Below are 72,089 nucleotides of genomic sequence, written 5' to 3'. Positions count from 1 at the left end.
TTCAAACCGGTTTTAGAATGACCCGATTTGAAAAAAGAAAAAACTGTTTTACTTTGGCCTTGAACCGGTTTTTTTTGCCCCAAACCGGTTTATAACCTAGACCGAATCAATTTGATAGGTTAGAACATCCTTCCTCCTAAACTGGTTTACAACCCGAGCCCGTTTGGACCAACCAGTTTTAACAAGCTGTTGACTAAACTAGTTCGGTTTATAGCCCAAACCGGTTTGGAGTTTGGACCCTCATTAATGCATCATGCACAATCATTAATGAATTCTTTTTATAAAAACATTTTTTTTTAAACACAAGTATAAAAAGGTGAATTTTAGTCCAACTTTCTTTTCATGATACAAAAACAGACGATATCGAAGAACAAAATACATACATAATAAAACGAAATGAATTTAAAATGAAAAATAACACATATATAATAAGTTTAAAAGTATGATTTGACTAAAATATCAAATTGATACATTCACAACATCAAAAGAAAAGTATTAAAAGTATATTAATTTATGTCATCTTAGGGTGAATTATTTTAGTACTATTGGATTAACTTGTCGATCAAAGAAATAACATTAGATATTAAACGAGTTAGGTGACGCGGGAGTGTAGGATCAATTTAATACTAATGCTATTTGGGCTTAATTAATTATTTACTTGGACTTATATGTAAAGTTGAATGGGCTTGTAATTGATTATTACTTGGGCTCATGTAATTGGTTTTAATAAACCGATGGTTTCATAGCCATACTTATCTCAATCGAATCATGCAGGTTCTCTCTTGATCTTCATCAAGAACAATCAAAATCCAATTCCATTTACAGAAAAATCTCTGTCTTATCCGATAAATCATTGCCTGTAACCCACAAATAGGTTTATCTAAAAGTGATTCACGATTCAAAGATTAATCCAAACAATTGTTCAAGAAATCAAGATTGCAGATTAGCGGTAGGAAGGTTTGAGTTATTCATTAAAGACTCAAGTTTGATCTCTGGCCTCTTGTATCACTTTTGATAGATTATAACAAATTAACAATGAATGATATGAGCTATGCCTTAAGAGATTGTCAGTTCGAATCCCGAGCTCACCCAGGTTTTCGTTCCACCGTGTGTTACGCCAAAAAATTCTGCTCTTGTAACGACACAACGACTGTCAAGTGACAACCGACATTATGGTTTACTAAAAATCGTCCAAACCAAACTCTGAAAGTCTATCATTTTAAAATATCTTGGTTGACCATAACCACTAATACCAAAAAAGGAAGTTTCGAAAGAAAAAGTTATTCCAACATGTCGGATTAGATTCCTAGAAACCTAAGGTCCAAATGTGTTTGCATATAATATAGAGATTTGTGGGTGGTGGGTGATATTTTGGGTCAATAGATATCCTCTCTCTCTCTCTTTCTCTCTTTCTCTATAGGTTTTGAAGATATCAATCATCAAGAATCAATGGAAGGAGTTGTGGGATTATTAAAGGTACGAGTTAAAAGAGGAATAAATCTTGCTGTTCGTGACACCAAAACCAGCGATCCTTATCTTGTTGCAACCTTGGATACACAAGTACGTTTTAATATCTTTTAAATATATGTTCTATGTTATGTTATTATTGTATATTGCAAATTTAATTAACACCAGAAGCCAGATTTATGTTTGCTAGGTTACAAGAATCCGTTGAATTTTTGTTGTAAAGTCTAAGATATGTTCTGAAAGAAAAAGATAAAAAAGAGTTTGACCTCTTATCTTATATCAGTGGAGAATCCAACATTTTTTTTCCTATGGGTTCACCTTTTTTCGATGTTCAAATGTCACATAACTAAACGTTAAATTTTCCGGGCCGGTTGGGACTTTTGGGGAATATGATATAATACGATACCATAATAAAACAATATATCAATTTAAAAACATGTGAGGCCATTAAAAATAAAAAAAAGAAGCAATAAATAGGTTGTGGATGCGTGATGTGTGAATAGGTACTTTGGAAATAATCGGAAGCGAAAACTGTTTTTTTATAGCTATTAAAAACTCCAACTAATACACAATGATGATTTACAAAAAAAAAAAAAAAAAAAAAAAAAAAAGCTTACCAATACACCATCTTGAAAATTTTTATATGAGTTAACTTCTAAAAATCTTATAGGTTCACTAATAGTTTTTATATATCGTTTTAATGCAAAAATTTGAAAATCAGTGGGTTCCCGTGAACCCGGGGAACCACACTAAATCCGCCCCTGGTTATATATACAACCTAGCTTTTGAACCTGTGTATTACATGAGATTTTGTCAAATTACTAAAATTTAGGTATTTAATCATACGTAATTTAGAGATTTTCTTTTGAATTTATAGATGAATTTTAATATTAGCACACACACACACGCACAAACACACACACTTCAAATGTAACACATTTAAATTTTACATTTTTCTAAGATTGAAATAATGTTTTAAGATGGCATAAAATCAAATTTTGGTGATTACCTAAACATATTAAAGATGTTTTATATGGTCAATACGAATATAAGTTAAATAGCGTTTTACAAATTGTAAGATTATATATATTGTATTTATTCAACGAAATTTGAAGTACACATATAATCATATATCTATTATAAAAATAGGTCACTAATTATTATACGATAATAGTTCGTAAATCATTATTTAACTAATTTAATAATTCACTGTTTGATTTATAAACTTATTATAGATATGCAATAGTTTATATGTTTTTTAAAAAATCATGGCCAAATTTTCTATATCTAATAGTAAAATTAGATATAACATGCTAGTTGTTAGTTTGATTTTAATTACATTAAATACCATTCTTTTCATGTGTGTTACAAGTCATACCAATTAAACCCATAACCCATTGATAACTTGGATTAAGGAGAGTGAAGATTAGAAAGAATGAGGGGAATTAAAGTTAAAGAGTAAATGTGATTATGACACCTTGTTATTTTTGTTTGTTAGTAAGGTAAAGGTAAATGTGTGTGTAAGCTTTCAGTTACAAGGAGTCCAAATTTTAAGCCAAAACCTCAAGATTATTTTTTGTGTGCCTTTTATATAAACGCCCACTAAAGGCCAAATGTGAAATCTAAGCAGAACTAAGTAATTTGTAACGGTTCGTTTTGGTTGTTGATAATAAAAAACTGTTACTAACGGTTTGATTATGATTTGACCTAAAAACCATCAAAACTGGATTGTCAACACTTACCACGTGTAGTTTTTTACTCTTTATTTCTTCATTTTTTCCTTTTTATTGAGTTTTGTGTTTATTTGTGATCTAATGTAGAGAACAAAGACTAAGGTTATCAAGGGAAACTGTAATCCTGTGTGGAATGATGAATTGACTCTCACCATGAAGGACACCAAGGCTCCAATACATATCGTAAGTTTTGCAAAAGAAAAAAATAAATAAATACATTTACATATACTCCATCCTTCAAAAGAAGCAAAACTTTAATTGTTTGTTGTACATGTTCTAGGCGGTGTACGATAAAGACAGGTTTAGTAACGACGACGGCATGGGGGTGGCGGAAATAGATGTAAAGCCGTACATCGAATGCCTTAGAACGAACTTGAAAATGAATATGAACAAAATCCCAGACGGTACTAAACTAGAACGTGTTCAACCTAGTAAGCACAACTACCTAGTCGAGGAGAGCTCGATCATTTGGGATGATGGAAAAGTTGTACAAGACATGATCCTTAGATTGAAAGAAGTTGAATGCGGTGAGGTTGTAATCCAGATAGAGTTGGTTCCTCTTCCTGGCCGTAGATTAAATGTCTAGATGTATGCATATGTAGCCTTGTAATGGTTGGGTTCTTCTTCCTTTGGTGTTTATTGTGTGTACAATATAGTCTAGAGTTTAGTAATATGATTAAGCAAGATTGTAGTATGCTTTAATGTACTTAGGATGTGTTTTTTTAAGAGATGTTATGTTTTGAAAGAAAATGTGTTGGCTTAGTATTTTGGCATTACACTGACGCGCCTGTTTACGACCAAATAAAACCCGAACTACTGAACGATGAACTCTCTCTCATTCACCAAGTCACCAACACTCAAATGTTTTGGTTTGGGCTTTTGGACCAGAATCTATTTATGTCAGCCAGAAGTGCAAAACTAGCAAGTTTGATGGGTTGGACGAGTACGGTCCCTCAAAAAAATGTGAATTTCTGCCCGTGTCATCACTTGTTTAACCCGTTAAAGATAAAACGCTGGCACCTAATTCGACCTATTTTTATAAAAAAATATAAAACAAGTGCAAATTGCCACCTCTAATGTAAACTTCCTATTATTTGTATCAACATCACAACATGACAATGTTTGTGTTATATAGTTATGGGCCTATGGCAGACCAGTAAGGCAGTCACCACTCACCAGTCACCACTTACCAGTGTTCTGCTGAATACAAAGATTAAAAACCTATGGTTAGGCTCAACTGGGCCAAATCCAGTACTTGGGTCCGGGCAATTAAATTTGGGAAAATTCCTAAAATACTCTAATTTTGAAAATAGATTCTAGTTTTGTTCTCAAAACTTAATAACTTAAAAAATGGCCCTCTCTAACTCATCTTTGACCATGTGTTAGGAAATCTAACACGTCTTTGACGACATGTTAGCATAACACGTCGTCAAAGACGCGTTAGATTTCCTAACTCATGGTTAAAGAGGCTAGCATGTCGTCAAAGATGCGTTAGATTTCCTAACACATGGTAAAAGATGAGTTAGGCCTTCAAACACGTAATCAAAGATATGTTAACACCAAACGTATAGTAAAAGATATGTTAGCTTTTTGTTTGTTTTTTTTAATATTATATTTTTATAACTAGTTTTACTTATATTTGTTTTTCTTTTATAACTTTTAATATATAAAATTTTATATTATTTCGAATATACCGACGAGAAATGTTTACTTTCATCTACGGACCAACATAAATTTTATTTAAAACCGAACGGGGTCAAATTTTATTGAACATTTTGATATTGATTTGGCACGGCTCAAGTTTAAGTAAGTTTATGTCGGTCAGTAGGTAAAAGTAAGCATGTCTCGGCGGTATATTCGAAATAATATAAAACTTTTGTATATTAAAAGTTATAAAAGAAAAACAAATATAAGCAAAACTAGTTATAAAAATATAATATTAAAAAAAACAAGCAAAAAACTCACATATATTTGACTATACGTTTGGTGCTAACATATATATCTTTGACTATGTGTTTGGAGGCCTAACTCATCTTCAACCATGTGTTAGGAAATCTAACGCGTCTTTGACGAGTCTTTGACCATGTGTTAGGAAATCTAACACGTCTTTGACGACGTGTTATGCTAACATGTCATCAAAGACATGTTAGATTTCCTAACACATGGTCAAAGATGAGTTAGAGAGGGCCATTTTTGAAATTATTAAGTTTGGAGGACAAAACTAAAATCTATTTTCAAAATAAGGCTACTTTGGGAATTTTCCCATTAAATTTACCAAGAAAAAAAAACTTTTTATATGTTCAAGTGCCCCCCATATTATATGAATGATTACTAGCTTTAGCCCTTCGTATTAGGAGTTCTTTTTTTTTTTTTACATTTGTTGTTTCTAAGATTGTGAATATATTTCTTTTGAATTGAATTTATTGTAAGAAAGTTTGTAATATATTTGGAGTTATTTTGATCCATTTATGTTTGGTTATGTTCGTCTATGTTCATTTTTAGATGAAATATTGAATGAATCATCTACTTAATGTTTTATATTTATTCGTGTGTATTCATCTAAGTTTGGTTATTTATATTCGTTTATATTTGTTTGTGTTGGTTTACGCTTGTTTATATATGTTATGTTTACATTTGTTCATATGTTTACGGTAATTTAAGAACCTATATTGTTTGATAACAAGTCATACTGTCAATTTGATATATCACACTCCTAAATTTCACTTTTCTTGCTACGAGTTATCTCAATAACATAGCAATCAAAGGTTTCCACCCGATTATTATGAATGAAATGAGGAAACTTACAAGAGAAATAGAAGAAGATGAAGTGTAAATTTTGATAATTATGCTACTGAGTTTTCTCTTGGCAACTGAACTAAAAGTTAGAATTGACGTTGATCAAATTAATTAGTACTTTAACTTATCGACCAACAATGAATAGTTTGGTTTATTAGAATCCAATTTGGTTATCTTTAGTTTTCGTCTTGTGCCACTTATTGAACACAATTGGTGTTGGTTACTAGTTTGGCAACAATGTTCAAAATCCAATGACAACGGTGACGGTAGCTAAATGGTTGTGTTAATTGTTAGCAACCAAATCATAGCTGGCACTAAAACATTGGTCTTCCATACGATATTGATTAGAGGTTGGTACAAGAGTTAGCGGACTCTTATCTGGACTAGCTAGACTGGGGGAAACATTAAAAAAAGCCATTCATAAAAAAATATCGATCACGAATAGAGTAGGACTATAAGCGATTTAGTCAACTTGCAGACCCAATGTATCTTTGGAGATTAGAAGACATAGATGTGTATGAAATATGAATAAAAATGATGTGATAACTGATATGACGTGTTTCAAAAAATGTATACTTTAGAGACTGTAGATACTCTAAGAAATATTATATTTTTCTAAAGCAAAAATGTTGGGTTTTTTTTTTAATATTTTTTAAAATAACTACATAATAAAACATAAGAGGTGTATTTTGAAAGAAAAGAGCTTGAGAATTGTAAATCCCATTCTCCTTTTCTTTCTATCATTTTTTCATTGTAATCTTGCTCAATTTGGTTTCTTTCTCTTGCCTTTATCACTCTATGAGGCCGGTATTTTGATTTCACTTTGTAACATAGTAGCCATTATAGATGCGGTGTGTGTAGCCATTAAAAAAACATGGTAGCTAAACACTCCATGTCATCAAAAACAATTTTTTTAACCTAAAAAATCTATTTTAGGTCACATGTCCATGTCATTAATAGTATGATGGCTCAATTATTTCATACTTGTTAGTCATTATGCTATAGCGTTCGATGAAAGTGACCAACTTTTGGATATGTGAAGTGCAACACATGATTCATGAGACATTGATTTTCTTAATAAAAATAAACCCCCTCATGCTAGAGTTTCAAAATATACATATACGTTTATATCCTCTACTTTACTTTAAATGCAATATATAAATCGGGTATTGAGCCATTAAAAGGCCTTGGATTTCTGAATGGTTTATCATGTTTTTAAAACTTACTCATTAAAGTCTCAACAAATTACTAAGAAGTGTTTTTTAGTTGAATCAAATATACTTTATCTTTGACTGATACAAAATAGTCTCTTAATGAAATTATTAAAAGACTATCAAATAACCCTTATTTATTTTCAAACTTAATTATACTTGTCTAGGTATGAATATATTATGTGATTTTTACACCTCTCTCGTTAAAACTGATATGCATGTAAATTTAACAAATAAGAAAAAAACAAATTTCTATTTTTTCTTTCTCTCAAATAACATATTCTAAAAGGCAAAGGCAGATAAACATCTTTGGGTTTAGCCTGTATATTTATAACTTTATGCTATTATTGTAGATCTATATGCGATTTAAATGAAATTATGAATAATGATTTTTTATAATAGAGGAATCTATATAAAGTACTAGCTAGTAAATTTTGTTTTGAAATTAGGGATGAAACAATAAAATCCAGCTCTTTTTTATAGGTAATCTAAACTATTATATATGTATTCTATTTTTGTTCTTAGTTTATACTATTGGTGAATCTATCTGTTTAATTTCAATAGAATTCAAACACGACACATTTATTAAATTGGGGGAGGGGGGGGGGGGGTTGAAATGCCCCCTACTTTCTTCTCCATTAGCTTTGGCCCCCCACCGTGCAAAATGCTCGTTGTGTACACAATGAACCCGAGTCAAAATGAAGAGGAAAATGAGGTGTGGGAGGGGGCGGTGTGAGCTTGTTTCGGACGCAACGAGCTACCACGTGTGGTCTTATAGATGTGAACACGACCATTCATTTGTATTAAATGGGTTGGGCCATCTACAATCAATGATTTGAGTAAAATCAATATCATTAATGTTACAATATGGCTCCTCAAATTTAACTATACTTACTCTTTATAACATATACTTCTGTATTTGTTTTTTGTTTTCTTCTTTTCCTAAGTGTCTTTTAACGCGTGACATACTCACATTTTATTTTGTGTTTTCCTCTTGTAATTCTTAGAGTGCAATTTTATAAATTCCTGAATATACCATTGCAATGTGCTTATTATTATCTAAGTTTCTACTTTTTATTTGAAATGGAGTTGTGCGTGATATATGCAAGTCATCGAAGCACAAACGTAAAAACAGTCAGAGCTGCTTTATGGTTTCGATTTTTTAGCAAAATTTTTATTATTATTTTCCATTAACAGTTTTAAAAATATGATGTTTTATATAATTGTAATTTGTCGTTATGAAGTGCATATTTTTTTTATCAAAGTTTCGTCGTGAATTTTTTTCAAAACTAGTTATCGTTCTTAATTTTATTCGAAACTGCGAGTGGAAAATAAAGTACAATTCAGATTTAGGAATTTATGTGTAACCTAATGCAGATTCACCCATTAGTTTTGATGTAATTAAATACAAAAAAAATGTTTTGTAGATATACAATTATACACCAACAATCATGATAATGGAATTGTGTGTTTCTATATTTCTTCAGGAGAAACTAGGTTGTCGTTTAATATATGACCATTTTGATTTGATTTACTAATTTGGAGTAGGTGTGTCTCTGAGACTGATTTCTAAAAGATAAGAATATTAAAGATGCATCATACATGCATTATATATGTTCATTGTTTTGGTCGTTTGTTGGTACGACTCCTAATCAATCATTTTTGTTATTTATCCTTTTTTTTAACAACCAATTTTATTAAAGGAGCAAGTGACTAGACCCAAAAACCACACAGAAAGTACAATCAATTACTACTCACCCACAATCGAATTTTCAAAATGCAATGGAACCCAATTATCCCAATCTACCTCTACCGATTTTCTCCTCCCCCAAAGGAATGTTAATCTCTTTATATCTTCTTTGATTCTCGTGATCAATACCTTTGTTTTTTTAAAGATGTTTCATTCTTTACCTTTCATAAACACTAACATGCTGTGAGAATTATTGATTGGACTACCATCTGTTTGTCCTTAGGCCCCTTTACATTGAGATGTATATTGAGCAAATCTCTTACCTCAAACGCATAGATCGGCAGTATTCCACATCAGTTACTAATAAATTGCCATATATGTGTACACATAGATAGGTAGGGTTAAAATTTTGAAACTCATTAACAAACTAGCTAGTTAGAGATTTTTTTTATACATAACAAATATATATTTAAAAAAACAAAACAAACTGATAATAATAAAATAATAATAATAATAATTTCACTATGAAAATGAAATGTTTTTTGGATATAAATCAAATACAAAAAATGGTTTTGTGGATATAAATCTAAAATTTATTATTTATGGAATTTATTTGTTTCCATGGTTGGGAAAGAACTAGGGTGTCGTTGGATAATATAAGTGACCATTCTGAGTCACTAAATGGGGTTGGTGTGACGAGTCTTTAGTCTTTACTCAAGGGTCCATTTCTTGAAGATAAGATAAGGCCACCATACATGCACGTACAATGTTAACTTGTTATGTCTCGAAACTTATGGTTGAGGCCTGAGAGACATATTTTTGGTTGTAAACTGTCGGTGACCAGATACCAGGTCAAGTATGAAAAATGTGACGCTACAAAATTATTTTCAATTATTTGAGATGTACTTGAATAGATGATCATATTCATTAATTGTATATTAATTGTTCCATTTACTTAATTTGCTTTAGCAACTAAGCAATTATCGATGTTCTTTGTATTGTGTATAAGTGAATATTAGAGTTTGTTTTATTCACATATATATGCATCATTGTGGCATTTTTTATTGATGAAACTATATCAATATTTGTGTTTCTACCCATACAGCATTCATAATATATTCATAATATATATTGGGACCTCTAAATTTTGATAAAAAGTAATAATGGCTCTCTAAATTTAAAGAGTTACTATTTATTAATCTATATAATTTTATGCATGTATAAAACCAAGAAAAAACATTAAAATAAGTGTTTCGAGTAAAATATTGATAGAGATAGATATGTGTTGTGTTTAGAAAATTAATAAAATTTAAAGAAAAATATGTTTTTTATTAAATTATGTAAATGTGGGCAGAGATCCAAATGAGAAGGCTTTTATATGCACATGATTTTGTTATTTCAACTTTTATGCACCAACCTTATTCATCAATCATCATCCATCAACAACGCTATATGTTGCGATAGCATGCGGAAATCTTCGAAAAAACATATGAATATAAAAGCATAATTAAACTGCTACATATGTTTATCCCTATTTTCTTGAATTCTCGAAAAAAAAAAGGTGAACATAATATTTTTTGTGTGTTTAAAATATAAAAATATTAAAACTACTTTTCATAAATATTCAAAAACTTAAAATTATGAATACTTAAGTTAAAAAAAAAGTATTTTGAAACTTATTGAAAAATAAACCAATAAAAATTAATTTATAAAAAACAGTTTTGAAAACTAGATTATTTTAAAACTTATTTTTTTAAAAAAGGTAAATTGGATTTTATTAATTATACCTTTTTAATTTATTTTTTGAAAACTAGATTAAAATGCCTAACATTTTGGTCTATGGATGGAATGTATAAGACAAATATGCGTGTGTGAATCTAACAAAGGTTTCCCTTCTTGTGAGCTTAGAGAATAGTGGTTTTACGGTTGGTCAAGTTGCTTTAAAAGTTGCTTCATGCAATGTGATTAAACTTGAGAAGATGTGTCTTGACAACCAACGTGTATTTATAACTTTTGCATTTGACACCTTTGGTTTCCTCACACCCGAAGCTATGGAGTTACTTAACCGAGTTCAATGGGTCATGCATAGTAATATTATGACTCCAACATCAGTCAATATAATTTTTGAAATGTTGGGTTTTCCAATTTAAAAAAGAGTAGCGACACAACTTGTTGCCAGCTTACCTTTTGTTTCAATGCCATCACTGTTTTTTAAATTGATCATTCATTAAAAAAAACTTTACAATAGGGTGAGAACACTGAATGTGGATGCTAGTCTTTGGATGTATAATATAAGCATAGGCCCCTTGTAAAATAATCTTGTAACATATAATCAAACTCACAAACATTATTATGCATCATATATATAATACAAAGATCATCCATAGACAATACAAGCACATGCAGGTGAATAATCTCCACCACCGAAGCAACCAAACACCGACTTTTTATTTAAACATCGCGCAACAACATAATCAAACGACACATAACTTACGCATGACGTGTAATACTTTCAGTTGCTCTTGGGAAGATGATGGGTCTCAATATCTTTAGTGACATTGAGACAAAACTCCATCAAACTATCTGGATCATCAATATTCTCATTCACCTTCTCGTAATGAAAAGTCCACGTCACCACGTTCTCTTCACCGTGTGTGTCCACATGAACCGTGATCAAGAACGTTTTGTAAGCCTCCAATATGTCTCCCCCGATCACCTTGAAGCACACCGACTTTTTCTCCTCGTCGATCGCCTCAATCACTTCCTTACACACTTTTGACTTCCCATCTAACTAACACATCACAAAAACATACTATTAAAAAAAGGTATATTGGTTTTTATTGATCCCAATGATTGTCTTTTGATCACTGCCTGTCCCAACTAATGAATTGGCTACTGACGGTCCCAACTTTTAACGTATTTATTCCTAATGGTCCACGACTAACAGAATACTAACGCCGTTAGTTTCAATTCGCCGGAAAAGTCAAATTTGTTGCCGGAAAATACCTCTTGAACACCACCACCACCACCAAGTGACTCACCGCCATCCAACTACCACCACTTCAGCACTATCAACTGATTCCGACGATAGTTCTAGGGTTTCTGGCAACCTCATTAATTGAGGCTTTTACTAGAAAATGGTTCCTAGATCCGATACAAAGTTACCAAGATGTTTTGGATGAAACTGTTGAGTTTTTGGGGAAAAAAATTGAGATTTCCGGCCAAAAACGTTTTTCCGGTGACCTGAAACTAACGACGTTAGGATTCTGTTAGTTGCGGACCATTAGAAACACAAACGTTAAAACTTGGGAACGTCAGCAGCCAATTTGTTAGTTGGGACCAGGAGTGACCAAAAGACAATAGCTGGAATTAATAAAAACCAGTATACCTTAAAAAAATACTATAAAACGTGACTTACCATGAAAAAAGTCCCAGACAATAACAGAACCAACCGTTCCCCATTCACCTTCGTGCAAGTTAACACCTTTTATATTGTTGGGGCTCATTTCAGATATGTGGTGTGGTCTGTGTCTAAAGATTTCGTGGAACACATCACCATCGGACTTGATGGTAGTTTGCTTAACCAAAGTACCACTTAGAGGCATGTTTCTTGATTTGTGATCAAAGAAGAAAAGAAGAGAAATATTGAATGAGCAAAATGATATGTGGTTGTTTGACTTATATAGACTTCTTGGTTCAATCATGTCCTCTTAATTTAATATGCTAATAAAAATAATAAACATACATACATGAAAGCATAGGGGTGCGTTAACGTACAATAATTGCTTAACGTAGTTCAAGGTTAAAAATCATAAAACGTTCAAGCCAAATTCCCACCTTAAAACGTTCAAAGGTTAAACCTTTAAACGTTCAGGTTTAAAATTTAAACGTTCAGGCAAAAAAGCTTAAACGTTGAGGCTTAAAATCCTGATACATTCAAGGTTAAAAACTATCATTCAAAACTCAAAATTGATCGATTGAAGTTTCAAATTGATGATTAATTGAATTGATTTCAAAGAGTAACTGATCAATTGGCTTCCATTTCAATTTCAATTATTATCAAATTCTAAACAAAAACCTGTGAAACAAGAGGAGCGGCGCTCGACCACTCGTGTTTTTCCTACGAGTTGCAAGACCCTCGTTGTCAACTCCAGTGATGGTGAAGGAGGTGTGTTGATGCCGGCGAGTGGTGGTAGAGACGAATTGAGGGAGAGAGACGAGTATATGAGTGTAATTGTGATTTAGGGTTTATGAAAATCAACGTTTTGCAGTGTCGCGTACGTAATGTATGATAAAGGATTATTGTATTGGATCATATATATATATATGAAAATGTTTAAATACAAAGGGATGTTAATGTGCGAGGGATAATAGGTTGCCTAATAATCAACATAAGTTGCATAATTATTTTACTAACTTGTGTAATCATTTACATATGTTACGTATGTATAGGATTTTTTTTTAACATAATTATTCCATCGTAAAGAAATGTTTTATAAGTATTGAATAAGGTCACACCCGAGGTATTAAATCTGTGCGCTGGGACTATGCGTAAGCTTCGCCGGGGAAGCGGGGGGGGGGGGGATTCTACTAGACCAATAGGTCATGGGCTACATAGTTGCAAATGCTGTGACTCGTTTGCTACTAAATTTAAACGGTCACAAACTTTGCGACCCCATTTGGTCCAAATCAAGTTGCTTGCGGCCGGACTGGTTGCAGGTTGATTTACGACCGTTGGGTTATTTTGGCCGCTTACAACTGTTTTTTCTTTCACTTGCAAATACTGATTTATATAGTTTCAACTACATACAAATTATTTAATTATATAAGATACTAGATTTTGATATTGTCAACCTTAGTTGTAAGTGCGGAGGTATTAATAATAGACGGGAGGGTACATATATCTAACAACTTCACTTAATTGAAGTGATCTGCCATGACTATTTAATACAATGCCAGCCAGAGTGTGAATATTTATATATATAATAATGGACAATCAATATCTCGACGTTTACTTTCTTGATTGTGATTTGTGCATTTGAATTTCTTATTAATAATTTCATTAAGAGTCTGAATTATTTGATTCATCAGAATGACACATCAGAATTGGTTAACAAACTTCTTACCCATTAAGCTTTAAAATAACGTTGAATGAAAATTCTACCTCTTTGTCCCTTCACGGCTTCACATGTGTTCATAACTCTTAGTCTGTCACTCACGCACTACTTCCTTGCCCCACCACCGTTATCGATGTACTTAGCTCTGAGTTGGCACTTATTGGTTTAGAGTCTATTAACCACTCATGCCACTTAATCGCTCAGCACTGGTGCATAGGTTGCCAAACAGCCCCTAATTGACTGTTGGCGGGTCTCTTTGTATATGTTGTCCGGAAAGAGGTGCTCTCAATGATTATTCGTTCGCCGGAACCAGAAGTAAAAATTTTGGTAGATAGGGATCATATAAAAACTTTATTCGAGGAATGGGCTAGACTGGGTCATTTCTCAAGAACAATAGCTAAAGGCCCTGAAACTACCACTTGCATCCGGAACCTACATGTTGATGCTCACGATTTCGATAGCCATACCAATGATTTGGAGGAGATCTCTTGAAAAGTTTTGCATTTCGGTCAACTCTCCATCATCTTTCTTTGGCTGAGCGACATGTATTTCCACGGTGCTCGTTTTTCCAATTATGAAGCATGGCTAAGCGATCCAATTCACATTGAGCCTAGTGCCTTATTTATTTTAGAAAATTATATTATATGCATATATGATTTGGAATTCCAAAATTTTACACTTTTATTTATGTACTAACCTTTATATGATCATTATCTTAGTTGATCAATGTAAGATATTGTTGTCTCAAAGTTCAAAACCTGATACATAGAGGTTTTTCTATAGTGGTGAATTTATTTCTTAGTGGTGTTCTTTGGCGAGTTAGTTTGAAATGTCAAAATCAGTATGGACAATTATTAGGAGTAGTTCCATACACCAATTAAAAAAAAATACTAAGATATGAATTCTATAAATTTTGGAGTACAAGTAAGGGGGTCAAGTTATTCTATAAAGGGAGACAAAAATAAAAATGATGAAAAGGATTTATAGCCACACAAAAAAGAATCCTTCTAAAAAACTAAAAATAAATAAAAAAAATTATAACTCAAATTTCAATAAGAAAACAAAAATAAAAATACAAAAATGTTTCCAACGTCTTCCTCGTTCTTGAAAAAAAAAACCTCGAAAAAGACACAATGTTGAGTGAAAAAGGTCATTGTGTCTTTTTGTTTATCATTTTGTTTTGTGTTTATTTTCGTCATTGATTGTGTCTTTTTTTCCTTGGCATTGTGTCTTTTTTTCTTGATATTGTGTTATATTACTCAACATTGTGTTATATTTTGGTCGGCATTGTGTTATATTTTGCGATTGATTATATATTTTTTTAGTTATAATTGTGTCTTTTGTTCATTTTCGTCATTGTGTCTTTTGTCTCTACATTGTGTCTTTTCGGAGGTTTTTTTTTTTGGAACGAGAATGATGAGGGAAACATTATTGGTTTTTAAACTTTTTTGTTTTTTAGTTATATTTTGAGTTATGATTTTTTTATTTATTTTGTGAAATCTTTTTTGAGCGGTTTTTTGTGTGTCTATAAATCCTTCTAACATTTCTCATTTTTTTCTCCCTTTGTATTTTAACTTTTCCTCAAGTAAGGTGCTATCTTTTTTTATAAGGGAAAATTCCTAAAATAGTCCTATTTTGAAAGTAGATTCTATTTTTGTCCTCTAAACTTAATAATTCCAAAAATGTCTCTCTCTAACTCATCTTTAACCATGTGTTAGGAAATCTAACACGTATTTGACGACATGTTAGCATAAAACGTCGCCAAAGACGCGTTAGATTTATTAACACATGGTTAAAGATGAGTTAGGCCTCCAAACATTGTCAACGACGTGTTAGCATCAAACACATAGTCAAAGATATGTTAGCCTTTTGTTTGTTTTTTTAATATTATATTTTTATAACTAGTTTATTTATATTTGTTTTTCTTTTATAACTTTTAATATATAAAGCTTTATATTATTTCGAATATACCGACGAGACATGTTTACTTTTATCTACATGCTGACATAACTTTTATTTAAACCCGACCGGGGTCAAATTTTATTGAATATTTCGATATTGATTTGAAACCGATCGAGTTTAAGTAAGTTTATGTCGGTCCGTAGATAAAAGTAAGCATGTCTCGTCAGCATATTCAAAATAATATATAACTTTATATATTAAAAGTTATTAAAGAAAAACAAATATAGTAAAACTAGTTATAATAATATAATATTTAAAAAAAACAAAAGGCTAACATATCTTTGACTATGTGTTTGATGCTAACACATCGTTGACTACGTGTTTGAAGACCTAACTCATATTTAACCATATCTAACACGTCTTTGACGACGTGTTATGCTAACATGTCGTCAAAGACGTGTTAGGTTTCCTAACATATGGTCAAAAATGAGTTAGAGAGTGACGTTTATAGAATTATTAAGTTTTAAGGAACAAAAATAAAATATAATTATAAAATAGGGTCATTTTAGGAATTTTTCCTTTTTATAATTTATAACTCCATTAGATTGTAAGATTCTATTTTGAAAAAGAAGAAATAATAGTACTTCTCTCACTTAGTTTAATTACAACTTGTAGACTCGGATCAAACTAAAGTTTGGGAATAATTTCTTTTTACCCAAAAAAAATAGAAATAATATGTTCGAAGCTCATCAATACCCTGCTTGCATTGTGGCTAAGAATTACAAATTAAAAAAAGAAAGCTCATCAATACCCTGCTTACATTGTGGCTAAGAATTACAAATAAAAAAAAGACAGTGGATTAGTGAAAGTTGAATTCGAACCTGAAGACTTATGAGGGCCTCAAACGCTTATATGGACCACCTTTTAACACATATTTTATTAATATGGTTTTTGAAGTTAACATGTAATTAATAAATTAAATAATGTACATAACAGGTTGATTGCTAGACGGGTGAAATTGAGATGTCTCAAAATGCAATTTCTTTATGGGTTAATTACTCTTTAAAAAGGAAAAAAAATCAACAGATAAATAAGAGAGGTTGAATAGTAATCAACTAATAATAGTCCAGGCAATCAAATATATATACATGTATGTATGTATAGTTGAATAGGTTATGTAGTCTTCTTATATAAATACCAAACTTATACCTGCTCATGTTATATTTAATATGTTGTTCATCATCACGAGCTTAGATTAAGCTATATATAAGTATTGAGACAAATATTATAGATAACTAATTTCATTTAGAAAAAAAGAAAAACAATAAAGGTGTATATTTATATGGGGCCCACGAAGCCTATATGTCTTTTTCCATTTTTTTTATAACCAATTTGGATTAATGACGTACCATGTGTCATATTGTCATATTTTATAACTTCACAGTTTATCTACCTCAATGGCGGTAAGCTTAATGTTACATCTCGGTTAATGCTGGTGAAAATGTTACATTTTCTCATTAATATTTTCATGCGGTTTAGAGTTAATGAATTACTTCTTTATTGTTAAATCTACAGTTTGTCTATCTGAAACAACCTCCTTCTTACTGTATTTTACAGATGAACTCGAAGATGATGCGCTGATTATCTGCACCCATTAAACTTCCACCTACAGATATCATACTCTTCATATCAACTCACTTCAAATACAAACTTGACCAACAATAAAACAAATAAATAAATAAATTCATGATCACCTAGAACAAGAACCGCACCAAGCCAACCCGATACACCCCATCGTTCACCAAGGAAAACCCATGCAAAACCTGCACCCCAAACCGGCTCCAAGCCATAAACAATAGCAGTTTCTGTTGCTGACACGTCTCGCATTGATGTCATATGTTTCAGTCGATTTGATTACTATATATTAAGTTATTATTAACTATTAAGCTCAAACGAAACATACCTCAATCCATAAACATAAGCCAGTTGAAAACATCCCGGTGTATAAAGCAGGTATCCAAGGGAATTTCACAATGTGGTTCAAAAACATGTCACATGTCCATGATGATGGATGATAATCCAGGCTACCATTAGTCACACCTCCAATTAAATGCCAGATAATGGATGTGAAAGCAACAACACACACCTGTTTATTCATTCAAATAAAATATGAAAAAAAAGACATAATGCGTAAAATGCAGGTTTCGTTCTTTATGTATGGGTAACACGCAGAATGTGTCCTTCAATATCAGTAAGTATAATAAACGTGCCCAAAGTTCATATGTCGTATGTTGTAATGCATTACGTCTTTTCCACTAACTGGTGATAATTTTTCTGTTAGTTTTTTTAAAATGACCATTTTGCCCTTATAATTAAAGAACAAAATGTGTAATACATTAATACAAACTATTTTAAATAAATAAATCCCTAAAGATCATGATTTGATATTTTATTATTTAGTTTTGTTTTGTTATACGAAAAAATATGTTATCACGCATTATGTCTTTTAGTTGCAAGGGCAAATTTAAATGGTCATTTTCAACAAATAGACAAAAGTTTACATTAATTAGTGGAAAGGACGTAATGTCTTACGGCATACGAGCTTCAGGCATGGTTGTAAAAATCCCGCCTAGGTGCCGATTAATCCTCGATTAATGAAAAAATCGGTCAAAAATGAAAAAAATTATATATATGTATTTATATAATTTACTATAAAACGATTACAATAAAGTGGCAGGCAAACGGGCAACAAGCTGCGCCGCAACCCCCTTTTGAACAGCAAAGCCAATCCTGCTAAAAACGAGGCTTTGAGACCTAGAAGCTGAAGAGGTTCCGTGTACGACGCGCTGAACCCTACTCAAAAATTTCACAACTTCTGGAGCCAGAAAACCAAATGTATCAAAGGCAAATGGTAGAAAGACATGTTGATTATCTAAACAAGCTTTCTCGTGTTTAACAACTTTGCCCGATTCAGCCTTCAACGCAGCCTGACCCACAACAAACCCACGGTCCCTGAGCCCAACAAGAGGAGACACTCCTGTAAGATCCACACAAGCGTGTTTCCCCCCTGCCCACCCGAACACAAGAATATCAGCTGGTCGTAAAGTAGACCTCCCTTCAATAGGATCCGTGAGAAAGTTAACAGGGGCCTCCTTTTTAGCAGAAATCCCTGCCCGTTTAAGAACATCACACAGAACATCCCTAACCAGATCATGTATGTATTTAAAGCCAGGCAATTCTTTGCAATGCACCGCATGGTCACCAAAAGAATCCAAACAGACCTTGCGACAAATTGGGCAAGGTTCATCCGTCGGGAACATAGGGATCATTAACCGGTACTTAAGGATAGCCCGATACTCCAAACCCGACATACGTTGGCCTAATCCTTCAATGGGGATAGCCGTTAGAAAATCCTGAGCCCGAGGAGCCCGAAGGCATTCAAACACCGCCTTTTGGCGAGGGGATAGATCAAACTTCACTTCTAAACTCTTGACGATTCCACTAAATAAAGCACTCGCCACAACATGTTGGGCTTTAGGGGGGGCGGTGTCCTTATTAGAGAACCCGCTAAGATCAAAATCTGGAAGTGAAGTACGTAAACGATCCATCGCACACCCATAATCAGAGTCCAACCTATGAATATCACAACCCCGAAGAATATGGTCTTGCAAACACCACGACTGTGCTCTCGAAGCCACAAAAGCATATGTAGATACATCCTCGGCCGAACAGAGACCCAACCCCCCATAACGGATCGGAAGTGACGCCAACCTCCATTGGAGATCCCCAAAGAACGGACCTCCACAAACCACGATGTCCTCAATCGCCCTTCGAAGACCATTGTCAAATATAGAAACAGCTTCCCCCACATACATAGGTTGGCATGTTCTCAAACCGAACAAAAGCTTGGCGACTCCCATACATGAGCGAAGCAAAAGAAGCTCGCATTGAGGATCCCGAAGTCTTGGGAGACAGCTCATCAGTTCCACAGCGCTAGATGCCCTTTTCATAGCCAAACTGCTGATAAACCCCGCATCCTGGCTTACAGCACCACAAAGGAGTTTCACGCCAAGCACCGGCCTTCCAATCCCGCAAGGGAACAACCCCTCCTGTGTCTTCACCCCATTGCATGTTGGCCAAAATAACTCTGTTTTCTTAACGTTTAATTCAAGACCCAAACAAGGCCCCTCAGACCTGATAATATCTAATGCTTTGGCTACCTCTCTAGTATCCCCGATAATCGTGCCATCATCCAAGTACCAAGCATGAAAGAGAAGCTTGCACCGATCTCTGATTTGGTGAACAAGTGGGTGCAAAGCTAAGGCAAAAAGGAGAGGCCCAAGAGGGTCCCCCTGTTGAACCCCAGTGGTGGATTTAATGAAAGTATCACCCACATATAACCTAGCCGACTGCCCATATAAAAAATCCACCCAAAGCCTGCATTAATCGCTAATCCCTAATCCACCACCCGACTAGCGCCTAACGATTTATACAACACTGGCTTTAGGCACGTTTTTTGTCCTTACTGAATGGGAGTTAAAGCTAATGGGCAAATCATTAATGGGCCTAAGCCCAACGGACCTAGCCTAGATTGAAGGTACAATCAACATTGTGAAAGTAGAACTTATGAATGAATTAACAAACCTCGTATCCAAGGACGGGCAAGAAGTTTGCTTTGTCTATTTTTCTTGATATTTGCTCGGTTCTTAGCATGTGTACGCCGAAGAATAAGGCGCTTAGAAAGTTAAACAAATCACCAACCTGAAAGATTAACGTAACTTATATTCACCTTCATCAACACAAACACTTGCAAGATTTATAATGCTTACACATGGAGGCGAGCCACTGCATTCCATCATTCCAACTCCAATAACAGACATGAGAGCTCCAAACCAAGTGGAAGCAGGAATTACTGCTCCTAGCATACCATCAATTAACGGAACCACAATTACCTAATTTGATCATATCAAATTATGAATATTCAATAATTACACGATGCTTGCAGAGTAAAATGGTTTAAGTTAGAAGAAATATCATGAGCTTCTTACTGTAAACATGGTTATAACGGATGCACGACCGGCATCAGATGTCAGCAGCCCGAAAGCCTGCATTAGATAGCCTAAACTGGCCCACAAGCCCAACTCAATTCCTGAATTGAGAGCTTGAACATCACCCAAAGCTCTCCAAGCATATGGAAGAAATGGAATGGCTGCAATAGTGAATCTCACAGCAGCAAAGGCTGAAGGATCTACAACCGTCTCGACATCTTTTAACACTGGTATGTTGCTAGCTATGAAAATTGAAACGAATCAGTTTACAGGCTTGAAGATGTTCAACTGAAAGTCAATTACCAGTGTAGATTAGTCAATAACCATGTAACTAAAAACAAGTAGATTATCAATGCAAATCAATCAAAGCACACTTTAATCCACCAAAAGGAACCTAAAGCGAAGAGAATGCAATATATGAAAGTGTAATTATGTTCTCTTAATGTTTCAATACATTGATCACTTATTTATACCAGTAAACCACCACTATTAACCATCTAACTAACTAACTATGTAATTAACTGTTTATTCTAACAAGAAGGAACCACATATCATACCAAGATGACTGATTTCAAACGAAGAAGATAAGTTTCTAAGAAGGGCTGTAAACGAACTGAAAGTTCAGCGGAAGTTCATTCATGTTCGTTCGTTTAACAAATGAACGAACATTAACAAAGAATTTCGTTCGATTAAATAAATGAACGAACACGAACAGAGGCCACATTCGTTCAACTGTGTTGGTGAACGTTCGATAATGTGTTCATTTACGTCTGTTTATGTTCATTAATGTTTGTTTGCTTATGTATGTTTGTGTTTGTATGTTTGTTCATTAAAGGTGACTTTTCTAATATTATCATATAGATTTACACAAACTTACTAACTAGAAAACAGAATTATATATGAGTGTTACACTGTTACGTGATTAATTTATACGTAAAACTAACATATGAATTTGAATGTTAATAAAAAACACCACCGCCAACTTGGTAGCCGGACAGAACCATTGACACTGACCATTCTCAGCTAGCCAAATCTAATAAAACATTATTTGTGTTGATGAACTGTTCACGAACAGGTTCATTTCCTTAATGATCAAACACAAACAAGAAATCCCGTTCGGTTAGTTGTCCGTGAACTGTTCGCTTGTTCGACAAAAACATAACGGACGAAGATGAACAAAGGTTTTGTCAGTTCATTTACATCCCTAATGATAATGCGATTCAATGAACATCACAGGAACAAATTGAAATCTACAACAAGCAATTACTAGTCCAATATCCAATAAAGCTACTGAATCAGATCTAAAGGCATTCAATTAGTAATTAATCACACCTATACAACATAAACATCACCTCACCTAACACTCAAGAATTCAACTATCAACAGACCAAAACTGAAACGAGAAACGAACTCATTACCGTAAAGTAATGCAACGAAGTCTATAAGAAGCAATTGCTAGTCCTATATAGGCATTAAAAAGTAATCAATTACACCTATACAACATAAACATCACCTCAGCAAGCACTCTCAACAATTCAACTATCAGCAAACTAAAAATCAACCAAAACGAGAAACGAACTCATTATCATAAAGTAACTTAACGAAATTTACAAGAAGCGATTGCTAGTTCCTATATTCAATCTAACTACTGAATCAAATCTATAGGCATTAAATTAGTAATCAATTACACCTACACAACATAAACATCACCTCACTTAACACTCTCAACAATTCAACTATCAACAAACTAAGGTGGTGTTTGTTTTATGAAAAAAAGCTCTGTGGGAGCTCAACTGTCTGCGCCACACAGACATAAGCTTCTGCAGGGTGTTTGTTTTCTCGCAGACGTTTCACTAAAAAACATCTGCATGGGCTCTTCTTAGATCTGTCCCAGCCGCTTTTACCTCTTCTAACTTCTTTATAACCTCATAAACTATCGTTCTCCTTCATAGACTCTCAACCCTAGCCACCACCCCTCGCTCCTCCGGCATCACCCCTCCACAACCCCTACTCCACCGATCTAAATCCAGCACTCAAGGAATAAACCTATTATTTAAATTTCAATGTTGAAAAACTCTTTCAAATCAAAAAAAAATCGGTTTATTCAAATTTCAGTTTATTTTAGCGGTCTGCAGAGGTTAAAAACAGTCTTCTTATATAAAAACAGCAGACATTTTACCTCTTAAAAAACAAACTGCACCTAAAAATCAACCGAAACGAGAAACGAACTCATTACCGTAAAGTAATCATAACGTAACGAAATCTACAAGAAGCAATTGCTAGTCCTATATCCAATCAACATACTGAAACAGATCTAGAGGCATCAAATTTCTAATTACACCAATACAACAGACATAGATATATAATCACTCCTAATATATACTCTTTAACAAAATAATACATTAACCGAAACCGATAAACGAACTCATTACCGTAAAGCAACGTAACGACGTTAAGCAAAACGATTCCTCTCACTTTCGTCGATGCAGAAGCTACCTTCCGCCATAACACTCGCCTCGTTATCAACGCTTCCGGTAACTGCTCACTCTCACTCTCATTAGCTTCAGTTTCACGGATCTGAAGCTTATTATTAACGTTCCTAATTGCAGTTTTAAGTCCGGCATTGGCCGCATTGTAATTACAGTTGCACCGCCGCGAAGGATATTGATATCGAGTGTGAAGAAACACGAAGCACGTGAAACGCGTGAACGACGAACGGTTTCTGTTGGTGAATGTGAACGGATTAACAGATTTTGAAGATGACTGCATTCGCCATGGGAATAATGAAGCGGCCATGATCGAGTTCGAAGTGTGAGTGTGAAATGACAGCATTGCCCTTGGGGGAGATTGAGCATTGCACTTGTTGTGTGTTGTTCTAGATAGTAGATAGATAACATTAACAAAGATAATATTTTATTAGTTTTACTTTTTTTTTATTTAAATATGCATGATATTTTTTTATAATATTATAAGTTAGTTTAGGCTATCCGGTTATAGTGGGGCGCTTCGAAGCCCCTCCACAGTGCCACGTCATCGCCTGGTAGAAAACGGGGCTTCGAAGCCCGCCTCGCTATGGTTTAATGCCCCTTGGGCGCCCCAATATATATATATATATATATATATATGGGAGGGATATTTTGAGAACCAATGTGAGTTTTAAGAACTTAACAACTTCAATTCTAGGTCACACATTTAATTAAATGGATTGGAATATGTGGTTGAAATTAAATCTGGCAAAAAAATCAAAGTATGAGAGAGAATAAATATGTAAGTGGTTACACTAACTTTTACGTCCGTTACACATGTGTAAAAAGTCGACTCGGTGCATAAAAATTGTGTAATTTTTTTACGTGTATGTAACTTACATATATTATGCATGTGTAAAAAAAATTCGAAAAAAAAAATCGTTACACTGAGTTATTTCGAGTTCTTAAAACTCAAAGGGGTTCTTAATTGAAATCTCCCCTATATATATATATGTGTGTGTATGTATGTGTGTGTGAGTGATGAAGAAAGAGAGGGCCCACCACCCTTCCTTCCTCGCCGGTCGTCCAGACGGGCCTTCTCCCCTCCGCGCCCCCACCGAGGCGCCCTCGCGGCAGTGTTCTGGGCCCTCTGAAGAGCGCCCATAGCATATGGTCTTAGCGTGTATCACTCACTCGAAGTTTGTGGTTTATCCTAAGGGTTTTTCTTTTTTTGTTTTTTTTACGATGGCAAGTTGGAAATAAATAATACTAACTTTTGTGTATTGTCTGATAATAATCTCAACTTTAAAAATCACTATCAGCGGTACCAACTTTTAACTGTTTTTTTCTCAATGGGCCTCTGTTAAGAAACATTTAACGTCGTTATATTTTTTTCCGAGTTTCAAATTGATTTTTAGGGCTTTTGATCGAAAAAATGATACGAAACGGTGATCCAAACGACGAAAAATGTTTCAATTCGGGTGTTTGAATTTCCAATTAACAATCAAGTCATTTGAAAAACCGTTTCGAGATAAGTTTTACATCATCGAATCATATTGTTCTTCGGATCAAAGCTCTAAAACATCGGGTTGAAACTCGGAAAAAACTTAACGACGTTAAGTGCTTTTTAACGGAGGTCCATTGAGACAAAAATAGTTGAAAGTTGGGATGCTAGTAGTGATTTTTAAAATTGGGATCATTATCGGCCAATACACAAAATTGAGATTATTTAGTTCCAAATTTCCTTTTGTTTTTTTTAACGTTTAGTCCAAAGTCCGATATGATTTTGACTTTCTTTGACTCAATCCAAGCTGGTTTTAAAATTGACCCGATTGGCCCAAAATCTAGTTTTGTGCACCTCTTTTTGCTATATAGCTCAATGAAGAATGTGTTTGCTAGAAATTCTTTGTTTAGATTTGTAGATAGAAAACAATAGAACTTATATTTTTGTAAGTTATATTCGTGTGTTGAATATAAAAGTGTAACAGTGAATACTATAAGTTTGTACAAGGGGGATCAAATGTTGATCAACTTATGTTATTCACTGATGTTCTAAAAAAAACTTATGTCACAAACTTTGAGATTAACTGACAACGGATGATAACATTTTGAGTTGTGTTAGACTGTCCTTGATTCTTGAATTGATGATTCTTCATATTTTTGGTGATCTTGGTGACAAAGTCCATGAAACTATTTGGGTCCTCAACATTTTCATTGACGTTCTCGTAATTGGAAGTCCAAGTCACAAGGTTCTCGTCTCCCTTCGGATCCACTTAATTGAACCGTGATCAAGAAGCTCTTGAAGGTATCAAAGATCACTTGTGTAGCCCAATTGAGACACTTGTTGTTATAGAGCGTCCACAACAACAAACATCCATAAACCGCCACATCATATTTCAAATCTTTCTCAAAAATCCTAACTTTTTCTATAACAATAGACCTTTACAAACCTCATTAAAATATATTATAATTGTATATATATAATATATGTATTTATGTATATATGCATGAGAGAGAGAGAGAGAGAAAGAGGTGGCCCCACAAACATGCCGCCTTGCAAGTTTGCATTCACAAACCCAACCTCCACAAAATTGCTCCACAACAAGGGAAGTTCGTCACCCAAGTTCATTACTTTGCCACATAGATCCAGACCTAAAAAATTGGAGTTTGTTGTGTACGCTTTAAATTAATGTGTCAACTCACATTTGCATTGAATTCCGTCCGAGCTACTTGGTGTCCAGAGATTCCCAAGATTATGTATTTTAGTTTTGTTTTCTTTTATGTTTTATTATTTTTGTATTTATTTTAGAGAGTTTTTGGTCAAATATGCCTATTTTGGTCATTTTCACTTCAAAATACGATGTGAAATCCAACCTTACCCCATTCCCCATCATCCAGGTGTATATGATCAGGACTCATGTTGGATACCTGCCGTGGCCTCGGTCTACATATTTTCATGGAACACATCACCAAGGAGACTGACATTCATGCCAAAACGAGTTGTTTTAGAAAAAAAATATCAGTTTGATTAGGTCATAACGGGTTTATAGTCATGTTATACAATTCTTTTCCATTGGATGTGAACAAACAACAAAATGATAAACTTTCAATACATAGTTTATCATTATTTGTACATATCCTAGACACAATATTACCTATATTCTGCATAATGCTTTAACCTACATTCTGCTCTAAACCACTGTATATAATTATATCCACATACAGCCTATATCTACACTACTATAGTATGTATGGCATGTTAATATATGGCCATATGGGATATGATTACTTCTTTAATAAGTCAGAGACGTCTTTTCTAGATCTTACTGGAATCGGCGTAGCAGAAAGCCCGTTTTGCCTGTCTGAAATAAGCGTGACACCCGTTTTACTAGAACCGTCAGATGAACTGGGAGCCGAAGCCCCGAATATCTGCACCATTAAACTTCCACCTGAAAACATCAGTTTAAATATATCACTACTACTACTGCTACTATTATTATTATTATGGTGATTATTATTTTTATTTTATTTTTACTATTTCACTTCAAAAACAAGATGGTAAAAAAAATGGTGACCTAGTACAAGAGCAGCACCAAACCACCCGGGGAGGCCCCATCTTTCACCAAGGAGAAACCATGCAAAACCGGCTCCCCAAACGGGCTCCAACCCATAAATAAGCGCAGTTTCTGTGGCTGATATATCGCGCATTGCTATCATCTGTTTAAATTGATTATAACATATTAGCTCAATATGTAAAGAACGCATTAAAAGGGGTGGTTTGAGACAAAATCTTTTATGGTTTGAACGAAATTGTTGCATGTTATTATATCAACTTAGAACATGTAATCAAGAATAATGCAATGCATGAGAATTTAAACATGTTACCTCTATCCACAAGCATGCACCGGTTGAAAAAGCGCCAGTATATAAAGCGGGTATCCAAGGGAACTCCACGACCCAATTCGAAAACATTTCCCATGTCCAAGATGATGGATGATACTCTAGGTTACCATCAATCAAATACCAGATTATAGATGACAAAGCAACAACACAAACCTGTGAGTTACAAGGTAGAAATTAATACTACTATTTTAAGAAATTAGTAAAGAAAATATTATTATCAAAAACTTTCTATGAGATTCCCATCATTATGTGTAGACGGTACCCTCAATTTCGGCTAGGTCCATGGGGTTTAGGCCCATTGATGATTGACCCATTAGGTTTTGGGCCAATCACTTCCCCTATAAAACGGGACGCAAACCTATGGGCCAATCACTAACAGGCTAACCGTTAACGGGCCTGAGCCCAATGGACCTAGCTAGGCCTGTAAACAAACCGAACGATGGAAGTTTGCTTATATAATAAATGAGCCGAACAAGACATGTTTTCATGTTCGTTCGTTTATGTTTGTGAAAGTCTGTTTATGTTCGTTCATTTATGGTTGTTTTAAGTTGGAATTTTAGGCACATTACTGTCTAGTTTTATGATTGCGCGTTAACTTTCGTCTACTTTTAATAAATTTTTAGACCCGAAAACTTTTGTACAAGTTTACTTTTAATTGATGTTCGCTCGGTTATGTTCTTTCATCTGTTTTCAGTTATGGTTGTTCCTTACGTTTGTGATCCGTTCATTTATACTATTAACAGGTGAACATAAACAAATACGAACACACTTATTTTCTTAATGAACAAACATGAACAAGAAACCGCATTTGTTTAATTGTATTGTTTGATCGTTTGTTCAGTTAAAGTTAAACAAACAAACACGAACATGCTTCGTTCGTGTCCGTGCGGGTCGTTTACAAGCCTAGACCTCGCCCAAAGTGAGGGTACTATCGACATTGTGGAAGCAAAACCAATGAACAAGTCAACGGACCTCATATCCAAGGACTGGCAAGAAGTTTGCTTTGTCTGTTTGTCTTGATATATGCTCGGTTCTTAGCATGTGTATGCCAAAGAATAACGCGCTTAGAAAGGTAAACAAATCACCAACCTGAAAGAGTTATCAAAAGATTCATTTAATGAACATGGAAGTTGCATCAACAACAAACAACAAACAACAACAATAAGAAGATGAACTCTTTAAATAACGCTTACACATGGAGGTGAACCGCTGCATTCCAGCATTCCAACTCCAATAATGGACATAAGGGCACCAAACCAAGTTCTAGCAGGAATCACTGCTCCTAGCATACCATCAATCAATGGAACCACAATGACCTAATTTCATCATATTTTGCCTTATCAATATAAACACATGTCTATCATAAATAATACTTGTATGAACTATCAAGTGCTTCTTACAGTAAACATAGAAATAAAGGATGCTCGCCCGGCATCAGAAGTCAACAGCCCAAAAGCCTGTGTGATATAGCCCATCGCCCCAAGCTCTCCAAGCAAATGGAATAAAAGGAATGGCGGAAACAGCAAATCTCACGACTGTGAAAGTTGCAGGGTCCATGACTGCTTCAACCTCTTTTAACACTGGTATGTCACTAGCTATAACAATAGAAACAAATTGTTTTATTATTGATATATTGAATGCCAACAATTTTTGCATATTCTTAGTATAATCAGATCACACAGGCCACATTTTTAAAGACAACTTAAATTAACGAATAATTGAATATCATTATGGTCAATTAGCAAGCACAGTAGGCAGGTGACCATTTCATGGCACACTTGATAGTTTAATCATAAGGACAATTAAGACTCGGCATTCCGAATCCAACTAAAAGGTGGACAGTACACGAATACGGTAAAGGTAAAAATTTTCGACTCAGGTCAAACTAATACTAGATTGGGGGGGGGGGGTGGAAACTACAGAACTCTATGGTTTTAGATTAAGATTTTGGTAAGAACACACCAATGCATCTCTTCTTCAGGATCCATAAGACAGCCTATTGATTTCGAAAACAGATTAGGAGAAAAGATATTGCAGTTTAACAGATTGCTACACAGACCTATTAACAACAACATGACACGGAGTTAAACAAGTTTGGATTTGGGCTTAACAAGTTTTATGTCTTAAACAGGTCGACACATTTAAGACCTGTTTAAATTCGTGACTACGCAAGTTAAACGCTTGTTAACCTGTTAATGACCAGTTTACGCCTGTTTATATTTTTTATTTTATAAAAAGTTTATATGCTCTACTTGAGACTTATGCAAACTGCGGTTTTGTTCTTGTGATTTGCTCAAATTTGTTATTTCAGTCCAACAGTTTAATATTTGCTATTCCCATCCCTAGCGTTTCATTTTCGTTGCATTTTCGTCCCCGTGGTTTGTTAAAATATGTTATTTCAGCCCAAAATATGTTAACGAGATGGACGAAACTTGCAATGAAAATGAAATTCTAGGGACGCAAATAGCATGTTTTTAACAAACCACAAGAACGTATTATAGCAATTTACTCTTTAGACTTTCATCAACTTTTACTTCACTATATACGCGTCCTAAACAAGTCGTGTCATGTAACATGTTTCTAAACAGATTCGTGTTTAGAAAAAAATGACACTATTAGTTATCATGTCATGCTAATAACTATCGATATTGCTGTATTAGGACTTAGGAGTATATAGTAGGTTAGACTGACACGATAAGACACTATTACTTGTCATTTATTACTTGTCGTGTTAATGACAAGTAATAGTGTCTTATCGTGTCAGTCTAACCTACTATATACATACTCCTAATTTAGCAAAATCGAATTAGGCGAAAACTAGTAATCACACATTCAGACATATTCAATCAGTTAATTATCTATCAACACTAACAAAAATGATTCAGATCTACCGTAAACTAGCGTTAGAACATTCAGCAACAAAATACTCCGAACTTTCTTCGACGCAAACCATAACGATTTATACTTCAAATCCGATCTCTTCTTCTTCTTCAATTGCTCGATTCCACTTACATTAACATCATCTCTAACTAAAACCTCTCCGATCGGAAGATGTTTATCGAGTTTGTTGAGTCTCCGGTTATCGGAATTAGCTCCGGCGATACAGTACGACGGAGGCTGGTGAAGGTGAGGAAACGTGAAGGAAGTTCGCCGGCGGCGAGTGGAGGTGAACTGGTGAACGGTGATCGGAGATGAGATTCCGGTGAAGTTGAAGTTAAACGGTGTCGTTTTTGGGGTGGCCATGATCGGAGCTTGAGCTAACTAACTGACGATGGTTATTGATTATTGTTATTAATATTATTATTAGCTATCTGGAGCATGAGTGTGAAAATGACTATATTGTCCTTGTAGACACGTTTGTTTTGTTTTAAAGACACGTGAAAGATAGATTTTTTTTTTGGACTGAGGATTTTTATAAAATAGAACCAGCAAACAGATGGAGAATAAGTTTTATTTTATTTTTTTGGAGTATTAGGTACTGGGTGTTTAAAAGTATCTGAATCTAAATCCATATTTGAATTATCCGATAAAGCATATCTGAATTATCCGAAATTTAGATTCGGACAGTAGCTTTAGGATTGTTCTGATAGTTCGGATATTCGAAATATTGAATTTAATGGTTTAATATTTAATATATACTTTATGACTATGTAACTCTAATTTCTAAACATTCATTTCTTTCAACCCGTTCCCTACTTCCCTAACCCTTCCTCATGAACTCTGGTCTCTAATAACCATCTTCGTCTGCCGCTGCATCACCTCCACGGCTCCAGTCGCTATCCGTCACCAGTCACCACCTTCGTCTGCCGCTGTCACCCTTTGCATCAAATCAACCAAGGCTCCACCTTGAATGTTTTGTGACGGTGTAACATGTATGTTTCATTTTAAAACATATTGTTTTGTTTTTCCTTTCAAGATTTTTTCCCCATATTTTCTTTCGGATATCCGAATCATTATCCGATAATTTCGGATATCCGAAGTCCGGATGTCTGAAACTTCGGATATCTGGTTTTGAACAGCCTTAGTATTAGGCCACCGAACTCTTCAAATGTGAAGAGCCATGTTGTCTCATTCTGGTCAGACTATGATGTCTTAACCGGCCTCACGCTGGCTTTAGAGTTTGGCTTGGGTTGTTCCCCCGAGAAACCATGCCGACAGTTGTCACTTGACAGTCGTTGTGTCACCACACGAGAGGGAACTCTTTGGCGTAACACAGGATAGGATGAAAAACCGGGTGGGCTCGGTATCCGAGCTGACAACCTCGCAAGGCCACGCTCAAATCTTTCATTGTCAAAATCCTCTCAAAGTGACGCAAATGATGATCGGACTTGGGTCTCCACTGGAGAACCAAAGCCTTCCTACCACTAGACCACAAGTGAGGGATACATTTATTTTGCTTTAAGAATTTTTTTAAAAAATTTTTAATGAACCCAATGGCAAATTAGCAAAAGCCAATTTTATACGCCCATAATCGTGGATAACAGTGGGTAGCCCAAGCCCGCTAGGCCACAAGTGAGGGATACGTTTATTTTGCTTTAAGAATTTTTTTTAAAAAATTTTTAACGAACCCAATGGCAAATTAGCAAAAGCCAATTTTATGCGCCCGTAATCGTGGATAACAGTGGGTAGCCCAAGCCCCTAGGCCACAAGTGAGGGATACGTTTATTTTGCTTTAAGAATTTTTTTTCTTATTTTTTTAACGAATCCAACGGCAAATTAGCAAAGACAATTTTGTACGCCTATAATTGTGGATAATAGTGGGTAGCCCAAGCCCACTATCTTCTGTTTCAGGAAAAATCTGTCTCTCGAAGACTTGACTTATTGTGGTTAACAAGATTGGGATCCGATTCTAACTTAAAATCTTGCAGTTTCTAGCTCATATCTTCACTTTCCTTTTACTTCTGATGTCAGTTGAGCAGAAACTCATTAGCTTAAGACACGTGAAGGTGAAATCGAAATTTTTTTATTTGGACGGAGGATTTTTATATGAAATGAAAGTAGCAAACAGACGGAGAATAAGTGTGAAGTATAAATATTTTATTTTTGGATAAACATTGGCCTGTATTTTTGGATTTTAATGGAATAAATGTTACGTTTTAATCATTTCGATTCAACTATTGACAAATATTCTCTACCTCACAAAAACACCTATCATTATTGTATTTTGTTTTTCTTTAACACGGTTAACAAAAGGGGTGTGAACCATAACTCACAGATTTGTGTTAATTTAATTGTAATTTGGAACTAGAATCGTTGAATCGGCAAAACAAATTTGGTCATATTCGACAAAACAAATTTGGTCACTGAAGAGGTATGTACCCGCCTTAACATCGAGCGGGGCGGGTCAACCCACAAGATATAGACAAGAGGCTTGAAATCAAGATATCATGAAGGCACAAAGCCAAAACCTATGCGCATGGCGCATATCACATATGCTCACGCATATCATATGCTCACGCATCACATATGCTCACGCATATCACATATGCTCACGCATCACATATGCTCACGCGTATCACATGCTCACGCACCATATATGCTCACGCATATCACATCTGCGCGTGGCGCATCTGCGCGTGGCGCATATCACATGCTCACGCATCATATATGCTCACGCATATCACATCTGCGCGTGGCGCATCTGCGCATGGCGCATATTACATATGCTGGCGCATATCACATCTGCGCATGAAACATCTGCGCGTGAGAATAAAGAGAAGACCTCGCGCATCCTCAGGATAGGCGCATATCACACGTGCACATAATCAACATCGTCCTTATCCAAATCAGGATAAGGACAACCTTGATTGTGTTCGTCAGACAACCTTCCAGAAGGTATCCTTTAAGGAATAAGAATATGCTGATGTTGACAGCTGCCAATGAAATGTGGACAACTCAGCAAAACCCATGTGCTACCACGTGATTGCACATGGGTCAGGTGAAATACCTGGGTCAGAGAATAATCAATGAAAAAGCACCAGGTGTCCTAAGGACACGTGGCGCAAAGCAACAGGAGGAGGCCAAAAAGGCCCTAATGGGATCTGAGCCCAATCATTGGGAACCCTAACACTATAAATACCACACCACCTCCACAAGGGGAGGTAAGCAAGAAAATACATTCCAATTCCTTACTCACTCTCAGATTATTATTATATTCTCCTACAATCTCTTATTCTCACACCGGAGGGTTACCCCAAAGAGGACCCATCTGTCCCTTTCTGAGGGGTAAGTTCACGGTGCTGCTCGTTTTGTAGGTGGAAGAATTCATACTCCGGAGAACCATCGGTGAAATAGCATACTCATACCCGAGGAAAGTTGATCGTCTACCAGTGAGCCGATCCACGTTTCTTCATTGGCGCCATCACATGTTACAACGGCAACAAAATCACCATCTCATCAGTTCTCTCTGAAAAACTTCACCATGGTTTCTAGTGTTCGAAACAGCGATCAAGTTCTGGAGGATATTGAGCTTGAGGATGTTAATGAGGGACAGCAGTTTCTGAGGGTGCCGCGTGATTCTGCGCGCACCACCAGTAACCATCCCTTCATCACAACTCCTCATAGCCAGACTGAAACTCCTCCAGACGATCTCACGTTCCAAAATCTGACTGGCGCGAAACAAAAAGGACCAATGGGTCCAGAAGTTGAAACCAATGACCCTAAAGAATGGCTCATAAACGAACAACGACGTTTAATGGACAAATACAATGAGCTGGTCAAACACAAAAAGTTAGCCGACTTAACACAAAGGCTCGCGTTTGATAAGCAAACCATTCAAGGAACAACAAAAAGGGCGCGCGCGCCGGAAGATGATCACTCTGCTCACACTGAACACGCTGATTTTAGTGATGAAGAAGTGCACAGCATGAGGAAGACGCGAGATACTCATGCAGGAGGCTCACAGCTCCGCGCGCACATGAACATAGCGCCTGGGGCCAAAGCCGATATGGATCTGTACACACCGTACAACCCACCAGCGAGAGGGCAAGTGGACGTAACCACACCATACAGGCCAGCCATCTTGGTGAAGCATTCAAAATTCACTGAGCGCATCGCGAAGGCTCCCATTCAGCACAAAACCAAGATGCCAAGTGGTTTGGGCAAGTACGACGGCACAACTGATCCAGACGATTTCTTACAAGGTTTTTACAACACTGGAAACCTAGAAAGCTGGACGATGCCAACATGGTGTCACATGTTTGCTCGCTGCCTCACGGGCGCAGCGCGTGTCTGGTTCGAAAGCTTGCCGACTGGACAAATCGATGGGTTCGAAGAGCTATTGGAGAAGTTCCAGGCTCACTTCGTACAGCAGCGCGACCCCGATGACATCATGCACTGCGTACGCAGGAATGATGAAACCATTGAAGACTACATAACCCGTTTCAATCAGGAATCTCTGGCAATTGGAGGTATCACTGAACAACTCTTGCGCGTGGCCTTTATTCAAGGTGCGCGCAGTGATCAACTCCGCAGAGCTCTCGTGAGCAGAGATGGCATGCCAACCAATTGGGCCAAGCTAATGGAAGCATCGCGAGTCTTCGCGCGAAATGAAAAACAAATTGCCCAAGATAGAGCAAGAGACAGAGGGCATCAAAAAGAAGCACCGCGCAACAATGAAAGGAGGGGCAAACAGAACTCCGTATGGTCCAGGTTGCAACAAACCAGTTTTTCTCCCGCAGAAAAGCAGGCGCAACCAAGTTCACCCCAGCCTCAAAAAGAAATCCGTAATTGCGGAGAAAGTGACAAGAGGGAAGGCGGCAGAGAGCCTAACAGACCTCTACCAAGAATATGGACTCCCCTCACTAAAACGCCTTCACAAGTGTTAAGCACAGAGAATGTCCAGTTTAAAAGCCCCAAGCCATTACTCCGCAAGGGACCATCAAACAGTGGCAAGTATTGTGAGTTTCACAAGTCCACAGGGCACAACACCGATGCATGCCACCATTTGAAGGATGCGATTGAAAGAGATGTGAAATCAGGCAAGTTGGCTCACCTGGTGAAAAACCCAGGACCAGAGAATGAACAACCAGATGGAGCCTCAGCCAGCAAAAAGTTCAAAAGAATCTGTGTAGCCGAGGGAGGAAGGCAAGGGCAAAGATCGAGAAAGAGAAGCGCGCAAGTCCAAGGAGATTGGCGCGAGCAACAAGTAATCTTCCCAAGAATCAGGGGAGGCCCGTCTATCAGCAGTCCTCTAGTCATCACTACACACATTGCTCATTATGAAGTGTCAAAAGTCTTGGTGGACACTGGCAGTGAATCAGACATCATGTATGAGCAATGTTTCAGAAAGTTGGATCCAGCAGACCAAGCAAGGCTCGAAATTGTGAATGCACCAATCTCGGGTGTTTCAAATGAAATCATTCACCCCCTAGGTCAGATACAATTTGAACTAACCATGGGGGATGAGAAACACAAGCGAGCCGAGAATGTCAACTTCTTGGTCTTGCCCACCACTTCATGCCACAATATGATCTTGGGTAGAGGAACGATTGCTCAATTCAACGCCATACCATCACCAGCGCACGGCGCGCTGGGGTTCCCAACACCAACAGGTGTAACATTTGTGTACCGAGATCATTTGTGCGCAGTGACAAGTATACCGAGGGAAGGGAGAATGAAACTTCCAATGGCAAACAACGCGCCAGAGGAATGGATTCTCAACCCAAAATTCCCAGAGCAAACAATCACAATTGGAGCTACGATATCAGACGACACAAGGTTGAGAATGAAAAGATTGCTCACAACGTATATGTCGGTCTTCGCGTGGCAACATTCTGATATGACTGGAGTTCCGCGAGACCTGGCGCAACATTCTCTCAACACCTTCAAGTCTGTAGAGCCAATTGCTCAAAAGAAGAGAGTCATGGGGGATGAGAAGGCAAAGGCCATGAATGAGCAAGTAGAAGATCTACTGCGCGCAAATATCATCCGCCCAATACGATACCAAACATGGGTAGCCAATCCTGTGATGGTAAAGAAGAGCAACGGGTCATGGAGGATGTGCATTGATTTCAAGGACCTCAACAAAGCATGTCCAAAAGATTGTTACCCCCTCCCAAACATTGACGCGAAAGTGGACTCTGTGGCGCCATTTAAGCTCAAATGTTTTCTGGATGCCTATAAGGGCTATCACCAAATTCAAATGGCACCACAAGACGAGGACAAGACTGCCTTCAGAACCGACAAGGGTGTTTTTTGTTACACAAAAATGCCCTTTGGTTTGAAGAATGCGGGAGCCACCTACCAAAGATTCATGGACGCGGTTTTCAACGAGCAAATTGGAAGAAACCTAGAAGTCTACGTGGATGATTTGGTGATCAAAAGCAGGGAGGAAAAACAAATGCTCAAAGACATCGAAGAAACCCTTTGGCGCCTAAAGGAAGTAAACATGAAGCTCAACCCGAGCAAATGCACATTCGGCGTAGAAGAAGGGAAATTTCTCGGTGTAATGGTCACAAAGGATGGTTTCAAGGTGAACCCAGAGAAGGTGGAGGCTATCCTTGACATGCCCTCACCATCCACCATGAAGGAAGTTCAAAAGTTGAACGGTAGATTGGTATCAATTAACAGGTTCCTAGCGAACCATGCAAGCAAATCTACCCCATTTGTTAACAAATTGAGAAATTGCCTAAAGAAAAGCCAATTCAAGTGGACGCCTGAGGCCGAGCAAGCTTTCAGTGAGATAAAAGAATGTCTGATAAATCTGCCTGCGCTCACAGCTCCACTTCCTGGCGAAACTCTAACATTGTACCTGTCAGCAGGAGAGCGCGCCATTGGCGCAGTGTTGTTGGTGGATCGCAAGGGAATCCAAACACCAATCTATTATGTGAGTCGGGTGCTGACAGATCCTGAGACGCGCTACTCCATCATGGAAAAGTTAGTTTTGTCACTAACACACGCGTCGCGCAAGCTTCATAGATATTTCAGTGGTCATCCTATTGAAGTTCTGACTGGTTACAACATCCAGCAAGTCTTGCGGCGTCCCGCGCTCTCAGGAAGGCTGACAAAATGGGCGCTGGAATTAGGAGAGCACACGATCGCCTATGTAAGGCCCCGTTACCGGTAACCCTACTTTCGTGTTGGATTTACTCATAAACACAGTTCTAAATATCAGAGTTAATTAAAACATTTACGCGGAAAATAAAACTTTCACAAAACTTTACATAATTCATAACTTGTCTCAAAACATTTATTGTCTTTCACATTAAAGCATTAAAATTAACACATCATAGGTCTTCAGATGCCAGATTCTTGTTCAGTGCCATGTGTCTCCTCAAGCGAGCTGCCTCATCCTACTCACCTGCGTGCATACTAAAAGTCAGCTACGCTGAGTGAGTTCTAGATAATCACATAATCATACCATTCACATAACATTATATTCTTTCAGTCATACTTTTATACTTTCATATTTCATACTTTCTTACATTCATACTTTCTTACTTTCTTTTGTATTAACTTACTTTCATATCTTATGTTATAAAGAGCATTACGCCCTACATTCCTCGAGTATTATTAGGGCTCGGTACCCTCTTTCCTCGAGTATTATTAGGGCTCGGTACCCTCTTTCCTCGAGTATTATTAGGGCTCGGTACCCTCTTTCCTCGAGTATTATTAGGGCTCGGTACCCTTCTTCCTCGAATATTATTAGGGTTCGGTTCCCTAGTTCTCTAATATTAGTAGGGTTCGATTCCCTCTTCGTTACCATACAACCATACATCATACCTCGAGTATTATTAGGGCTCGGTACCCTTTTCGTAACCATACAACCATACATTATCATTTCTTTCTTCTATTATCTCTATCATGTTCATACACATAAACATACATAACATACTTACCTTATACATAGCGTTACAACCTGACAGTACGTGCAATATCCGAAGATCGTTCACGTACCATTAAGCAATCATTCATACATTTCACATTATCCACATAAGGCATACACTTATCTCTTAGGATAAGTGTATTAACAAACATGTTGAGTATGCACACAGCCCCGAAAACATAACACATAAATGGGGCTAGAAACTCACCTGAGCACGGTTACGTTCACCGTTAATCGTAATCCCTTTCTTCAGTTGTGCACGGCTGACTGTATAACAAGTATTCGTATCAATTAACTATCACTTCTCATAATGTATTTCTATCTTTATATGACCCACAACGAACGGGGGTCCGGGGGCAGCGCCCCTGGCAGCGGGGTCTAGGGGCGGCAGCCCCTAGCAGGGTCCAAGGGGCAGAGCCCCTGGCTGGGGTCGAGCTGCCAGGTCAGCTTGGAAAAATTTTATTTCCATTAACTGTCTTAACACGTTTTTCATTAGGTTTTTAATTTATTTTCTAATCGAACTTGGCTTTAGGCGAAGTTAAACCTCAGGCGAACTTAGCTCTAGGCGAAGTTAAACCTCAGGCGAACTTAGCTCTAGGCGAAGTTAAACCTCAGGCGAACTTAGCTTTAGGCGAAGTTAAACCTCAGGCGAACTTAGCTTTAGGCGAACTTAAACCTCAGGCGAACTTGTCATCAGGCGAACTTAGCTTGCAGGCGAAGTTCATCAGGCGAACTTAGCTTGCAGGCGAAGTTCATCGCTTGAAGGCGAAGTTGCCCAGATGAAGGCGAAGTTGCCCAGATGTCCGCTGTTTCGGTTTCTGATCAACATTTCGGGCGATTTTAACACCCTTGCTAAGGTTCAATACCACCCACTACACTTCCCGACCATTTTCGGTCGTTTATACACTAAAAGCTCGGATCTTTAAACTTCCAAGATCAAGAATCATACCTTTTGAGCTTGTTTGGATCTCGTTTATCTTGGTATCACCACTAATCTTTCTCTCTTACCCGGACCTCGCTCGATCCTTCCTTCTTTCTCGGCCCGGCCGGCGGCGGTTTTGGGTGTGATTGGTGTGTGTGTATGTGTGAGTTTAGGAGAGTGGGGGAAAATGAAGATATTTTGGGATTTTGGGGGTATTTATATCCCTGAAATCCCATTCTCATTTAACCCATCTCAATTAATCCAAGTCCAAGACCCGCTCCTTCCCCGACATTAATCAATTACGCGAAATCACTAAACATAACTTCCTTTATTCATCATTAAAATTTTAGGATGTTACAGCCTATAAGCCCCGTCCAGCAATAAAGGGACAAGTCTTAGCTGATTTCATCGCAGAAATCCCTGAAGGAAAAATTGAAGAGGCTCAGCGCAAGGTAGACCCTCCGCGAGCCAATAATGAAGAAAATGTTTGGAGATTATTCACTGATGGAGCTTCAAACAATGAAGGGTCCGGCGCAGGCCTCAAGCTGGTGGATCCAGAAAGTCATGAGTATACTTACGCAATCAGGTTGGATTTCAAGAGCACCAACAATGAAGCTGAGTATGAAGCCCTGCTGGCTGGTCTGCGCATCGCGCACAAGTTCGGAGTTAAAAAGCTAGAGGCCCATGTTGATTCATACTTGGTAGCAGCACAGGTCAATGGCCTTTATGATGCCAAGGAGAACACCATGCCTCTGTATCTAGAGCAGGCGAGAAAACTCATCGAGCAATTTGACTTCTTCAGAATCATACATATTCCGCGCAGTGAAAACAAGTCTGCCGACGCGCTGAGTAAGATGGCATCAACCAGCTTCGATCACTTTGGCAAAGATGTCAGGGTGGAAGTAATGAGCAACCCGTCGGTGGGAGCGAAGTCGGTCCTTGTAATTCATACAACACCTTCATCATGGATAACTCCATTAATGGAATTCTTGAAGGAGGGAAAGATACCGGACGATCGCGCACAGGCGAGGAAGATAAGACACAAGTCGCAGAACTACGAACTGCTTGATGGTACGTTATATCGACGCTCTTATCTTGGACCGCTCATGAAATGCCTAGATGCTGAGGAAGCAAGCTATGTGATCAGAGAGATACACGAAGGAATCTGTGGAATACATGCTGGCACGCGCATGGTGGTTGCCAAGGCAATGAGCGCAGGTTACTATTGGCCAGGCATGTACTTGGACGCGTTAAAAGAGATCCAAAAATGCAAAGCGTGTCAGAGCTATGCGCCAAACACCATGCGGCCAAAGAACAACTTGATTCCGGTGACCTCCGCATGGCCTTTCCACAAATGGGCAATCGATATTGTGGGTCCCCTACCGCAAGCGTAAGGGCGAGTAAAATTTTTGGTAGTGGCAGTAGACTATTTCACAAAATGGGTTGAAGCCAAGCCACTAGCAAAAATCACAGCCGAGGCGATGAAGCAATTTATTTGGAGCCACATCATATGCCGTTTTGGCCTGCCCATGGAAATTGTGAGCGACAATGGCAAACAATTCACCGACAGGAAGATATCCAGCTGGCTCAAGGAATTGCGCATCAACCAAATCTTCACTTCAGTATACCACCCTCAGGGGAATGGCCAAGTGGAGCGCGCGAATCAAAGCTTGCTAAATGGGCTGAAGAAAAGGTTGGAGGGAGAATCCCATTCATGGGTCGAGGAGCTACCTAATGTCCTGTGGGCGCACAGGACATTAAGCAAAACCAGCAATGGCGAATCCTCGTTCAGCCTAACCTATGGAACGGAGGCTATGATTCCAGCAGAAATTGGATGCCCATCCCATAGAGTGCTCATGATGAGTAAGATTGATAACGAGCGCGAAAGAAGGTTGGATCTCAACTTACTTGAAGGGCGCAGAGAAGCGGCTATCATACTTGGCCGCGCATACTTGGCCGCATCCGCCTCTGCTGCCTTCAGCTTCTCCCGCGCAGCCTGCAGCTCATGCCCGCGCTTCACGAAGGCAGCGTTGGCACTTGCTCGGTTCTCGCTGAGTTCTGCTTGGAGTTTCTCAGCTCTCTCTCGAGCGTCAGAAAGATTCCAAGCAGACACCTTAGCCTCTTGCTTGGCCTCCGCAAGAGCATCACGCACCTTTACATAATCATAGCGAAGCTCTTGGGAGGCAGCAAAGAACGCAGACCCAGCAAAAATATGGTCATTGAGCAAGTCCACGAGAGCGCGGTCCTCCTGAAACCTCCTTTCAGCTGGAGGCACGGAGTGAGCCCAGAAGTCTTCACACACACCCATGGACTGAAATGAGCTATCCTCAGTAATATTCCATCTCGGGCGGTATATGTGATCGGCTTCCTGCAAACACAAAGCAACGTTCTAGTCATCTAAACACTAATATGGAAGTCCGCGCAGCGGAGCAAAACGAACTTATACCTGCGGAGAGCAAGCAGAAAAGTCAGCGCCAGCCCCACGAGAAGGCTGCGCCACGAAATCTCGTGGCGCTACAGGGCTTGCGCGGCCACCATCGGAGTCTTCAAAATTGACCTCCTCATCATCCTCTGTAACAGGTCTTTTCTCCTGCGACTTGGAAAAATCAAAACCAGTCTCGCGAGGAGGGCTGTGCGCAGGAGGAGGTGAGGGAGGTCTCGACGCCGCTAGATCAGCGCGTAAAACAGCCTCCTGCTCCTTAGTAATCCCAATGAGGGGAGATTCAGTGCTTGCAGGAGCAGGAGCAGAACCAACGGCGCTGGCGCCGGCGCCAGCAGTGCCGCCAGCAGCTTGTGTGCCAGCTATAATTCCTATGAAAAAACCAACAAAGAGAAATGACTCATGACTTGATCTAAAAGAAAAAAGTCAGAAAATAAAAGCGCAATATATACCTTGGCGCACCGCCGTTCGCGAGTTAAACATCGCCATGAAGTCCATTTTCCCCCTTTTCGAGGATAAAACAGGGGACTTCAAAGCAACCTTCGGCGCAGCCTCGGTACCTTGTTGCGCCTGAGGTTGATCCACCAAGGTCGCCGGCTCTACAAACATTTGAGTGAGCAAAGATTCATTAATAACTCTATCGGAATCACGCTCATAAAACCATAAAGTATAAAGTATACCTGTTGAAGAGGAAAGAGCAGGCGCAGCGCCGCTTCCCTTTTCCGCCGCGCGAAGAGAGGAGGTGGCGGCACCATACCTCGTGTGGACAGGAGGACTGCCCACACCTTGAGGCAAAGAAGACAAGGAAACCTTGGAGGTAAACCCCTTGGTTTTCTTAAGTCCCTTCGCTTGAGTAGGAGGATCCTGAGCAACAGGGGCATCATTTTTCTTCTGTTTTTTACTGGCCCCTGCGCCAGTTTTCCCTTTAGCTTTACGCTTGAGTTGTGGCACCTCAGCTTCCTCCTCCACCTCTTCTTCCGCGAGCTCCAGCTCATAGTTCTCGAGCGCATCTACAATACGTGCAACAGAAATGTTAACCAAATTTGGTATTCTAAAGGCATAAGCATAAGTACAAAGGCCTACCAGGCGCATCGCTGTCAAAGCAAAATCCCAAATCAACAGGGATGAGCATATCATCGAAGCGATCGGGGAAACCAACTTCCCCAGCGCCCAGCGCGACAGAGCCACCCTCCATTTGCTCATCATAGGCGGCATGAACGTACTCCTTGCTTACTGCATAAAACAAGACAAATGATATCAGCAAAACGAATTATATTCGCGCAGAAATAATGCAATGAGCTAATAACTCACATAAGCCACCAACTTGGATAACAGGCTCAGTCGCGCTGTCGGTCCACCTCCTGCTCATACCAACCCCCACCAGTGCCTCCTCGCAAATATTCTTGGCGGGGGATGGTTCAGCAGTCAACTTATTAACCCATGCGCCAGTTGGGTTTTTAAGAACATTCTCATCCGCGGGCGCAGAGGTGATCGCGCGCATGGTCATGCGGATGGGAACCACACCAGCCTTAATATAAAAAAATTTCTCAGACCAGTCATGAAGGCTTTTGAAGGAAACAGTGCAGCACTTGACCTTCTGACTGCGAGGAATGAACGAGAACCAAGAATCTTGGATTTTTGGCTTATAAAAATATTGAAAGCGCCGAGGGGTGGGCTCCTCGCGCTGAGCTTTGCACATGAACTCAAAATGAGTCATGCGCACAAGTCCAAAAGGATGGACTTGGGATATGTGAATCCCATGAAATTTAAGCAGCGCACCCATAAACCTTGTCATCGGGAGACGAAGGTTGCAGTGAGTGAAAAAATGGCAGTATAAGGAGATATAGCCGGTGGGCGGATCTGCCGCCGTTTGCCCGGCCGCCGGGAGCATACAGCCGTACTCAGGGAGAAAACCCTGAGAGGCGATGAGACTGTCGAAATCAGACTGTCTCAACTTGCAGGGAATCTCATCCCACCTCTTCACTGTCTTGCCCTTCCCCACCTCCTCCGACGAGGCCTCAGCAGCCCGTTTTCCCTTGCCGGTCTTCTTCAAAGTGCACATGACTAATGATTTTACACGGCGTTTGCTGCGGGAGATTGTGGCGTCTGGGTTATCAGACATACAACTGTGAATCAAACAGAGGTTACTTCAAGAACGGAAATCTGGAAGCAAAAGACAGGCTCTTAATCGGAATAAAAATGGAAGGAAAGAAAAAGCTCTGAAATAACAATGAAGATGAAGAATAACAACTCAAAAGGCTTGCTTTTATAGGCCCAGGAGAGAGAGAAACAGGTACTGATCAGAGTTCACGCGCCCCCACTCGCAGGTGCAGGCCAACGCGAGCGCGACACGTGTTCCTGACACTGTGTGAGGGGACATAAAAGGGAACGAAACAGGTACTGATCAGAGTTCACGCGCCCCCACTCGCAGGTGCAGGCCAACGCGAGCGCGACACGTGTTCCTGACACTGTGTGAGGGGACATGAAAGGCAACTGTAGCACCTCGAGCACACGAAAAGTCTGACACATGTCTCCATCTCTGACGCATGTCAGCACCAACCAACCACGTACATAGACGATTCATTTCAACCAAAAGGATAGAATTTCGCGCAACGATGAGAAATAAAAAAGGAAAAGACAAACCCTATTAAAAGAGAACTATTAAGTCTAATATCTATCTTACCTCGCTCGCGCGAGACAAGACACACATTAGACTGGGGGGGCTTGAAGAGGTATGTACCCGCCTTAACATCGAGCAGGGCGGGTCAACCCACAAGATATAGACAAGAGGCTTGAAATCAAGATATCATGAAGGCACAAAGCCAAAACCTATGCGCATGGCGCATATCACATATGCTCACGCATATCACATATGCTCACGCATCACATATGCTCACGCATATCACATATGCTCACGCATCACATATGCTTACGCGTATCACATGCTCACGCACCATATATGCTCACGCATATCACATATGCGCGTGGCGCATATCACATGCTCACGCATCATATATGCTCACGCATATCACATCTGCGCGTGGCGCATATTACATATGCTGGCGCATATCACATCTGCGAATGAAACATCTGCGCGTGAGAATAAAGAGAAGACCTCGCGCATCCTCAGGATAGGCGCATATCACACGTGCACATAATCAACCCCGTCCTTATCCAAATCAGGATAAGGACAACCTTGATTGTGCTCGTCAGACAACCTTCCAGAAGGTATCCTTTAAGGAATAAGAATATGCTGATGTTGACAGCTGCCAATGAAAGGTGGACAACTCAGCAAAACCCATGTGCTACCACGTGATTGCACATGGGTCAGGTGAAATACCTGGGTCAGAGAATAATCAATGAAAAAGCACCAGGTGTCCTAAGGACACGTGGCGCAAAGCAACAGGAGGAGGCCAAAAAGGCCCTAATGGGATCTGAGCCCAATCATTGGGAACCCTAACACTATAAATACCACACCACCTCCACAAGGGGAGGTAAGCAAGAAAATACATTCCAATTCCTTACTCACTCTCAGATTATTATTATCTTCTCCTACAATCTCTTATTCTCACACCGGAGGGTTACCCCAAAGAGGACCCCTCTGTCCCTTTCTGAGGGGTAAGTTCACAGTGCTGCTCGTTTTGTAGGTGGAAGAATTCATACCCCGGAGAACCATCGGTGAAATAGCATACTCATACCCGAGGAAAGTTGATCGTCTACCAGTGAGCCGATCCACGTTTCTTCAGTCACAAATCAGCGACTGGTGTAAACATCCAAAGGCAAGCTACAACTCGGTAAAAGAAGCCTTGTTGTTGCAACACAAGGGGAAAACGCTAAAAAAGGTTACCGGTACCCCATTGATATATCTTGCTACTTGTTGGTCGGTTTTGAGGACAAGAAACGAGAACATCTTCAACAGCAAAGCAAGTAAACTACAAATGGCGATGGAGGTAATTAAAATAAATTCTTACATGTGTTTCTCTTGAATGGAAATCATGGTGTAACTTCAAATTTATAGGATCTCGATATCCGTAGTAGTATGTAGGATTATTGGTGCATGTAATATTCGTTTCCAACATCTTGCTAGTGATATTTAACTTTAAAATAAAATCACATGATTCTATAAATTAACCCAGAAGGACACATATATTAGAACCTGGTCATAGCTACGCCATGCGTTCAATAAAAACTAGAAAGAATCCACCTAAATAAATATCTTCCTCATACAGAAATATTTAACAAAAAGGTGGAACACGAGCTCGAAATTTGATTCATGTTAACTAACAACCATCTCATTAATTTCTTTCATCATGTCGTTTCCTACTCCTAACTTTTTGCTTTTGTGTGATAATATTTTTGTTGATACACAGAAAGAAAGAAAAGGAAAAGATCCCATTTTCAATAGGCAAACAAGAGTAAGTCTTAAGAACAAAAGTGAAAGTTTAAGTGCATTGAGCCGACCTTTTCGGTATACTTATTATCAAGTGACGTCTATTTTATTTTATTTTTTTAATATCTCAAGAGAGACTATAACCCACAATTATTTGGTTAAAGGCCATACATTTTTACAACTAGACCAAGCTGGTGATTAATTGTAATTATTATGTTATATAGTTTGAATTAATTCAATTTGTTGTTTTAATAAAATAGTTGGACCACCGTTTTATAACCTCTAGAGATGGAAAATGAAACTTGAACAAGATGAGAGAACCCGAAACAATTAGGACTAATAATCCCGTCGTATTAGGGTATGGGACGGGTTTGGGATTACTTTTGAAATTTTTCACAGGTAACACGCGTTGCGTCGTACGGGAATTGTAATATACCCGATAACATACTCCTAGTTACCCAATTATAGAGCCGAGTAGCCTGACATAATTTTCATTATTATTATTATTATTATTATTATTATTATTATTAATGTGTCAAAACATGTTTATGAAAAAAAAAGGTTTTTGTAATTGATTAGTTATTTGATACATTTTATATAAATACATGACGGATATTTTAAATAACTAATGTGTATACCCGAAACTCGTAGGTTTGCCCGATATACAATGGGTAAATAATTACTCGATAGAAGCCCGACCGGTTTGGAACAACATTATATAACCGGGTATGAGTTTGGATTACCTATCACAAGCCACAAATGGAGTGGTACTATGTAGAGGTGTACAAAACCGGATTTTCCCAAACCGAACCGGTTTGGTTAAAGCCTGGTCAAAACCGGTTTGACCAAAAGCGATTTGGTTTATAAACCTATTTAGAAGCAAGAGAGGCCGACCTAGGGTCCGGTTTAGAACCGGTTTTCCTCAATCCGGTTTGATTGTTCAAAAGGGGAACCGGTACCAAAACCGACGGTTTGGTCGGTATATGAACTGGTTTGGGTGAAACCGATTTCCTTATCAAACCAATTCGGGTCGGTTTGCCATGAACCGGTCCCAAACAGGGTTTTTTAACACCTCTAGTACTATGGAGTTCTCCAAAACATGAAAATGGGCGGATCACAAATGACTGAATGAGAGCTATGTGGGATTATGGGCTTTTCACAACATTACCAACATGAAAAGGCCCACTGATGAGAAGCCTGAGGCTGAGAATGATCATCTAGTGGAGCTAAATGGGCTTATTCAAAGCATATAAATTGGGCCAGTGAAGAGCCCTTCCCTTGCTTGCACTAACAAGGTTCGTTGGAATAAATTGCTTCCTATCAAAATGAATATATATTAACCCATGATGAGGAGATCACGAATAAGAGCTAACCCATTGGTGTTAATCTTGACAAAAAGGGAATTGATGGTTTGACTTAAACTGAGTAAATGCTTTACTAGCGATGAAATCAAGTATAACATACTATCGTTAAATGAATCAATATTTGCATTTTATTTACGAGTTGCTCACAAATATCTTCCATCTACGACCAATGCACCGAGAACACGTTGGTGATCTTTGAGGTAATTCATTACGTACAAACCCCTGATCTCTCATGTCCACGTCTAGGATTTTCGTATGGTGTTATATCAAGAGATGAGAAACAAAAACCCTTCTTGGAGTGCTCCACCAATTTGTAATAATTTCTCCTTTTGCCTGCTATAGTAGTTTCTTTTAAATTAATAGCCCAAAAGAAGTTAAGAATATAGGATTGCATGTCTGGATTGAGTTTGAAAAATGTTTATTGGCTTTTCAAAAAGCTAAAATAAAAAAAATGTGATTGCCAAACACATTTTAACTTATTGGCTTTTTGAAAACACCAATAAGACCTTAACATATATTTGATCATTAAAACTTCATAATAAATCAATTTCAATTATTTTGTTATAAAAAATTTCTTTGTATAGTATGGTAACACAATCATAAGACTTTATCATACAAAAGATGTTATTTTTTTCCTTTTAACTCTTTAGAAAATTGTATATCAGTCACACAGTATTAAACCATATCATTGGTTGGCATGTTATTGACGGGATCAGTAAGTTTATCAATTACATTTATTCATAGCCGGAAAAAACATGTTTTGCAACTTTACACAAATGGAATAGATGGTCCATCCGTCATTACTTTTCTATGATACCACACATTTTCGTTGAAAGAACACCAAAACATTCTTCATAAGGAACCATATCAAATCTTTCTTTAAAGGAAGAAAGAACCCAAATCATAAGTTTAAAAAACAACCTCTCAATCAATTAATGCTAGCCTTTATAAAGCTCAACCACCTTCTTGTGAGTATATAGGATATACATGTCATCAAGATTCAAAAAGCATGTGAATACTGGCCTCCAAGCATTAAAAAGGTCATGTGTTTTGGTTGTTGATGGTAGAGGTGCACAAATCGGTTTTTTTGAAAAAACCGGTTCGGTTATTAACCGGACCGGTTTTTTTTATCCAGAAAAAAACCGGTTCGGTTAATAACCGGACCGGTTATTAACCGGTTTTTGTCAATGAAAACTCAAACCGGCCAAACCGGTTTGGACCGGTTTAGAAACCGGTTAGAACCGGTTATTAAACCGGTTTTTTTACAACCGGTTTTTAATAACCGGTCTAACCGGTTAACCGGTTTTTTTTTTTTTTTTTTTTTTTTTTTTTTTTTTTTTTTTTTGCTTTAGGGTTTAGGGTTTAGGGTTTCGTTGTTAGCATTCTTTGCTTGGAAGATTAAAAACACATAACTTTCATTTATAGCTTTTACATTAAAAATACAAACATTAAATCGTTATCGCATATTCGTAACTCAAAAATACAAACATTAAAGAATGCTTAGACACGATTACATTAACAAGTTGATGTTTGTTACTCATTTTCTTCGCTACCCGATCCCGAGCTATTCCTTAGGTAATCGTCGTACGCGGCTTCTTCATCGGTCATTGGTTGAGTGTGTCCTTGATTGACCTCGTCTTCATACAAGGCCGCCTCATACTCCATTTCCCCCTCGAGTGAGCGTTGATGTTGTGCCCTATCTAAAGAGTCCAAGTAATCCTTGTAGCAAATCGACATCTCTACAGCTGGTGGAGTGAGTCGAGTCCTCCTAATCGATATAACCCTGCCAGAAACAGAAAAAGCAGACTCCGAAGCTACCGTGGAAGCTTGGACCGTTAGTAAATCTTTGGCCATGGCGGCGAGGATCGGAAACTCATCCTCCTTACCTCTCCACCAAGCCAGCATATCAAGACTTCTAAATTCATCCGGAGTCATGTGTTTCACAAAGTTGGTACCACCATACCTTCCAAGTTCACTGCTTGGGGTGTTTACCCTTTGACGTTTACCGGCGTCTTCCCAAATCATGTAGTACATCCCCATTTCAAGGTCGGTTTGGGATTGGGATTGGGCAACAGCTCTTAACGAGTCATGAATTTGGGAAGACGACCCGTGTTTTGTAAGGTAAACATCATACATGTTTGCCAAGGTGGTGTTGAAAGCATTCTTTAAAGTTTGGTTATAATGGGGGTTTTGATCGTCGTTTAACTCTAGCTCATCACAAATTTTTTCTATTAAAGCTTCAACACCACCAACATTGATGCAAGGGTTTAACGCAGCCGCACAGGTCAAAACAGCGGGTAGTTGTTGAAAATATTTTCTAAATTTTTCTTTCATTTTTGCACCCATATCAAAATAAGGTGCACCCCTACAATGAATTTCAGTCAACTTTGTGCACATGACAGCAATTTTTGGTAAAGCAATGGGGCTTGTTGGATAGTAAACCCCGGATAAAGTAGTTGTGCAAGATTTAAAAATTTGAAGAACCTCCGTAACGATCTCAATCAATAACCAGTTTCTAGGATCGTACGGTGCACATTTACCCCTATTTGACAAAATTTGATGAAACGCAATTAACGATTGTTTTTGTTGGATGGCTTTCTCAAACATTTCACAAGTCGAGTTCCATCTTGTTGGACAATCCCAATTAGGCCCCAACCATTGACAGTTAGCTTCTTCACAAAATTTTTTGTATCTTGAAAATGTTGAATTGTTGCTAAAAATATCTCGTAACATTCTTTTAAAATTGTTTCTTTGCGTTTCGATCACGTTTAACCCATCTTGCACGGCCAAGTTGATAATATGTGCAATGCATCGGCTATGAAAAAACGCTCCATCACAGATAGGTTTATACTTTAATTTTAAATGGCCAACCGCGGCCGTATTGTTGGACGCGTTATCAAACGATATTGAAAAGATTTTATCTTCAATCTTGTATTGTCGAATGACTTTATCCAAGAGTTTAAAAATATTTCTACCCGTGTGCGGGTAATCAAACAATTGAAACGCAACGGTTCGTTTCATCATTTGCCACGACCGGGGGTCAACCCAATGAGCCGTCACACAAATGTATGAGTCGGGCGAACCATTAGGTACCGACCACACATCCGTTGTTAAGTTCACACCAGTTTGTAAGTTTGAAAAGTATGAAATTAGTTCGGATTTAGCGTTTTTCCATGCTTTAAGACAATCTCTTCTAAGGGTCGAACGACTTACGTGTTGGTAGCGTGGTTGAACATACTTTTGCATCATCTCCGTGAATTGAGGGTTGTCGAAGTGGTTGAAAGGAAGTGATTGTTGAATCACAAAGTTGCCAAACTGTTGACGTACCGCTTCAAGGTCGTACGTAAACACCGTTCCTTGATTCGTCATCTCCGGCTGCGAACTACTTCCGGATTCGTCCTTCAAGACCTTGCAAGAGGGCTTTTCTACATGAGCTCTTAAACTGGAGTTTGCTTCTTTGTTATAAAACTTCAAACAATGTTTGCATCTAGCTTTTTGGGTTCCGTTAGACATTTCGCATAGGTCGAAATGTTGCCAAATATCTTGGTTTCGTTTCGTGGGGATGACCCGAACGACGGTTTCTCCCGTGTTCGAGGCACCCATGTTGACCGATGAAGCAGCACTTTGGGAGGCCATGATAATCGACTACGAATTAAGAGTGGTATACTCGAGTATGAAATAAACGACTACGAAAGAAGAGCGTTTGGAGTTGTATAATCGCGTATGAAATAAACGTTTAGAGCGTTTGGAGTTGTATAATCAAGTGTGATCTAACCAATACCCAACCTAAACTATATATAGATGTTTGTGGGGGTAAAATGGTAAAAAAACAAAAAAAAAACGGCTAAAAAACGGTCAAAAAAAAAAAAAAAACGGCTATAAAGCCGTTTGGTAACGTTCGAAAACCGGTTTAACCGGTTAACCGGTTATTAAAAAACCGGTTAACCGGTTTTTTTTATAACGGTAATAAACCGGTTATTTTAAAAACCGGTTAACCGGTTTTTTAATAACCGGTTATTAAAAAAAACCGGTTATAAAAAAAACCGGTTATAAAACCGGTTTTGGCTCCAAAACGTATAACCGATACGTAAACCGGTTACGTAAACCGGTCAAACCGGTTTTTAAAAAAACCGGTTTTTAAAAAACCGGTTTCCGGTTGAACCGGCCAAACCGGTTCCGTAACCGGTTTTTTTGAACACCTCATGGTATGGCTTTTATTTCCTAATGGTACGGCATCATTTTAATTGGACAGAGCTATGGTTGTTATTATTATTGTTGTTATTATTTCTTTTTTATTTGTGTAATAATTCTAATATAAGTCCTACCAAATGACTTCTAGACCAATGGTATCTTGCTGGTGGGATAAGACTTAGTAACCATAAGGTCCTGGGTTCGAATCTTACAAGAGGGGGGGGGGGTCTCAAATATTGAGTTTCCTCCTGAATTGGTGACTTGGTGATGGATATGTTCGCGTGGTACCACTGGTGGCACGATGATACTCTAGTGATCAGTGGGTGATCCAAATTAGTCGTTCAAAAAAAAATCAACATCAGTTATTAAAAAGTAGGAATAATGTATAATTTGTTTTTTGAAATAGATATTTTGATTTTGAATGACAACGGGAAATTGAAAAGGATTGCCATTACTACTGACATGGATGGATGGGACCGAATAAATCATGATTTTTATATAATTGTGTTTTTTGATTAACTTATGATAGACACTAGGGTGATTGTGTGTATGAGAGAAAGGGTAGTTGATATATCATAAAAACACACTATTTTAAGCTGGTACTAGACAATAACGTCTAGCTATCAATCCTATCATAAAAACACACCATTTTTGTCCCAAGGAATTGGACAAGTCTACACAAATTTAAGTATTAAATATATAATCCAAGGTGACAATTGGTTGGAACATTTCGGTTAGCATTTTCAATAGGTTCTTTAAATTTATTTGAGTGCATTCTCTATTTTTTGGATATTTAATTGAAAATGAAAAAGAAAAGATAGTGATTTTTAGTGTAATTTTAAAGATGGAGAATGAATTGGTTATAAGCAGTTGAGTTAGTCTGAGTTATCAGAAAAGATGGTTTAGTAAATTACTAAATTATATCTTAATTTTAATAGAATATCATTAATCATTTGAACTAATAAACATTAATTAACCAGTTTTTGAACCCGCACGTTACCCCAGGCTTATGACGCATAAAAACAAACTCATGAACATCTGAAAATCATAACGTTAATCGATACACAAATGACAAAAAGGATCGTATTACAGATGGGCCATTAAGCGAAGAAAAGGCAGACGTAAATACCTTGCACCAAGCCCACACATTAATTTTAAACGTAGTGATGAAATGATGGTCTACAGAAAAAGCAATAAATTGTTTGTGGGTGGACTGTTAAACTAACTAAAAAAATAGACGTTAAAACATTGAATCATACACGCGTGTTGCGGAGTGTTAACTTGCAAAATTTTGATCGAAGCGTAAAACATTATTATAGAAAATGATAACAAATTCGAAACACTAAAGAACATTATTGAAGCGGTTGCAATTAATAATATTAATTACAATAATAGTAATGATAATAATAATAATAATAATAATAATAATAATGGTTAAATAAATTTATAAAGTATAGAGTTTAATAAAATTAAAAGGTAAACTACAAGGCTCATTTGTACTTTTACTAACACTATAAAAATAGAAATTAAAATACATAGCATGCAATAAAAACTTGTAAATTAAGCTTTAGAAACTGGTTATGAAAAATGGAGAAAGTTAACGAGCGTACAAATGAAATTATCGTGTTAATTGTGATAATCAAGTAGAGTAATTACATATATACAAGTAGAGTAATTATATTCATAGAGTAATTACTCTACTTGATTATCACAATAAGCACGTTAATTTTATTTGTATTTAATCAAAACTCATAAAAAATAATAACCAAACAACGCGGGTTTCTCAACAAAATCTGATTTATTTAATTAATTGGTTTTTCAGTTGATCCTCTTGAATGAACTTCCTAGCTAACTAATTATATAAAGTAAGTAATATTTTATATATTGCTCAAAACCGATCTCCTCAAGAATCTTTCGATCAAACCGTTAAAATATTTTGGTTCAAGAATTTGTTTTTACCTAACTTTCTAATATTTTACAATGGAGTTTATTGACATGTGGTCATCGAACATAAGTCATTAATTCCAAGGAAGTTTCTACGGCATTTTCTAATACATCGAGATGATCGATCACATGCCTACATCAAATGGTCATATTAAAGAAATCTTAATACATCATTATTGGTTTTATGATATTTCATGTGATTTTACTTCGTTAGTTCTTTAAAATTTGTCTTTAAAATAGAACCGACCAGTAATAGTAACACGTAAGAATCATTTAGCTTAGATGTTAAAGAAGATGTTCAAGTCATAAAACTTTTGTTTATTGATCTTCAAGCACCATCATTGAAATCATCGCCACCACAGCCTGTTGAACTTCTATTTTAAAACTTTAAAGGTGTCAAAGAAGCCGTGTTCTTGGGTTTATAGGTGCAACCTGATATGAGCATGAATTCGACTTAAACCTGACTACGAATGTGACACATACGTTGAAATTTTGACGGGCACTCGAACAAGACACAAACTCGAGGGTTGATGCAAACCTAAAGACAATGGTCATCACAATCACATTCCGTTGATCGCTCTTTTAAAAATTAACGAAGGTGTCAAATTGGTCATGTGTGTGGGGTTACAACTCCTCATCTTGACATTAGCCCAAAATTTAACACATACCTAAACCCAACAAAAATGAAAAATCTTAAAATTTTGGCACTAACCCGAACACACACATAGAGTTGACATTTGTGAAATTTATTTTATTTTTAGTTATTTAGCATATGACTAATTTAAAATTACAAAATTATAAAATTACAACAATAATCAAAAAGCCTATACAACAATATATTACGTTTAACATCTAAAATATGATAAAAGTTCTTTTAACTTCTTAGCTTCTGTGTGAAGTACCTAACCATGTTTGTAATCATATATAACATGAAAACACATTTAAAAAAATTCATAAAAAAATAATAGTAAAGGCTCAATTTGTGTACGCATCAGGTAATTAAGCCAAACCCGATCCGCTCATACAATCATGCTCATGGACTCAAAACTAACATAAATCTATTTAAACTAAACTCAAACCTATAAACTTTTTATTAATTTCGTCTGGTATTTTACTATTTCACTTCGTAAAATACTCACACCCATAAAGTTTTCCTTTTTCACGAGTCAAAAGGTCCGCAATTATTTTTGTATCAATTGACTGTATATGACACTGTTACTTTTTTTATTTAATATTTTAATTCATTTTTTTTTGGTCATGAAGTGGGGGATTATTTTACCTTATTTTGCAAGGGTGCAGCCTTGAGAAAATGTGCAAATTAATTATGGAGACAGGCATCCCCTATGAGAAAGTTTCGAAGCATTGAAGTCGAGGCAAAACAAGGGTAAAAAAGAATTGGGTGCTTCTAGGAATAAATAATATTCTAAAAGTTGAAAACGATATATCTTATCCAGGAAGGTAATAACTTTTCTCTTTTCCTTTTCTTATCTATCACCTATATCATTGAATATTGATTGCTAAGATGTGTTCATTGCTATATACAATAAAAAAACTGTTTAAAATTGAACGAATCAAATATAACTGATTTTTGTTTCTTACCATGAACTAAAACGATACCGTCCGAACAACTTTGTAGTGGTGCCGGTATTCATTTTTATGGTTTTCGGTATAATTAAACATTAAGCCACACAAAGTTGTCTTCAAAATAAAAGGTTTTAATGTATGGTAAGTTATAATAAGTGTCGTAACGTACTAAGTAAGTATTATTTTAGTACTGATAATATCGAACCTTCACTGATATTTATTTTAATGGTTTTTGAATGATGTAAAATACGTAATTACTGAATCGATGCTGATCATTGAACTCTCACAGCAACGCGCGGTAGAATTCCTGTAACAAAAGAAGTTCTTTAGTAAAAAAAATTTTAGAAAGGAATATATAGGTGGTACAAACTAACTAAACTTCGAAAGCTCTAAGAACTTCCGCAACTAATGTACGTTGAATTAACAAACACACACATGAAAGATAGAAGGGGTGAGAGACGAGCTGGAGTAGTAGACACAACGAGAGAGATATAATCCTTGATTCATGAAAGGAGAATGTCGAGCAGGGTGAGAGAAAGATAAGTGGCTTTGTGGACAATAGCGTTCTAAGAAGGGATTTGGTAAGGGACTCGCAAATCCCTCGATTGCTATATGCTCTTGGAAATTGTAACTCCTGCATTTCTTCGGATTCATCAATTGAACTCGTGTCCACATTTGACACATGCTTAAATCTATTTGTCTTCACAGTTTTCGTTTACTTTGATGACTATTCATGATTTATGAAAATATATATGTACCTAAAAGTATTTTCTATGTAAAAAGCATAAGAAGATCATGTAAGGATGTGAATGCGTATGTGTGAGTTCAGAGCGATGGGTATTTGATCCATTTAGCTACACAAGTTTAATAGCGATATACTTAACTTATTTTATCGGATTAGACACGCCATTGTTAAGATAGCGTTGGCACTAATATGATCTAAAACTCGTTGCAATAGCAATTTAGATATTGAAAGTTGGCATTGTTGTAATGGGTTGGTCTAGAACTGGTATTATAACATAACTCAACATAAAGTTACATGAGTTCGGTTTTGAGATAAGCATGTTCAAGTAACAGACAGGTGACACGTTAATGATGTAGTTATAAATGTGTCCAAATGGATTCAACTAACTTGTTAATAGCAAGTCTAAAACTTTTGCATAACAAGCTCAATTAATATCTTATTAAAACCAAAATTTTTGAATTAGTATACTTGTGAATCAATAAGTTGAAACAAAAAAAGTACTATTACTCCAAACCCTAACCAAGTAACCATCATTTGGAAAGTGATCTAGGATTTGCCATATTTGACTTCCATCCATGTTCCTTTTTTTGTTCTAAAAAGCACTTGCATGAATTAAATGGCAGTGTAGGGATTTAGGGTTTATTGGTTTTAGCAACCAAAAAGTGTGCTTTCCCTTTGACAATATACAAAAGTATAGCAAAACCCTAAAGACTCCAAACTAATAAAACAACAAACATGTCATTCAAAACCCAAATTTACCCCTAAAATAGGCCACAACATCAACCTACATAAGATAATGTAAAGGATTAAAGTGTCTTTACACACAGTAACTTCAGGTCAATGCTATTTTTAGCTAAAAAACCGAGCCACATAAAAGTATTGACAGCCATGTAACAACATAGAATTTAATGCACAACACAATAAATTCCTTGGCAGAAGGTTTCAGAGGGAACAACATGTTATTATAGATGTAAATCCTTCTAATCACTTGTACACTATGCATTACAACTTGTACATAGATTTTGACATTTCAACCCTAGAAAACTCCTCTAAAGAAACAACAACAGTAAATTCTCTTCTGAAAAAGCTAAAAGCTTTGCTACCATTAATTCTAATTCAGAAACCATCCAACAAAAAAAAATAAAAAAAAAATTACAAATGAGAATCAACATTAGCAAAGCTTGAATCTTGATAAATCTTGATGCATGATGAACCACTTTCATCAACTTCAACTTAAATTATTAATTGTGAAGAGGATTTGGTCCTGTGTGAATTATTCTTTTATCTTCATCAAACACATTATTATTATTATCATTATTATTACCTTCTTCTCCACCTTCTACTGGTGCATGTGCTGCTTTAAAGAACATAGCTTTCCGGCTTGAAGACACTGAACTCCGGTGGTGGTTATGGTGGTGGTGGTGCTTGCAAGATGACAATGGTAAATGAGCAAGAATTAACATGACCCATATGAAAAAGATACAAAATTTCTTATTAAAATCATCAGTTTCTCTTCTTCTTCCATGTGTACTTGATGGTTTCTTTGAAGAACATGAATCCATTTGAAAGTGTGTTCAGAAGACCAAATGTAAAGTGAAGAGTGAGATCTTTGACTTGCACAAAGTGAGCAAAATGGGTGTCTTATTATTATGTTAAAAGACAAAAACCCTTTGGAGGAGTGTGAGTGTGTTGTGAGGGTGGTTTGGTGTAAAGTGTAAAGCTTTGTATTTGTTCTTGTCTTCCTTTTCTTATGGTTCTAAGTCACATGATAATGACCCTTGATTCCTGGAACCTTCTTATATATATCTTATTATTTCTGGTTCTGAATCTTTGGACTTTGCACCTTTTATTGACTTGGTTAATAAATACACTACCTAAACTATTGTAACAAAGTGGTTTGGCACTTTGGCATCTTTTAACTATAATTTAATATCATTAAGTTGTAAGTTAATTAGGGCAAAACTTTGTTAGGAGTTGGACTTTATAGGTGTTTAGTACTATTAAGTAATTAACGTTAATAAGTTCAACTTGATATTCAAATAACACTATTCCAAATATTGTGTAACTTTGGGTACATATATTGGTAATAAAGAATTTGAGCCAGGCCTTGTGTAAAAGTTGTCAGTTTGAACTCCGAGCCCACCCGGGTTTTCGTCTTACCGTGCGTTATACCGCAGAGTTCTGCTTTTGTGGCAGCCGGCGATATGGTTTCCCGGGGCCACGCCTAAGCCAAACTCTGAAGCCAGTGTGGGCCCGATTAAGACAACATAGTCTTGCCAGAGCTCTTTAAATTTGAAGAGTGCGATAGCCTAAATACAAGAAAGTCGCCGTTCTAAAAAAAATATTAATTTAGGTTTTTAAAACGAACTCTACAAATAAAATATTATCAAAACATTGTTAAATGAAAGTATATCATTGAGAACTAAATCCTAATCTTCTAGGAACACGAAAATCAAAATGCATCAAGGTTATCTGTTGTGGTAGTGTAAAATGTGGAAAACGAAAGGCATTGTGACATATGCGTTACCTGTACAATGAGTGGCTTTACATTTCACACTTAAAAACATGTATTGTGGTAGTGTAAATGTAAAATATGATGATGGATTGTGATAGGGCTAAATCATTGTTTTGTATATTAACTAATAATTAAAAGAACTGAAAGAAAGAGATCGTGAGCCCTCGTGCCTAGGAAGGACGCCGCCCTCTTGATAGCAAAACCCCTTTCGGCCACATTATATTTAAATTTTTTGTGTTGTAAGCTAGTAATAAACGTTTTAATGAGTAGCGGGACTAATTATGGCGAACCAATACCAACCGGACGAAATCGGTATTGTTACCCTTCTCCGTATGGTTGATTAAACGTTATTTAGATTGTAAGTTTTTTAGTTTTCTCAATTTTAAATTACAATTTGATGCATAAAAATATTTCTTTCGACTGTACAATATTTCAAAAATAATATATAGCTCATGTCCCCATGGAATATTAGAAAAACCTGTAACATATTTTAGTGAAGTTTCTAAATGATTTAATATTACCAAAAATTTTGAATCAATGTACGAGTTTCAACTTTCGATACATTGATATCAGTTACTAGACGACCCATTTATTGGCTTGCGTTTCACAAACTTTTAATAAGTTTTTAGCATATAAACACAAATACTTTGTTTTATTTGTGTTTTAAAATTAAAAAGTCTTTTGTGTTAGATATAAGTCAAGCTTATCGAATGATATGCTCAGATGATGTTTTTTTTTAATAGTGTTGGGAGTTGGGATTGAACACGAATTTAAATATTTATCTTACTGTAATCAACGTGAAATACTTTGAATGATAAAAAAAAGTGTAATTTTAAGTCGCCAAGACTGAACGTATTGGGGCGACTTTGGGCTACAACACCCCCCCCCCCCAACCAGGCTACAAAAGGACGATTTGTGTTGGGGGAGGGGGTGACAAAGGTATGTCGCCGGCTTGTGTGATGAAAATAATAATAAAATAAGTGGGGGAGGTGATTTTTGGGCTACAACGCCACTATACCCCTAAAATAAAAAAAACGTTTCTCTGCTGACGTAAACCCTACACTACGCATAGCCTTAAAATAGGAAAAAATTAAAACTACCGATGCCAATGTTTTTAAAATATCTAGAAAAATAATAATTTTCAGGTGATTTAATCAAGAAAAAACAGCAATTCTTGGTTTTTAGCATCAAGGCAACCCAAAACACTATTTGTTTACAAATTTCATTTTGAGATGGTGTCATGAATATCTAGGGCCATTGCGTTTCACAATTTTAATGGTTAATGATAACAAATAAAATTTTGAAAATTGTTGTAAATATGCAACTTCCACAAATATCTAAAATTCTACACTAGCTGTGTTTTTTCCACTGTCAAGTCAGTAATCCCCCAAGCTGCCGACATACAACTGCCACTACAAATCAATGGTCAAAAGATTGACCGGCCCCGATTGGTCTTTAGGAACACAAGGACAAACAGGGTTAGCTAAATCTATCACATCTTGATACACTCGTCTTTTGATTAGGGAAAAACCTCACCTAAGGCCAACATCAATGAACATTCATTCGTAGGAACTACAGTGCGGTGAGGTAAAACTTGTTCAGTTCAAGAATCTAACTAGTGAATGCTACCTGCTCACCTAGCTAGTCTCCCATCATCACCCGGTGTTGCCGAAATAAAATGATGGGGACTGGAATCAAATCTAGATCATATATATGGAACACCAAGTCTCTATCTTACGACCAACTCCTTGACAGGATCACATATAAGAAAGTAATAAAATCAAATTAAAAATAGAATTCTGTCACGGAGAAAAAAAATTATAAAAAAAACTGAACCAGAATAACCAAATTAACTATGCAACCGATCACTATAAGAAAAAAAAATAATAAGTATCACTAGTAGAGATGAGATGATCCGTTGGTAATTACTAGTGGGTCAATGATGGACCCCACTAAACAAAAATAATGAAATTGAAAAACACTGGTGTGTAATCACTATCAGATCACCGATGTATAACATAACCCATGAAGTTGAGATTATCATCGATGGATTCTCATTGGACCATCGACGTGGGTAGGCCCAAATTTGGTCGTTGTATATTGGAATTTATCTTTGACGAACTATTCATTGGTAATTTAAATGTGATAGCAAAGATAAGTTTCCCATGTGGCTTTCTTCAGGTGTTTTTCGGATGAGCAAAGTTTCTGAGAGATAACCAGTCAGCCGTCCTTCGATAATTATAAAGATAAGGTTCCGAAAAAAACTGCCGATTAGGCATTTCGATCATTTGTTGTTAGGAGTATGTGTAATGGTAGTAATCCGTCATTGATGTGTCCTATGGCAAAGAAAACTACCATAAATGGTTAACTTTTCGTCGTTAATCCGTGAGTTGCGCTAGCACGGCAACTGGTCCAATATATATTTCTCGATAGTCCATCTCCGAAGATGTGTCAGTGATCCCTTGCTAAATACATTGCCACGTCATGTTTTCCAACAGAGTATCATCGACAGAAACCCCGATAGATTACCAATACTTGGATTAGGGAACTGTAGGTCCTTTTGATGGACTCACAACTTGACTCGGATCAATCCGTGTTGTTGGTTAGCGGAAATCACCAACAACATTCGGATCTTAGTTTTGTTATCCTAAAAGAGAGAAAAGATGAAGAGATAGAGAGAGAAAGAGAGAGAGAGAGAGAGTTTATTTCTAAAAATTTTCTTTGAGTTGTGTTGAGTTCTTTTAGAGTTGTGGAGAAATGGTAAAGTGTCCCTTTTATAGGGTCCCCATTTCTTCAATACATACAAATAAACATACAAAATAAACGTACCAAGTACGTACTACACCTGCTAAAAGCAAACTAAAACGACATATACAATCCTAAAAATAATATAAATATTGGCCCTACAATCTCCCTCTAGGATTGAGTATGTCGAGAAACCTTCATCAAGTTCTTTGCTTCGTCTTTATTTCTTGAAATTTAGTACTTGTCTTGATCCAGGATCTTGAACCAGATTGGATTTTGGACAAATCTTTATTTTCCGGTCTTGTAGACTTGAATTTTATTTTCTGGGAAGAATCGGCAACAACAAATTTTAGAAACATCAGATGCGGGAGGCTCGACATCTAATTTTCTTTTGTTGACTTTCTTGAGCCAACTGGTTTCATTCCTTGTCTTCGGATGCAATCAGTTCATTTTTAGCTTCAACCACCAACTTTCACGTTCTCATTTTCTTTTCGCTTCAGCATCTGCAACTCCAAGCATATTTGATCTTGATCTACCTGTCCATGTATAGCTGCACAAAACTTAGAACGATAAGATTCGTTCACAGACCCTCACGTATAGCTAAAGAAGAATTCATTCACAGGTCCTCCCAATTTCAGTCCCTCACCTTGTAAGTGATTTGTTTAAGTCTCAGGTTTCCAACAAACTTTGCATGAACGACCTTAACAACAAAACTCATGATTTTGAATAAAACAAGGTTTAATAAAATATGTACGAACATAATAAAAACTTAAATTTTTTTTGACATTTTCATATATTTTAAAATAGCGAAAATATATACATAATATTTTGAAGTTGAAACATAAAATAAAACAAAAGAAAATATAGGAATAAAGATGAAATTAATGTTATATGTAAAAAAATATTTACTTAAATGTTTACCAAGCTATTTTTGTGAGAAAGATCACAACAAGGAATCACATTATCTGTTAACGTTCTAGATCACACTTCTATTTGGACATTATTATGCTAAGAACCCAAAATCGATTGTAGATATAATTTGTCCACTTTAAACTTAACAAGTATTTTGATGTCAACATGATACGTTAACGTACAATTAGGCACAATGCTTATGTGGTCCCCACTTAGTCAGACATGTTACTGATTCCATCATACCTCGGGCTTACTTTGTGTTAACATATCACCTCAACTTGACTTAAACCTTTCTTAGTTTATCACAGTACTCTTATTAACATACTTGACACTTTGTACATTATTTTGTGTACACTTGACTCGATTTAGAAAAATTAAAATAAAGCAGAAGATTCAGGGCTTTAACAATCAGATCTTGTATGACTGCAAACAGAGAAAGTCCAAGGATTGAATCAAAATAAATGAAGAAATAAAACAGAAGTTAAAATTCCTAGAACTGATTCTTTTTCTGACTCTTTTTCTTGGTTTTTCCTTTTTCTTTTCTGTTTTCTTTTTCTTTTCTTTTCTTTTTCTTGACTTTTGTTTTTCTTTTCTTTTATTTTTTTGACTCTTTTTCTGACTCAAGGAAAATTAAAATTGACACTTGATTACATAAGACAACTGTGATAAGGTAAAGAGAGGCTTGGGTATGACATGTTTAATTACATTTCATCCTTCATTGATATGGCTTTACCGGAATCATGCAACCACTTCTTAAACGTGTAACCACTAGTACCGGTAAGAATTTAGGTTTATATCACTATGACACTTACTCATTTGTCAAGCCTATCTACACATCAAGCAATGATCTTGTTGGCTTTTGATCTACTCTTTTCATGTGCTAGAATCGTTAGAGATAATTTCTTATCATTTTCCAATGGTCGGATCAATTTCTCAAAATTTTGAAAATTTTAATTATCTGACTCCCTCTAAGCAGGAGCTCCCTCCAAACGGGACAATTCCTTTTAGATTTTCTTAAAAGTAATATAAAATCTTTTTGGTAAATCAAATGATTTGTTTTTGCTTTTCTTAAGGTGAATTGAAATCTTTTTGGTGAATTAAAATTAACTCATTTTCTCCCTCTAAAATTGTGACATATTTGAAAAATATTTACAATTTTATATACAAAAATATAGATAGGTTGTTTTAATCAAAATTGATCATGCTAACCGATTCGACCAGAAATTCAAACCGGGCATGATCGATGGCTTTAGTGAAAAGGTCAGCAAAGTTGTTGTCAGATAGACTATCTTAAGCATGCATTATCACATTGTATAACAAAGTTGAAGAGATTCAAACCGAGATCCAACAGCTGATGCTGGATCCATCACTTGAGAGAAGCAGTTGGACGAGGTTGGTTTGAGAAACGCTCGAAAAGTTGTTGTTGAACCATTTAAACAAGGCTTCCCTTCCATGAAGTTTGTCCTCTCAATATCGCTTACGAAATACTCGAATCCGCCATCGAATGGTTTAGCATCAAATAGCAAGGGTTCGTCTCCCATCATATGTCGGGTGCAATCACTATCTAAGTACCTAATACTATTGATAGCCCTTCTCGATTGACCTTGCATGCACTAAGCGTTCAAATAGAAATGGGTTCCCGGGATACTTTTGTCCCGGGATGGTCAACCGTAAATCGACGAAACTTGATTTTATTTCCTGAAAACTATTTATTTCTTGTTGGAGCCTCACTTGATGAAGAGGAATCCAAGCAAAAACTTGTTCCTTGGTTTGAGCAATTTCGGACTTCTATTTTCTTACTTTTACAACTGGTTTTGGTGAATCCTCAGACGTTGCAGTCTTAGGATCCTTTTGAATTTATCCTTCTTGGTTTTCCAAAAAGGTTTCTTTTTGTGTTTTACTTTATTTACTTTGGATCTCACATCTATTTCACTGGGTTCACTATCAGCTTGATCAGTCCTTGAATCAGGGCTACTAAAATCTCCTTTTGGAGACCGACTAAGACGCCTTTGAATATCAAGTTGTTGCTTGAACCAGTGCTTGCAATGTCTTGCAAGGTGAGAAGAGTGACCACACACAAAACAACACTTTCTCCTGGGAGTGCCAAAGAACTCATCTGAACTATAATGTGATTGGTGTGGTGGGAAAAGTGATCCTTGGAAAGGAACATGATTATAAAACACATTTGTGTAATGTGGATCAACAAAATTTTGTTGATAATTACCATAGTAGTTGTTGTCACAGAAGTTGTATGGCTGAGGATTTCTAAATTGATTTGTTGTTTGAGAAAATGATTGTTTATTTGGTGGAACATATTTACACGAAGTACTTGTCTTTTCATTTTCAAAAACTTTGCTTTTACTTGAATTATCCTCAGTCTCACAACTTGATGATGAACAACTTGATATGTTCACCTCAACAAGCCTACTTTCGTTGACACATTTTTCAACAAAATTTTTGTCACAAACGGTTTCATAATCTGAGTCAGAAGAAGAACATTCATTTTCATTGCAAACGTTTGTACAATTATCATCACTTGAATTTTCACAAAATGCATAATTTGACCCTGACTTTAAACTTCCCAACATGGATTCAGAAACTTTATTACAAACTGGATTGTTAATTGTTTTGGTTAGATCCACACAAGACTCAAAACGTGTTTCTAACCCTTCATTAAGCTCACAACCCATGTTAACTGTCCCACATTCACCACCATTTACATCACCTGCTACACAAGACACATTGATGTCAGATTTATCAGATGATGGGACTGGAGCAGCAGTTTGAGAGGCAGCAGGAACAAATTTCACAGGCTTTGGTATTCTACCAACCCCGTATTCCATTTCCTCGTCTGGAAAAGTATTATAGCTAAAGTGGGGCAAGCTAGTGTAATTATCAATTATCGGTGGAGGTACCGCTGAATAATCATATCCTAGCCCCGCTTTAACTTTGGTACTTCTCTGGGCTCCAATAAGATCATCCAATTTCTCAGATGATGCTTCAAATCTTTCAACTTTCTTTTCCTTTTCCCTTTTGTCAGAAGCATCAAGTTTCAAATTCTCAATTTTCTCTTTTAGTTGCACACTATAAAACACACACTTAAAAGACAACAAAATGCCATATATATAGCCTAACATATTCCTTCTAGAAGATCTCCTCCGTTAAAGCTAAACGCTTGCACCGAAGCTCTCGTTTCGTGTCCCGACTTCTCGCCCACTTAAATTATTAACTTGACCATAAATATATAATTGGTTTCGTAATTTGATATCGCAAGTCACAACTTTTTGGCCTTACAATCACCCCCTTGACTTGTGATCTCAATACTTTGTCTCATCGCGTCTCGCATCTTCACAAATGCCTCTTCATTTCAATTCACCCCCTCAAGGTATGATCCACCTATATTTAATCTTGAAGTAGTTCTCGCTTATTCGGATCTTAAGTTGTATATAGGCATGAGATGAGCTCGAATATCCACAAATCGATCTCGAATTACCGGATTCAATGATCAAATGAACAAAACTTATTAATTCGTTCGAAGTTCACCTTTCGGATCTAACTTCTCGAACGCCTTAGAAATAACAAGCTTTGAACACGGTTAAACAAGACGAAAACCCGACCAATTTGACCTTCTTCAGTTTGGTCAAACCGAACAATAAACCATTTACTTGACCCAAAAATATTTCACAAAATACAAGCCTAAACCCATTTTCACAATATGCCCAACTACTCTAGGCCCAAAACTGTTTTTAAGAAATCCAGCCCAATATAAATATGAAATAAGAAGCCAGGCCCAAACATGTTATCCAAAATAAAAACTCCACTGGCCCATTAACAACCCACGTACCAATTCACCAGATTAGGGCAACATGAATTGCAGCCACCATGTGAAGATGGTCACTGTTGTGATTTAACCAGTTACTCATGTCAGGTCATACTTTCCAAAGGTCACCGGCCACCCTACTGGAAATAATGCTCCCATCAGCCACTTACTGTCATCATCCCATAATCACTATAACCGCCATTTCCTCTCTCCATGCGGCAACCTAGTGACTGGTAAATCGTATGCCGGCAACACCAAACAATCACCGAAAAACCGAGTCCCGTCTCCACCACCCATAATCACCATCTACCGAAAAACCGTCATAGGTCACTGTTCAACATGCTTCCATGTTTACCAACAAACATGGTGACCCAGCAAACCCTTGCCACCCGACCTCCACCACCGAAAAACTGAGCTCTGACATAACCACCTGTGGTGCCGCCACCATTCACCACGCCTTAGGTCATCTTCACCGAAAACCGAATCCGGTCACCATCAACAAATTAAACATAAAAAAAACTAGAAACCGTAGCCGGAAAGCCAAAGCCCACCAGAAACCGAACCGGAATTCGACCCCCCGTAATATCGATCTCCAGCAACAAACAGAGATAACCAACACTAACAAGCTGATTATCGGAGTTTGATTTTCACATCTTCAATCTCTAGAATCGTCGTCGGAGAAGAACCATAGGGTCGCCGGATTTTCAAACTTCAACGGGTCTTTAACGTCTCGGTTCGGGTAATATCGGAAATAGAACCCGAATATCAAGAACAAAGGTGAATCATAAGATTCGACCCGCTCTGATACCAATTGTAGGTCCTCTTGATGGATCTCACAACTTGACTCGGATCAATCCGTGTTGTTGGTTAGCAGAAATCACCAATGACACTCGGATCTCGGATCTTAGTTTTGTTATTCTAAAAGAGAGAAAAGATGAAGAGAGAGAGAGAGAAAGAAAGAGTTTATTTCCAAAAATTTTCTTTGAGTTGTGTCGAGTTCTTTTAGAGTTGTGGAGAAATGGTAAAGTGTCCCTTTTATAGGGTCCCCATTTCTCCAATACATACAAATAAACGTACAAAATAAATGTACCGAGTACGTATTACACCGACTAAAAGCAAAATAAAACGACATATACAATCCTGAAAACAATATATAATATTGGTCCTACAGGAACAATTTTTCCCTTTTTTTTGGTTCACCTATGTAGGGTTGTTCACTAGCCGAGCCGAACCGAGCCAAGATCGAACCGAGTATTTTCTGAGCATTTTTCGAGTGGTATCAATCGAAGCATTACTTTTTTATTCTTTTTACCTTTAAATTCTATTATAAGAAATAAGTTTGAAGTTGAATATGATGTGCAATAACTTTTAGAAAAACTACTACTAGTAGCAGCAGCAGCAGCTTGTAATTTTTAATAAAATTGAAGTTTGAAGTTGATATAATGTAATAAAACAATTAATAATTAAAAATTAATTATTTATATAAATATATATGCACAAATATATAATTTATTTTTATAATTATCTTTAATATTGAAAACTAAATATAATTATTTTTTATATTTAAAGTACTAGAAAATACTCAATAAGTAAAAGATATTATATTTAATATTCAGTTTTTTAGTATTCAAGATAATTATTAAAACAAAATAAATATATATTTATGAGTATATAAATATATATAAAATGAATTAAAAGTATTCGAGCTGAACTGAACCGAACCGAGCGGACCTTTGCTCGTTGCTTGGCTCGTTTACAAACCGAACCGAGCGGAGCGGCTCGTTTACAATTAAGCAAAAAAAACAAGCGAGCATTTTCCGAGCAAATTCCAAACGAGCGGCAAGCGAGTTCGAGTGACGAGCGGTTTGGATAGCATTACAACTATGTAACTATGTTAATAAGTGTAAAAAAAAGCCCAATCAAAGTTTATTGTGCCAAAGTATGGGCTTTGACTAATTGACCATATCATTAACAAAAGCCCAATAATAATAATAATAATAATTATTATTATTATAATTGATTGTGGGCCAATGTTTGCCAACTACTGACTTTCCTACTAGAAAACTAGTATCACAGGAAGTCAATCAAAGCACCGGTAATTTCATGATGTGGACACTTTGGTAACAGACCATTCAGAGTTGGGAGATGAGAAAGAAAGTTATAAGAGCATCTCCACCGGTGTGTTTGTAAAGGTTTTTGTTGACATGAAATGTTGCAAACAAAGTTTACAGGTAGAGACAAACGTTTGTGTAGGTTTTTGTTTGTATTCTCAAACGTTTGAAATGTGGGTTTGTAGTGGCCCCACCACAACCACTACACACAAATCGTATATATATATATATTATATTCTAATGTTATGTGGAAGATAAGGTGGAGGTTTTTATTGGTTTATTGGTGAAGTAAAAAGTGAGTTTTTCAAAGAAATGGTTAGAGTATTATGTGACGATGAGATGGAGGTTTGAATTGGTTTATGGGTGTGGATCATAGTTACCAAATTCGCTCAGGTACCCACGAATTGCGAATTGGATCGCGTTGTACCCAATCGGAATTCGCTGCGTTCCAGATCGCTCTGGTACGCCGTGCCAAACAGTCGAATTCGGTGTTCCAAATCATTCTCGTATGCGGCTACAATCGATCGAAATCGGTGTTCCAAATCCAATTTCAATTCGATCCGATCATTGTTGGTTCTTCGAATTAGGTCCTGAAATTCAATTAAGGGGTACGATTAGGGTGAATTTAGGTCTAGGATTCGAGTTTAATGGGACTGAATGAAGAAGGAAGAAGATGGAAGAAAGAGCGGCGCTAAAGAACTTGTTTAATTATTTTAGGGTTTTAGGTAAATTAATATTTAACATTCTTTACATTTTATCCCTGAAATTATGAACTCTTACATAAAAACTATTAAAAAGTATAAAATTAGTTTGTTATTTAGCAATTTACCTCCTGTATTTTTACTAGTTTACTTTTGATTCTTAAACTTATAATTTTATGCATAAAAAGTATTAAATTAACATTATATATGTACAAATTATAAATAGCTATATTTTTTATCTAGCTATATCGAACCGAAACGACATGGTACACCGTACCAGGTAGTACCGAAATGAACCTACCCCTATTTGTACCGAATACGTTAGCTCTAGCGAATTGCGTACCCGTACCGGAGCGTACCACGTATTAGGTAACTATGGTGTGGATGCTCTAAGGGATCACGTTACGCAACCAGACGGGCAGGCTTCGGTAAATGTTTGGTTCAAAACCGGATTACTTTCATACCAAAATTGTCAATCAAATGAATTTAAAATGGATCAAAAAAGGGATCCATAATGGTGACCAAAGAGGCACTCAAAATGGTATTTAATATCTCGGTTTCAGAAAAAATCTAAAACTCTAAATATTTATATAAACTTAGAATTTATTATAACTCCATTAATTTAATTTTAAAGCTATGTAATGGAACATTATTCATGGCATAGTTGTTACATTATTGATTATTAGATATGTAACGCATTTTAGTATTTTGTGTCTATTAGCACATGGTTGATGTATAAATCATGCTACTAAATATGTTTATTTGTTACAACATTTTTTCACCTTACTACATCTTTCGTTGCACACTTTTCACCAGCAAAGGCTTGATTACAACACATGTAAACGTAAATATCTCTTTTGTAATCACAAAATACTGGAGTACAGTCATTTGGAGGTGAAACTCCAAATCTTGCTATGTGACTTTGTTCATTTCTTTCACCTACATATCAAATAAAAAAATAATAATTCGGAAATCAATATTTAAGAAAAATCAAATGATAAACTAGTTATATGTGGAGAACTTACACTGTTGAGACATAAACATCAATAAAAAGCATATGCTGAAGACTATAACAAGGAATTCCTTGACCCTCACCATTATATAGCGTGTGGTCCTAATAATATTAGATATAGAAATGAATAAAAGTAGTTTGTTTTAGCATACTAGATACATAACCTATTTATATACATAGTTAGAGGTCACCTATAATGTGCGTTTAGAACTAACTTTACGTGTTTCTCTACAACGAGATGCATGCATATTGCACGGGCAAACAAACAAACATATATATAGGATTAGGATCATGTGAGAATTTTTTGGGAATTGAGAACTATGAGAACCATTTTAGACCAAAAAAACCCAAAAATAAAAAAAAAATCATAAAACAAAAAAAAAGCACAAAAATAAAAAAAGTAAAAAAACCAAAGTTCTTATTTATCATCCCGGTTTCTAAAAAACGTAAAAAAAATCTCGGTTTAGCTAACTTATCATATATGTATAATATATACATATATGTACACATATATTTTTTGTCCTATACACATATATATAAAATAAGGTAAATGACAATGTACATATGTATGTGTACATTACGTAACTAGAGATTAAATGAATGTATACATATATGTATATGTATAATACGAATTAAAAAGAAACAAAATCAGTTTTTTTTGAATCTCGGTTTATCTAAATTATACATATATATATATATATAATATGTATATATATGTACACATATATTTTTCTATACACATATGTATAATTTAAGGTAAATGATAATGTACATATGTGAACATTACGTAACTAGAGATTAAATGATAGTATACATATGTATATAGGTATAATTCGAATAAAAAAGGAAAAAAATTTCGGTTTTTTTTGTTTTTTTTAAATGAAATATAAGAATTTTGGTTTTTTTACTTTTATAAAATTTTGGTTTTTTTTTGTTTTATAATTTTATAAATAATTTTATAGGTTTTTTTTAGTGGTCCAAAATGGTTCTCAAAGTTCTCAATTTGCCAATTGTTCTCTTAGGATCCTTAACACACACACACACATATATATTAGGTTTTGTTCCCCGTATTACGGGGGTTGTTTTACATTTTCTGTTTTTTAATATTTATTTTTTGGATTTTAATTTTCTTTATTGTAAGGAAGTTAATAATATACTTAGGGTTTGATGATGAACCCCGGGAACCCCACAGTTGGTAATCATTCAAACACTCGTAAAATTTAATAAACTTAAGAACCGTTTCTTTCATTAAAACAAACGTATCAGAGTATAAATTTTGCGGAAAACATGAAAAATAAAATAAGTTCCCGAAACCCGGGAATTTTGCCCAAGAACCAAAATAAGTATAACTTTTATAAGTTTCCTTGAAATAAAATATTCATAAACAATTCTTCCTTCCAGTATACCCTTCACCATCCAAGTAGCTCCATGAATGTCCAAGCGATAAGGCATCCTCTTCCAAATCCTGAAACTTACACTAACATGCACACAAAGTCAGCTTGAGCTGAGTGAGTTCAAGTTTTAAATAAAAGATATTAGTAGTAAAATCATTATAGCCATACCAAAGGTTTTCTAAAAGTAAAAGGGTACATCCATCTAATCATCATTATCGAACTTAAACATCCTCATACATACGTATACAAATGTATATGTAAACATCCATTCAATAACATCCCTATATACATAACAGTATATATATATAACATCCACGTATAACATCAGGGTCGAGCAAACGTACAACCCAAACACGTAATATCAGTGCATGCAAACACGAAGTAGGCATACACAACATCAGTAGTCGAAACGACGACGACATCGCCAAATAGAGGCCAAGAAATAATGTATATACACATATATATATATATTTAACATCCCAAGGCTTACCATATACTAGCAAGCCTATATAAAATCATTTTAAAAACATTTCATCAAGTAAAAACACATTTAGGTGCGCATGCTAGCCCAAAAGTAAAATGAGTAAAAGGGGCATCATGAACTCACCTGAGATCGATCGAATACTTGCCACGAGCTAGGCAGTTCCTAAGGGCAAAATCACAAGTAAGGGCCTGTAAATTATACATAACGCGTTACTAAACTAGACTGTAGGAACACTCTAGCCTAATGGGCCGTACAAGCCCAACACTTTGGCCCAAGGCCCAACACTTGGCCCAAGGCCCAACAACTTGGCCCAAGGCTCAAAGATAGTCAAATCGGGTCGAATGCGCGTGAAATAATCCTTAAAACCGTTTGTTAACCGAATCAGCCCCGAATGGACCAAATTCCGTCTTAACTCTCTTCATTCATCATAATTATGTCACACGAGTTGATAGGGTTGACGATTTCTTTTTAAAACACTTACTTTAACATTTAAACAAAAATTCGCGCACCGCCGACTCGATTGACGAAGCACTAACCACGACAGCCCCGAGCACCAAAAAATAATTTTCCACAGCCCTTAAACCTCCCTAGGGCTGCACAAACTGAATCGGTCGGTCACCCGATCAACTAACGCATCAAACTCAACAATTTGCAATTC

At 36.7% G+C, this 72,089-nt stretch overlaps 2 protein-coding genes and 2 pseudogenes across 3 annotated transcripts; 1 reads left to right on the top strand and 3 right to left on the bottom strand.

The window, feature by feature from the left end:
* The first annotated feature begins 1,374 nt into the window (after nucleotides 1-1,374).
* LOC143610814 (protein C2-DOMAIN ABA-RELATED 7-like) lies at nucleotides 1,375-3,914 on the top strand. The gene is made up of 3 exons (XM_077085188.1): nucleotides 1,375-1,560; nucleotides 3,288-3,383; nucleotides 3,481-3,914. The coding sequence occupies exons 1-3, from the start codon at nucleotides 1,450-1,452 to the stop codon at nucleotides 3,784-3,786; spliced, it is 513 nt and encodes a 170-aa protein (XP_076941303.1). The 5' UTR covers nucleotides 1,375-1,449; the 3' UTR covers nucleotides 3,787-3,914.
* A 7,495-nt stretch (nucleotides 3,915-11,409) lies between these two features.
* LOC143610813 (kirola-like) lies at nucleotides 11,410-12,533 on the bottom strand. Its single transcript, XM_077085187.1, has 2 exons — nucleotides 12,316-12,533; nucleotides 11,410-11,684 (listed from the first exon to the last, which is right to left on the bottom strand). The coding sequence occupies exons 1-2, from the start codon at nucleotides 12,500-12,502 to the stop codon at nucleotides 11,410-11,412; spliced, it is 462 nt and encodes a 153-aa protein (XP_076941302.1). The 5' UTR covers nucleotides 12,503-12,533.
* Nucleotides 12,534-17,517: 4,984 nt separating this feature from the next.
* On the bottom strand, nucleotides 17,518-23,760 carry LOC143610809 (uncharacterized; annotated as a pseudogene).
* A 2,954-nt stretch (nucleotides 23,761-26,714) lies between these two features.
* Nucleotides 26,715-30,575, bottom strand: LOC143610816 (uncharacterized; annotated as a pseudogene). The gene is made up of 7 exons (XR_013149656.1): nucleotides 30,224-30,575; nucleotides 28,733-28,927; nucleotides 28,526-28,648; nucleotides 28,305-28,421; nucleotides 27,315-27,485; nucleotides 27,005-27,146; nucleotides 26,715-26,878 (listed from the first exon to the last, which is right to left on the bottom strand). The product of XR_013149656.1 is annotated as an uncharacterized LOC143610816 (transcript).
* Nucleotides 30,576-72,089: the final 41,514 nt, after the last annotated feature.

The sequence above is a fragment of the Bidens hawaiensis genome, unplaced genomic scaffold (genome assembly GCF_021521415.1).
Source record: "Bidens hawaiensis isolate Kalapana, Puna unplaced genomic scaffold, B.hawaiensis_p1.1 tig00028132_1, whole genome shotgun sequence".
In the NCBI taxonomy this organism is placed as follows: domain Eukaryota; kingdom Viridiplantae; phylum Streptophyta; class Magnoliopsida; order Asterales; family Asteraceae; genus Bidens; species Bidens hawaiensis.
Note: the sequence above shows the minus strand (reverse complement) of the source record. Positions and strands in the feature narration are given on the sequence as shown.

Bases quoted from the DNA above. Each gene is read 5' to 3' on its own strand.
- LOC143610814 (XM_077085188.1), top strand. From the start codon at position 1,450: ATGGAAGGAGTTGTGGGATTATTAAAGGTACGAGTTAAAAGAGGAATA. The intron at 1,561-3,287 runs GTACGTTTTAAT...GATCTAATGTAG, and splicing joins TTGCAACCTTGGATACACAA to AGAACAAAGACTAAGGTTAT. The intron at 3,384-3,480 runs GTAAGTTTTGCA...TACATGTTCTAG, and splicing joins CCAAGGCTCCAATACATATC to GCGGTGTACGATAAAGACAG.
- LOC143610813 (XM_077085187.1), bottom strand. From the start codon at position 12,502: ATGCCTCTAAGTGGTACTTTGGTTAAGCAAACTACCATCAAGTCCGAT. The intron at 11,685-12,315 runs GTAAGTCACGTT...TGTGTTAGTTAG, and splicing joins TGTCTGGGACTTTTTTCATG to ATGGGAAGTCAAAAGTGTGT.